This window comes from Triticum urartu, chromosome 3A (genome assembly GCF_056163025.1).
Source record: "Triticum urartu cultivar PI428250 chromosome 3A, HENAU_Tu73, whole genome shotgun sequence".
NCBI classification, from domain to species: Eukaryota; Viridiplantae; Streptophyta; class Magnoliopsida; order Poales; family Poaceae; genus Triticum; species Triticum urartu.
This window is the reverse complement of record NC_141875.1, coordinates 37114032-37186120: the sequence shown is the minus strand read 5'-3', so window position 1 is coordinate 37186120 and position 72089 is coordinate 37114032. Positions and strand designations below refer to the sequence as shown.

General features: G+C 45.5%; 3 protein-coding genes, 2 long non-coding RNA genes, 2 other non-coding genes and 1 pseudogene across 7 annotated transcripts; 5 read left to right on the top strand and 3 right to left on the bottom strand.

Moving 5' to 3' along the window:
• Nucleotides 1-5554: 5554 nt before the first annotated feature.
• Nucleotides 5555-5635, top strand: TRNAL-CAG (transfer RNA leucine (anticodon CAG)). The gene has a single exon. It is a non-coding gene; the product is annotated as a tRNA-Leu (tRNA).
• Nucleotides 5636-5904: 269 nt separating this feature from the next.
• LOC125542577 (uncharacterized) lies at nt 5905-8577 on the bottom strand. The gene is made up of 5 exons (XR_015599564.1): nt 7871-8577; nt 7221-7317; nt 6907-7102; nt 6361-6835; nt 5905-6261 (listed from the first exon to the last, which is right to left on the bottom strand). It is a non-coding gene; the product is annotated as an uncharacterized LOC125542577 (long non-coding RNA).
• An 11051-nt stretch (nt 8578-19628) lies between these two features.
• LOC147978269 (uncharacterized) lies at nt 19629-24509 on the bottom strand. Its single transcript, XR_015618043.1, has 4 exons — nt 24373-24509; nt 24171-24237; nt 21718-24068; nt 19629-21023 (listed from the first exon to the last, which is right to left on the bottom strand). It is a non-coding gene; the product is annotated as an uncharacterized LOC147978269 (long non-coding RNA).
• LOC125542576 (uncharacterized) lies at nt 22468-26665 on the top strand. Its single transcript, XM_048705658.2, has 2 exons — nt 22468-25219; nt 25304-26665. The coding sequence occupies exons 1-2, from the start codon at nt 22468-22470 to the stop codon at nt 25660-25662; spliced, it is 3111 nt and encodes a 1036-aa protein (XP_048561615.2). The 3' UTR covers nt 25663-26665.
• A 16308-nt stretch (nt 26666-42973) lies between these two features.
• On the top strand, nt 42974-44305 carry LOC147978268 (uncharacterized). Its single transcript, XM_087516548.1, has one exon. The coding sequence runs from the start codon at nt 42974-42976 to the stop codon at nt 44303-44305; it is 1332 nt and encodes a 443-aa protein (XP_087372674.1).
• A 2389-nt stretch (nt 44306-46694) lies between these two features.
• Nucleotides 46695-47411, bottom strand: LOC147978267 (uncharacterized). The gene has a single exon (XM_087516547.1). The coding sequence runs from the start codon at nt 47409-47411 to the stop codon at nt 46695-46697; it is 717 nt and encodes a 238-aa protein (XP_087372673.1).
• A 786-nt stretch (nt 47412-48197) lies between these two features.
• TRNAL-CAG (transfer RNA leucine (anticodon CAG)) lies at nt 48198-48278 on the top strand. The gene has a single exon. It is a non-coding gene; the product is annotated as a tRNA-Leu (tRNA).
• A 4472-nt stretch (nt 48279-52750) lies between these two features.
• On the top strand, nt 52751-57811 carry LOC125546565 (uncharacterized; annotated as a pseudogene).
• The last annotated feature ends 14278 nt before the right edge of the window (nt 57812-72089 follow it).

The window sequence follows — 72089 nt, the reverse complement described above, 5'->3', positions numbered from 1 at the left end:
AGATCTTGCTTTTGCTTAGAGGGCAGGCCGCAGGACAAAGCAAGAGCTTGAATGCGAGGGGCGCAGCGAATGTTTGCTTCGAAGGAGCCTGTGACCCAGCGATAATTAGACCCGTTAGTTAGTAGGGACAACTTGAATACTCCGCCTGTGTCTAATCATCCACTCGACCAGCCAATGAAACGAATTGAGATGAAAGTGATCGAAAGTTATCTCCCGTAGAAGGAGCTATGTTTGCGAAGGATCGAAGAGAGCGTTGAGGGTGCTAGCAACAGCGTGTTTGTTTCAACACAAGAAGTGCCGATCCAAGCTTTAAGAACTCAATCGTCCGTCCGACCGAATCACTCGTTTATGCTCTGATTCCAAGTCAGGGTTTAAAACAGCGGTGACCCAGCTAGTTGAAAAGTTTTTACTTGGAACACCAGACATGAGAGCCAGCTACAGAGACAGCTAATGATATCAAAGTTGACGAAACAAGAGAGTTTCATTCAATTCTTTTCAGAGTGTACGCCTATGATCAATAGTTCCTTATGTAAAGGATCTTTCCCTTCTCATATTCTATTCGAGAGTTCTCAGTATTTAGCAAAGCTGTTCCTATCTAACGGATAAAAACTGGATCAAATGACAAAGACATTGTTTGTGGAGAAAGAGGCGGCTTTTCCCGGATGAAATGAAACATTTGATTTGTGTAACAGGAGAAAGATTTCCCACTCCTTAGCCATAAAGATATGTGGCCATGAAAAAGGGAGGGGATTCAGTGGAACAGGATTGGCCGGGCGGTAGAGTCGTGGAAACACTTGTTGATTCCTATTTTGGACCCTAGCTCCATGGAACAGTATGCTACTGCGGAAACATGGAAGAATTGCAATCTTAGATCAAAACACTATGTGTGGAAAGCTTGATAAGGGTCAGTTACTTGTACATTTGATTAGTATGAGCCACTCACATCGTTTTTTAAGGATAGGTGGGAGTAGGACCCTACAATAAAGAGCAGATAGCCCACATGAATCATGGGAATAACAATACGAGGCCTTTGACGAGTAAAGGAGAAATGCAAGATTTGGATCCGCGATTTCAACAAGTAGTTCGTGCTTCGTCGGCAGGGGAGACTATAGGCCATGAAAACCCACCCCTGCTCCACCTGTGGATTGAGAGTCAAAAAGTGTGAATTTCGTATGTTCCGCTGGCACACGATTTCGATTACTTTTCTTGTTTCCCGTTTCGGAGATCCGATAATGGAATGCTAAATCGATATCTGGGGTCGAGCCAGGGTACTTATCTTCCCGTCTATAAATCAATGACCAATAAAAGACCAAAGCGCTGATAAATCAAGGGGCGGACAGGAGCAGCATCGTAGCTAGGAACAGGTGCTGCACCGTAGCTAGTAGGAAGAAGTACAGCATAGCTACATTCCCCATAGGGTTGGCGCCCCTCTTCTCCAATACAAATTGAATCATAGCAAGGGCTAAGCTATCTTAAAACCTACTATCAATCTGTTTATAGAACTCAATACTACTATCCATGAGATCATCATAACAAAAACTAGAATTGCCCGGTGAAATAGGAATAGAAAGAAATCCAGGGTAACTTGTATCATGAGATGGGTCCATTCCAATTGGAATTCCGTACGGCTACAACTCTTTTTAAACGAGTCGAAGTCCAGTCTTGTCACTTTCCCATCATCCCTTTCCGCATCGTCCTTCTCTATTGGGGGCTCCCAACACCTCAGCCACACATCTTTTTCGTTCGCTCCCCATTTTATTCTCTAAGGAACCCTCTCCTTAATGAGCGTAGATTGATGGAGATGGCTTTTGTACCGGTCAATCTTTATATCCTTTCTGGCATAGTTTTGTAAAAGATCGGCAGGTGATCCGTCCTTTCTCCTCTGCCGTGGTTCATGCATTCTTCCTTTTTGGAAAGCGGATAGGGATCGGGTGAATTAGAGAATAGACAGATGTCCGTTGGCATTTCAGCCTTTCTTCTCCTTTCAGGGCCTATCCGAAAGAGAATCCAGTACCTCTTGGTCCTAAATATCAGAATAGGACGCGCAACAACAGAACAACAAGAGCAAGACCGCTCCAAACTAAATCATAGTAGAAGTTATGGCCACTCAGGCTGGACCAAAACAGCAAGCGGAAGGTCTTCGAAAGTCCTACATTAGCACCAAGCCATCCCCCAAGGGAGGGTATAACGGAGTGTGGTAAAATCCAGTTGCTAACGCTCCCGGCTGTGGGTTCTTCACAATTAGCAGGGCTTCTATTCTAGTACAGAGATCACCACTTGTTATGCCAGGGTCTCCTTTTTCGAGTTGGTTACTGTCTTGTTGAGCAACGTTTTCCCGGCAATCTCCGCTTATTAGGGTGGCCTCTAACAGGTCGGGAGAGCACTAAAAATTTAGCTCATACGCCTCGCAAGATTGAACATCTGCGAAAGTCGTCTCGAAGCTCTAACTCTCGAGAGAAAGTCTTGCCTACTAGTGACTTATTTTATGGAATAAGAATGCCTACTGTACTAGCTTCTTTCTTGACTCCATTAACTCAGTTTACAGAAAGGAATCCGTCCAGTCCAGTAAGAAGGAATAGAGAAGAAGAAAGTCACTCATCAACTCCTACTTTGGTTATTGAGACTTGCCCGCGTATCTGACCTATGTGTACCTATTCCCTAGCCTAAGTAGCTTACCCACTGTCCTAATAACTGTCTATCAATCCGGCAGCTTGCCCTACTGCCTATCGACGCTACTGTCCTAAGTCTCCTACTCATATACCCAAGGTCAAAGACTTTGCAGGGCAACAAACTGATTTCGGAATTGCTTAACTGCTGAGAGCTAATATCGGGGAGTAGTAAGCCAGCCCACCACAAGATGAATGAGTGCTCCTCTCCTATGCCGACTTACTAGCCAGGTTGAGCCTTTGAGCCATAAGAGGAGGGAGAATCTGGTGGATTTTCCAGGGAATGATTATATGGATTTCAAGGAGGATATTGTTACCTTCATCAGATTGATTGATAACTGGTCGTCGATTGACAACTACTGCTTTTTCCAGTGAGAAAGGAAGGAGGAAGGGGATCTCAACAAGCCATGGATATATAGCCTACAGCCGAGTCCGCAAAGAAGACGGTTTCAAAGCTCGAAGAGCATATTTGTGAGGCTGATCCCTAAGTGCAGAGTTTCATGTGACGAACAACGAAACTCCATTTCTTCAAACACAACCCTGTGCCACCGACAAACGTTTGACTTTGACTGTGTTTTTTTGGGCTATGAAGATTCTACTTATACCCAATGATGGAACATTTTGAAAATATGTTCAACGGGGTCTTAAGAAAGGCAAATTTCAGGCCTGTAGTTTTTAAGATCATCTCGCTAAACGAAAGATGAAGGATAGCGAACACTAGATGGCTAGTGGCCTTATGCAAACAAAGAAGAGGGATGCCTAACCAATTGATCCTAAAAGATCTTATTTGAGATAGGTCAGATTGGACTTAGTGGCCAACGTTAGGGATGGTAGAGTCAATATGGGATGTGGAATTCCAGGAAACGTTCTTATCCGCGCTCACTGATAATGTGAACCTGGTCCTTAGTTTCCTCCAACTGATTCCTATTTTTTTAGCCTTTTTCAGTAAGTCCTTAATAGCTAAAAATGCTTTGACTCTAAGGGTTACCTTGGTACCTTTATTCGGATATGCTTCTTTTCGGACAGGAGGGGCAGATTGACATTCAGGCAATGGCACATGGATTCTATTGAGAAGGGCTGGCTGCTCTCGACGACGGGGTGGGGGAATGAGATGCTGGGAGATGGGAGTTATTGGTGGATTGAGAGGGGAGCAGATGCGTGGGCTAGTTCAATCTTTTTGCTCCTGCCTTCCTAGCCTTATGGACAGGAGTCCTCTGGCCTAGTCCTGAAACTCTTCCCGCAGCCTTCCTTGCCCTTATTGCCCGGCATACCTCGGAAGGCATACCCTGGAACCAATTCATTCATCTGCCCTCTTCGCGATAAAGCTTTGCCTTACTTTGCTTGATGGCTCTAAGCCCACCTCCTTTACTACACTACACCCTCTCACCGCCCCTATTCAGCCCGAAAGGCTTCTAACTTCCCCGAAACCTTACTTATTCAGGGCAAGATTCAGAACTTAGGGTCACTGCCTTTCATCCGCCTTTCTCTCATATGCTTAGAACCTATCCATAGAAATGGAATTCAAAACTTCGGAATAGTTTCGAGGAGAGCCGAGAGGACACGTTCAAGGAGTAGTGTAAAGTAGCAGACAGAGGGGCGCTCCCGCTTAGGCATTAGGCATTAGGAACGAGAAAGGACATCGTTCTTGGCCGTCCCTTCCTTCCCGGAAAAAGGCTCTCTTGCATCTTTTGCTTCCCCACCCGGCCTCTATTCTAGATTCACCGTCTTCGGATGCATCAGTTTATTATGCTTATGCCTAATCTTAATACTGGCTAGTTACTTCAATTACCTTACCCCACCGCCCCTCCTTTTAAGGAGGTTTCAGAGCACCCAGTCACAGCTCGTCACAAGAAAGGATTGATGGTCGAGTCCCCGTGCATGAAGTCAGTGGATTCGAGTGAACTGGCCGTACTACAAATCGACATACTTGAGGAAGCTTCTTACTAAACCAAAGAAAGGGCAGCTCCAGTTGTGTTGTCGATTCCCTTCTCCCGAGAGCTTTCACACTCTGGGATGGGAGTCCCTTTCAAGACTTGACCAAAAGCTCCCCACAATTTCTTGATTTGAAGCAGTTCGGAGGCCTCCAAGTGGCAGCTTTGTCTCAACCCATCAATCAGCAGAAGCAAGCAAACACATGTACCTTTCAAACGAAGAGGGGAAGGCCGAGGTAGGGAATAGGGAAATTCGAGATGGAACATGTTCCATCTCGTTTCCAATGATGGTCAGCTGGCCCAGCAAACATTGGATCATGAGTAGTTGGTGTGCAGTCCGGAAGCAACGCTAAAGACTCAATTGAGCCCACTGATGGCAAGGATATTGCGTCTGTTTGAGTGAGGATCACTATATCATTGGCACACAGGGAGATGATAGATGACACATGATGCATAGTAAGGCGGTGGAAGATCCCACGTTGTACCTTAAGTTGGATCATGGAGTCGAGGACGTTCATGACAAGCGTAAATAGCATACGTGATAAGGGGTTGCCCTAACGAAGCCCCTTATCGTGACCAATCGGTAAACCCGACACGCCGTTAAAGCATACACGTGCATGTCGAAGACGAGAAGAGAAAGATCAAATCCCGTTAATAAGGGCCAAAGTCGAGTTGACTGAGGGTGTATGAGGAGGAAGGGCCAAGAGACGGAGTCAAAAGCCCTGACCATGTCAAGCTTGGGAAGTATACATCAGACCTTAACATTATAGCACACGCGGGTGGTTTGCTCCACGGGGAGGCTAAGGATTTTCTAAATTATGTATACAGTCATTCTCTCTGCAATTTTACCGAGCCAAATAATTCAAATAAAATGAAAACAATTGTGAGTTTGTGAGATTCGAGAGTTTGGGAACTAGTATCAGATTATATAAAGTAATTTCGTTTATTGGCACAAACGTCAAGATGGCCGAGTTGGTCTAAGGCGCCAGTTTCAGGTACTGGTCCGAAAGGGCGTGGGTTCAAATCCCACTCTTGACATTTTTTCATTGTTTTTTATTCGTTATTATCTTGTTTAAAATAACCCATACCAAAAACGGAAAAAATAAATACAAATCTGCAAAAACATTTCTTCTCTTCCATTTGGATATCAACCATGCTTGCAACACGGAAGCAAGCCATTCATTGATATCACACGAGCATAGGCTGGATACCACTATAATCATACAAGTCGGCATTAATGCTTTTGCAGAAGTTTAAAACAGCACTACCCCAAAGACGAATCTAAATTTACACTCTGAAAGTCTGAATAGAAACCAAGCCATGTATAACATACATTCCAAGCACACGTGAAATGTATCTAATCTTTTCTCTTACTAGTAAGCGTGCACGCGCAACACACGTCTTAACTAATATTACAGTCATATGTGGAAATCTACTTGTATATGTAGTATTCAACGTCCACCAGTGAATTAGTCTTGTGAAAGCAGCAACTAGACATTAAGGTTTACAAATCGATGTAACGAAAGAACAAACATTAACTTGGTCGTTTCGTCATTTCAGCTTGTAGTGCAGCAACCTCTTCAATTGTAGCTTCCGATGGAGCAGGGGGAACTGCTTGCCTATTGACCAGACACACACTGCTCCCTCCAATTCTTGAAGTTCCTCTGGTTAATCATGCAAGTGTTTTGTGTGCAATAGTATAGATGATAAGTGATTCAGATAAAACAAGGAAATGCAAGATTTTAATTAATCTTAAATATTACCTTGTTGAAATTAGCAGAATCTCCATGAAAAGCTGACAAAGCATCCTGGATTTGTTTCATATTTTCAGCCAGTTTGTTAATTCCACCCATATATAGTCTTTTGAACGCACCAATATTCTAACAATATGCATGTATAAGTTAAACCTCAAATTTGCAAGGCTGAAAAGCTACACATGATGCATCTGCAATACCATGAGAAGAGTAATGGTATACCTGCAAATGAAACTGGACATTACACTGATAAAGCATAAAATAAAGTAAGTTGTGCGCAAGAGAAAAGCTCCACCTACAATGAGTTGACTCATACATCCATAAGAATACATGGTGTTGGTTTGGATCAACTTTCAAGCTTCATGCTAGACGAGCATTACGACGGGGAGGGCCGAGGACACAACTTGAAAGCACAGCTTGGCACACCGCACATGTTGTGTAGCTCTACTGGTGAAGCACTTGAGTAAGCAAGATCAAGACAACCCTAATATAATGAGCCAGCTTGATCAATAAATTCCCTTTACTTCCACGGCTATCAAGGCATTACACCTTTACCTGTATAAATGGAGGCTTCACGAGCAGCGACGGGCATGTTAGACGCGTTAGAAACCGATGTTGTTCTCTTCATGACAAACTCTTCACGTCCGTTGGGCAACGTCATTGTCAATTGGGGCAAGTCCATGAGAACCCCAGCCATCTCATTTGTTCTTTCACCACATCTCACATAAACAACAGCTTCAGAACTGGAGTACTACAGAGATAGTTAAACTCAACAGTCAGTATAGAGATGCCACCAAGAAATATATGGAAGGAGCAATTCTCTGGAGCTATTACATCAAGGCAGTAAAGAATGGAGAATTAGTGATCACCTTGGAAAGTGCCTGATTAATAACAGTTTTTCCACAACCAAAAGCACCAGGAATAGCACATGTTCCTCCAAGAACCAAGGGATGCATCAAGCACGCGCTGGAACCATCACAAAATAGATAAGACTGAGATTTAATGGACTTGGAGGGCAATAAGAAACTAACATCTGAGAATGTTTGGTTACGTAAGAAGAGAAACCATGATGATAAAACAAAAGAACACATTTTATTATGGAAATTGAAGCTAAAGATAAGTTGTACACAAAGCTGTCCTGTAAGAAGAGGTGTATCCGCAAAAAGCTTTGATGCAACAGATCTTGGTGTAGACACATGTCATGTCTGTTGTTCAATAAGTTCAACACAATAAGCTACTGCCTCTGTAATTTAAAATAAAACGTTTTTTGACACTATCATGGATACTTTAAAAGATCTTATAAGAAGTTACAGAGGGAGTACCAACTTTCCTAAAAAGAGTTGTATGAAATAACTTTCTTACCTGAAGCATAGTAAATTGCTTTTTCATGCCCTGAAATTCTAACTCTAGCACTGTATCATGCATACATGACAAGAGTAGTGTTTCAAATAAAGTTAAGCATGGGTAGAACACATGCAGATAAATTAGAAATTGGAATAAAGTGATAGCTTCCACTAACCTATAGGCTGTATTGAACAGCTGAAGCGACGTAATTTACTTTCCCCATAGAACCGGGTGGACCCAGCTCAACTGAAAGGGGCTGCAAGTGCACAGCTAGTATTATACTGTTAGAAGAGCAAACAGTGGATCTCAAGGGAAGAATAAAAAGTGTAAAAATGAGAACTGAAAAATTCACGTTAATAGTTTTGATAGGTCACACCGTGTAATTATTCGTTATATTCACACCAGTTATGTTTTGTTCACTATCAAATAAGCTAAATCCGACCAAAGGTATTGATCTGCTAGGAAAAAAGACCCTGATCTGCAATGCTACAGAACTAATAAGATTAAGCTTAGAACTGTGGCTGTATGATGCAAATAACTTGATAGAACCGTGGAAAACGACGTCCTAGTTCTAAAATTTGTAGCACTGCTTTTCCATCTAGCAACTAAAATTAACCATGACAATGTTTACAGTCCTAAACAACATTATCCATGCTGAACCAGAATCACAAAAACTGCTTCCAAAATTGACAGTATTAATCGAGTTCACTTCCTCTCCTGAAATTGAGAGGACCTGAACAAAGCAAGCCGCATGCACAGCCTGGTGGCAGCCGCAGGCAGGAACATCACATAGGCCGGCCAGCCGCGCGCTCCTCTGTAACATCACTACATCCTTTAACTGGAAATGCAATGCTTCAGGAACCTGGTGATCAACAGAGGAAGAAAATTTTAGATAGAAACATGTGTTTCATTGCTGGACTAAAACTAAAAAATGTTAAAAATCGATGCCGTTGCAGGCCTCGCAATGCATCACAGGATCCACTGTAGCTGTAGCAAGAATTCATTATCAAAGGAAACAATGAAGATGTAGCAGGTATTGATCTTTACAGGAAACATTGTCGTTGCTGCTGGTTTTTATTGTGTGTGCACAAATTAGCATCCCAAAGATCAGATAGTTAGGTTGTCTTGGCTATGCATGACACACACAAAATAGTACTCCCTCCATCCCAAAATTCTTGTCTTACATTTGTCTAGATACGGATGTATCTAATACTAAAACGTGACTTGATACATCCGTATCTAGACAAATCTAAGACAAGAATTTTGGGACGGAGGGAGTACTCTGTATGAATAGAAAGTCATCTTCTGAGAGGCACATACATTGTCCATACAAGAATAGGAAGAAATTGAATTCTTTAATTAAGCCTGCCAAATTTCAAAATTGAAACCTCTGTATGCCTATGCCTGGAAATGGGTCATCCTATACAGAAAGGTCTAGTGCATATACCATTAGTAAGTAATGTACACATACATGTACAGAAGACCCAAGAGCCATGATTGATACTTCAATTTAATAGCAAGAGGTTCCATATAGCCGAGAACAGAGTTGGAAAATTCCATCAATAACATTCATTGATTAGAAAGGATTAAACTCAAACTTTCAAGATTCCAACTCCAGTAGTTCCAACAAGGCTGCATACCCTGAGCAGACCTTGGAACAGATAACCTGCACGCGCAAATTCATCTATTCTATCAACATCCTATATTCACCATCCGCCTCTCCCATTTCTTCTCTCCACTGCCTCCTCTCAACCCATCCCGGTAAGCCCCACCTTCCCACCTTCGCCTCGTCGATGCATACGGCCTTTGCATCACAGTGCGCAAACCTTCATGATCTAAATAGATCTACCTTTCATGTCAATATATAATGCTTGCTCACAGCCCATGACTCAATCTCTTGAAACAACAAAACACGTGGTTTTTTTAAATTTTTAATTGAAACTACAATGTGGTATTCTTTAACTCAAACTACAATGTGCAGATTATATATTTGAGTAGTTGTGACAAAACAAAACATCGCTGCCGATACTATTGTGGATAACCCAATATAGCAAAACGTTGGCCTCCTTTTCCTGTAGTTAGGCAACTTCAGGAGCATAGCAACACAATGGGATGGGAAGGTAAGCAACAAAACTTCAAATGTATGAGTTGCTTGGACTACAAATTTCTGAAATCCTCACTAATTCAATATGTCCTCATAAACTGTAACCCTTTTAGCGCTGAGTGTGGCATGGGTGTTGGATCATGATAATTCACATATGGCAATTGTTCCAGAATAATTGTTCCTGCTGTGTGGAAGGATCATGTATGTATGCACTAAAATAATCATAACCAGAAGGATCATGTATGTATCAGATTATCTTGTGTGGAAAGAACAGAACCACAAGCATGTTCTTCAAACAATGCACACTTGAATGTAAAGAAAACTTACTGGCTCGGATGAGATCGCCGGCAGCAGAGGAGGAGCAGAGGAAGGCGGGCGGCGGAGAAGAGGATCGGCGAGCGGAGGGCGAGGATGGGCGGGAGGTGGGAGAGGATGGGCGGGGCGGCAGCTCACGCCCGCGGCGTGGCTCCGCTGTCCCAAGGCGGGCTCCCGCAGCGGCTCTGGCTGTCCCACGGCTGTCCCACGGCGGCTCCCGCGGCGGGGGCGAGTGGCGGAGGCGGAGTGGCGGCGGCCAAGCTACGGCGGGGCGGCTCCGGCGGCAGGGGAGGCTCCCGGCGAGCCGCGGCTGGGGAGGAGGAGGAGGTCGTGCGGCTGGGGAGGCTCCCGGCGACCCGCGGCCGCTTTCCGTGGCTCCGGCGGCGCGAGGAGGCGGTGAAGGGCGCGGCTGCGGGAGGCGAATGGCACGGCTGCGGGAGGAGGAGGAGGGTCATGCGGGAGAAGGAGGAGGTCGTGCAAGCGGGCGGTTTCCTTTCTCTTTTACTGCGGGGCATCCATAGACTCTGGCTTATTGCGTGGTTGATAGCGTTAAACACAGAATGATTAAGAGCCATTATATTTTGATGATGAATGGATGTAATTGTTTGGATCTGTCTTTTTCTTTCTTTTATAGTGGTAGTAGATAGTAATAATGTTAGTTAATAATTTAATTACATGTAGGCTTAGTGGGATTGATGGCTGGTAAGGGAGACGGAGTGGGGGCGGGGATCTTGCCTCCTCCACCGGAGCCGCCGCTCTTGACGGTGCCAACGGCCACGGCGGTGGATCAGGCGCCGTCACCTCGCGTTTCTCGCGGATCTGATTCCGATTCAGAGGTGGATCAGAATCGGACCGTGGGGCATCTAGATCAGGTGAGATGGCGAATTCGCTTCGAGGACGGCCAGAATGCCGAGGAATGGAGGGATGGAATTCTGTATGAACACTCGCTGTCGAGATGGACGAGGTGCGAGATCAGGACCACGATGTTCTGGCCGGACGGTACTTGGACGAGGACGAGCGGATTCACGCAGGTACACATTTAATCATTGATGATTTCGAGATCCTTGTTTTGGATTGCATGCAGGTTCCATTAGACGAGGCGGATCAAGTAGAGGTCGTGGATCTATCTTCAGAACCTGGAAGCCCAATACCGAAGCCGAAGATCGGAGGAAGGTTTTGGGTCTTGGCCGACGATGAAGATGAAGAAGATGACGCTGAAGTCCGAAGATCACCTGGTGCCACGGGGTCGACGTCGCCCGGGCATTTTTCGAAGTGTACGACTCCAGTTGCTGATTCCTTCACGCGGATCATACCTGGCGAGGGTCGCAAGGACAGGAAGATCGCTGATCCACGACAGGCGGCTCTATACAAACCCACGGCGGTGGGGATCAAGCCTTGGAAGGGCCCCCTTCCTAAGGTAAGTCGGCCGCAACTCACATTATCGGATTTTTTCCGTCGGATGGTTGGACGATGATCACTAGAAAGAAGAAGAAGAAGGTGTCTCCGGCAGGGTTTCAGCCGCCGTCGACGGCCGTCGGACCAGGCGAGATCCGTGCGGCGCGTCGTGCCCGTTTGAACCTGCTGCTAGGCCCTAGTGGGCCGGAGGCAGCCTTGTCCGTCCGGGGCCCGAGGCGCACTGGGTATGAGGCCCAGTGTGTGGCCCAGGGTTTGGACGTGAGTTCTTGGGCCAAGGGCCCTTTGCATGAGAGCCCGGTGGATTGTGTGATGGTGCATGCATGAACGGAGATCGATGGGTATGGTGCCCAGGCCACTGTTTCTGCGCGCGCCGACACAGGTACCGATTTGGTTGATCGTTGTACGTCTGTTTCATCGCTGATTGCTAGGGTTCGTCAGCGCGGGAGGTCTGGCTTTCCTTCTTGCGGATCGGGACGAGCAAAACGAATCCTGCCTCCTCTTGCAATGGCTGGCAGTGGCTCGGGGGGCCTCCAGGGAAGAATACTCCTCCGGTTGTGTCCGCTGTTGGCTGCGGCGGGGTGGTGCCGCCGCCGGCTGGTACTGCAAGGGGCGTCGCGGATCGCTCGCTGGCTGTCGGGACTGCGCCTGGGGGCCGCGGAGGTGGCAACCCCGGGACCCGGCCGACGGTGCCAGTTGCGGGTCGGGGCGGTCCGCCTCGTGGTACCCTGCCTACGGTGACAAGGCCGCCGGTGCCTTCAGGGGTGTCGCCGGCGGTAGGGCGTGGTGGACTTCGGCCTCCCGCGCCGGCCAATGCTTCTGGGGGGCGCGGTGCTGCTCCCCCGAGGCCTGCGGCTCCAGCGGCGGTGGGGGGTGGTGCTGCTCCCCCGAGGCCTCAGGCTCCAGCGGCGGTGGGGCGTGGTGCTGCTCCGCCGATGCCTCGTGCCGCACCACCGCCGCACTACGTTACGAGGCCGACGCAAAAAAGGTCGGGCCCATCGCAGACAAGGCAGAACGCGGTTGCTGGCGAGTCAGTTGAACCGCCCCCGGACAGTGGGGAGACGATGGATATGATGCTTATGGGGATGGCCAGCACCGTGGATCGTCGTCTACGGGAGGTGGACGTGGTTATGCATGGCAGAGTGATGGTTCTGCGGAGAGACCTTTTCTCGGACCTACGGGTGGTTTTGTCGAGGGAGCTTCTGGCCCGGACTACAGGGAGAGAGGTGGCTACCGTGGTCATCGTGGTGGTCGTGGTGGTGGTCGTGGTCGGTACCGCAGACAGCCTCCGCCACCGGTCGTTGTTGACCATCAGGCTACTGATGTGGCGGCCGATCCCGTTCGGTCGACCGAACTGCCTAGCCAAGCGATGGAGGTAGTGATGGCTCTGGCCAACGTGGAGGTTCCTGCTACTGGTATTTCGGCAGAGGCAGGTGACAGGTCGGAGTCTGAGAGAGCGTCCAAGTGGGCGTGTAAGAAAGAAAAAATGCTATGCTACCGATGTGGTGAGAAGGGTCACTTCATTACTGAATGTGTGGCGGAGCTGTGCGATTCGTGTGGTAAGCCAGCACATGCCACGGGGGACTGCCCGCTTCTACGTGATCAGGTGCCAGCTCTTACAATCTATGGAGTATATTGTGCTGAGCTCATGTTCTTTGAGTCCCCGGCTGCGAGAGAGATTCCGGTAGAGACGCAGAGCTTGACTACTGGGATTGTCAAAGCTACCCAGGGGGTAGTTTCTGAGGCTCAGATTGTGCAGAGACTCCAGGAACTGGCCCCAGGAGATTTTCAGTGGGAGCTTGTCCATGTTGAGGATAATGTGTTCAGGGTTGACTTCCCAACTGTGGACGATTTGCAGAGGTTGCTGAGCTTTGGGTTGTGCAAGGTCCCTGGTACTAAATGCATTCTGGAATTTCATGAGTGGAAGAAGGTGGAGCCTAAGGGAAAGCCGCTCACTCAGGTGTGGCTGCGGTTTTCCAGCGCTCCCTTTGAGTCTTTGACAGATGTTCAAGTTGTGGCTAGTCTGGGTATAATCGTTGGAAAGACTGAGAAAGTGGATATGGCATTCACCCGCGCCCATGGGGTGGCCCGACTCTTAGTGAGTGTTCTGGACATTGAGTTCGTCCCAGACGTGGTCAACTGGACTTATAGGGGAGAGGTGTTTCCTCTTGAGATTGAGTTTGAGGATACTAAGTTGTTTGCCAACGCGGTTAATGGGACTGATGTGGATATGCACGAGGGTGACGACAGCGTAGGTGCCAGTGGGGATCCGACTGATGGAGCTGGACAAGAGAGGTCCAATGGATCGGGACCTGTTGCTCAGTTGCCTGGGGATGGGCCGGGGGTTGAGCCGGCCCCAGCTCCGTCGGTGCCTATGACTACTTTGCGGTTTGGGTCCTTTGAGCCAGCGTCTGCCCCTCCCAGACTTTGGAGCGACCGGGTGGAATCTGATCATGTTTTTGAGTGCACGCTTCCGGTGTTGGAGCTTGATACTGTTGATAGTCCTATGGCAGGAGGCTCGATAGTGACGCACTCGGCGATGGCCTTGGTAGGGGGTGGGGAGTTGGAGTCTCAGGTGGTTTCGTTCTCCCCCACATCCCCAGTGGTCTCGGGCCGGGCGACGTCTTCTGTTTCGGAGGTTGTGCATGGGGGGGGAGTCCGAGGCAGGTGGTCGCGATCTCTCCTCCTCCTATCCTGGCGTCGGTGGCGCCGGTGACGCCGACGATAACCGGCCGTGGGGAGGCCGTCTGGGTCAGGTGGACTCGGCTCCTTCTCCTACGATGGCGGCAACAACGGCCGCTCCTACAGTGGTGCTAGGTGGGGGTCTGGGGCAGGTGGCCTCGACCCCTCATCCTTCTTCGGCAGTCAGGACAGCGACACCCTCAGGCCAGGAGGTTGCGGAGGGGGGACTGTTCGGGCAGGCAGCGCCCGCACATCCCTCCCCAGGCTGCCCGTCCGTGGGGTTTGTGAGCCCTCCGCCGCTTCCTCCGGTATCCTTGGCTGACCCTTCAGCGCGAGGTTTTACTCGGGAGGTGGTCGTTGCTTTTGGTGGGATCCCTGACCCGGTCTCGGCGGGGCGACGGATGAGTACTCGTCTCCAGGACCACCCGGAGGTTGATGACATGCAGCAGAGGTGCGCCATGAGGGCGGCCAAGCTTCGTGACGTTGAGGTCACCACTGGTATGTCAGTCAACATGTCTAATTCTATTTTGCATTTTTCTAATGATGAGATTATTAATAATGCCAACCAGTTAGGAGTTTCGCTAGGGAGTACTAGTAATGAAATTTCTAACTCGGTTAATGATCTCCTAGATTTGGAAGCGGAACGCGCTATAGATATTATTCAAAACCTAGCAGCAGTAAAACCTATGAACGATGCAGAGATTGATGCGTTAGGGGTAAGAGTGCTCGATAATTTGTGTGCAGATCTTGCACCATCCACTCCTGATTCTGAGGAAGAGGATGTAGTTCTAGAGGATGCAGTAGCAAGACCAACTGATCCCGGTTATGAGGACCGGATGGAGGACCATGATAAACCCAAGCGTAAGTGGAAGCGGAAGGTTTATGCGGCTTCCGCGGTTCGTAGGAGTGCTAGGATTCGAACGGCCAAAAAATTTCATGATGACCTATGAAAGGAATCTTTTGGAATAGCAGAGGTCTTAAGGACTTGGCTAAAAGAAGGTTCCTTGCTGAGGCGTCTCTTGAGCATCGATTAGATTTCATTACTCTTTCTGAAACTGGTAGGGATAATTTTGCGCCCCAATTTCTCAATACTTTATCGAGTGGTGTCGATTTTGATTGGCATTGCCTTCCTCCGCGAGGAAGATCGGGTGGGATCTTGCTTGGAGTGAGATGCGATTCACTGGAAGTTCGTAGTGTAGTGATGGGTGACTTTGCAGTTAAATTTCGGGTCAGGTCCAAAGCCGATGGTTTTAACTGGGCTCTGGTGGCGGTGTATGGTGCCGCACAACCCGAGTTTAAACCGGAGTTTTTGGCGGACCTTGTTCGAATTTGCGGATCCGAGCAGCTCCCAATTTTGGTTGGGGGTGACTTCAATATCATTAGGAGGAGAGATGAAAAGAATAATGATAATTTTGATGGAAGATGGTCATTTATGTTCAATACCATTATTGAAAGCTTGGATCTGAGAGAGATAGAGCTTTCCGGTAGAAAGTTTACCTGGGCTAACGCGTTGCCAAACCCGACGTATGAGAAGCTGGATCGAGTTCTCGCGAGTGTCGAGTGGGAACAAAAGTTCCCTCTCGTAACGGTCCAGGCTCTCTCGCGCGGAATCTCGGATCACACACCTTTATTCGTGGACTCAGGTGAGCCAAACCACGTGAGAAACAAAAACACCTTTTCTTTCGAACTTGCATGGTTTGAACGAGAAGGCTTCCTGGATCTGGTAGCCAGGGAATGGGCTAAAGATGCAGGAGGCACGACCTCTTGCCAGCGTTGGCAGAACAACATTAGGCATTTGAGAAGTTTCCTACGGGGATGGGCTAAGCACCTTAGTGGGGTTTATAAAGTTGAAAAGGAAAGGCTCCTTTCTTTGATTCAGGCCCTAGATATAAAAGCCGAGTCCATGATTTTGCAATCTGCGAAGCTCCAGATTAAGCTCGAGGCGGAGATGAGGTTGAAAGAACTTCTCCGTGAGGAAGAATTGAAGTGGGCGTTGCGGGCTAAGGTTCGCAGAGTGGTCCAGGGGGGACGCAAACACTCAATTCTTTCACTTGATTGCTAATGGCAAACACAGAAAGAAGAGAATCTTTCAGCTTGAGCAAGAGGAAGGAACGATTGTAGGGCAGGACAACCTGAAATTTTATATCACCGAATATTATAAGCAACTATTTGGACCTCCGGAGGACAGTTGTGTATCCCTCGATGAGTCCAGGATTGAGGATGTGCCTCAACTAACTGCTCGTGATAATGATATTCTGGTTGCCCCATTCTCGGAGAAGGAGATGTTTGATGCTATATCGTAGATGAAAAATAATAAGGCTCCCGGGCCTGATGGATTCCCGGCGGAGTTTTACAAGAGATGTTGGCACATTATTAAGGGGGATTTACTTCCAATGTTTCATGATCTTTTCTCTGGACAGCTTCAGTTATTTCACTTAAATTTTGGAACAATAACACTGCTTCCTAAGAAAATGGATGCTGTGAGAATCGAGCAGTTTAGGCCGATCTTCCTTCTCAATGTTAGTTTCAAAATTTTCACCAAGGTTGGGACTAATCGGCTCACACAGATTGCGCATTCTATGGTATAGCATTCCCAAACTGCTTTCATGCCGGACAGGAACATTCTAGAAGGGGTGGTGGTCCTGCATGAAACGCTCCATGAAATTCAATCGAAAAAGTTGGATGGAGTCATCTTTAAGGTGGATTTCGAGAAAGCGTACGATAAAGTTAAATGGCCATTCCTACAATAGGCGTTGCGTATGAAAGGCTTTGATGAAATCTGGCGACGCCAGGTTGAATCATATACGCAAAAAGGGAGTGTTGGAATCAAAGTGAATGATGAGATCGGTCATTATTTCCAGACACAAAAGGGCCTGCGACAAGGGGATCCGATGTCCCCTATCTTGTTTAACATTGTAGTGGATATGTTGGCAATTCTAATAGGAAGGGCCAAGGAGGCTGGTCAAGTGGGTGGCCTGGTACCTCATCTAGTTGATGGAGGTGTGTCCATCCTCCAATATGCTGATGATACAATCATCTTTATGGAGCATGACTTGAAAAGGCGAGAAATATGAAGCTGGTGTTATGCTTATTTGAACAATTGACCGGGTTAAAAATTAACTTTCACAAAAGCGAGTTGTTTTGCTTTGGTAGAGCCAACGATGAACAAGAGGCTTATAGGCAATTGTTCGGGTGTGATTTGGGGGCTTTGCCTTTCACCTACTTAGGAATACCAATCCACCATCATAAGCTGACAAACACAGAGTGGAAGTGCATCGAGGATCGATTTGAAAAGAAACTGAGTTGCTGGAAGGGCAAGCTCATGTCGTACGGAGGCCGTTTAATTCTGATAAATTCGGTTCTCACGAGTATGCCTATGTTTCTTTTGTCGTTCTTCGAAGTCCCAGTTGGAGTTAGGAAAAGACTGGACTTCTATCGATCGCGTTTCTTCTGGCAAGGTGATGAGATTAAAAGAAAATACCGGTTAGCCAAATGGGATATCATCTGTAGACCGAAAGACCAAGGGGGTCCTGGTATTGAGAATCTTGAAGTTAAGAACAGATGTCTTCTCAGCAAGTGGTTGTGGAAGTTATCAAGTGGAACTGACGCCACTTGGGCGCAAATCCTCCGTAGCAAGTATCTTCAAACCAAAACTCTGTCTCAGGTGACAGTAAGACCGACTGATTCACCCTTTTGGAAAGGGCTTATGAAAGTAAAGTTGTCCTTGTTTAATAGGACAAAGTTTATTGTTGGTGACGGTGCCAGTACGCGATTCTGGGAGGATACTTGGCTCGGAGAGACACCCTTAGCAATCCAATACCCGTCTTTGTATCGTATAGTTCAAAGACGTGAGACTTTTGTTGCCACGGTATTACAATCGATCCCCCTTAATATTCAGTTCAGAAGGGCATTAGTGGGTAATCGTTGGGAAGAATGGTTGCATCTAGTAAGGAGACTGATGGACATTCAGCTTTCCCAACAACCAGATGAATTATGCTGGAAGCTTACTAGGTCTGGAGTTTTTACTGTTAAATCAATGTATGTTGATGTTATCAATTCAAGCTCGATTTCTAGTTCCAAACATGTTTGGGCTGTCAAAGTCCCTTTGAAAATCAAAGTGTTTATGTGGTTTCTGCATAAACAAGTTATTTTAACCAAGGATAACTTGACAAAGCGTAATTGGACAGGATCTACTAGGTGTAGTTTCTGTGATCGGGATGAGACGATCAAACACCTTTTTCTTGATTGCCCGGTAGCTAAAGTTTTATGGAGGACGATCCATATTGCTTTTAATATTACTCCACCGAATTCAGTCAACACGTTATTTGGAACGTGGCTTAACGGGGTAGAGCCCGAGTTAGCGAGACATATTCGTGTAGGAGTCTGTGCCTTGGTGTGGGCGCTCTGAAATTGCAGAAATGATTTGGTTTTTAACAAGACAACACATATTCATTTTTTGCAGGTTATTTTCAGAGCCACGGCGTTGATCCGTTCGTGGTCGCTACTCACTCAGACGGAGGCCAGGGAGCGTTTGGTTACTGGATCTATCCGCTGGGAGATGGTAGCTCGGGATATCTTCAACCGGTTTGGATGGCGATCATGTAATAGGATAGGCAATTAGTTTACCTATCTCTTTTTCAGCCAGCCGGTTGTGGCGTCTTTTATATGGCTAGTCTGTGTTTCTAGCCCATGTTGGCTCTGTGTAAGCTTTGTTCACTTTTCAGTAGGAGACTTTGAGACCTTGTTGGAACTTATTTGGTTTAATAAGATGGCCGTATGCATCGATCTGATGCAGAGGCCGGGGTATCCCCTTTTCGAAAAACATGTAGGCTTAGTATTTTAAGCCTGCAATATAATCCTCACGCCCATGAATCGTGTTTCGCGTTCTGAATTTTGAAACCTGGAATTTATCTACTGTTGCATATTTTAGCATGTTTATTTGACATGAGAATTTAACTGCCAATGAAAAAAGGTTGATTAGTATATTTTGTAGGAATATGTTATATCGTAAGAAGGTTAGTAATAGTTTGGTTTTCTATAGAAATAGTAAGGGCTGCGAACCACGGTGGGGCGAGGAAGCAAAAGGGCAAAGCAAAGTTATAGGTACTAAATACTGTGGGCACAACTATAACATCTACAGTAAATGGTCAACCAAATATTAAAAAAAATATATAGTGGCCATGCTCGCCCATTTTTTGATGAATGATAGGCATTATTGTAAATATATTGGCATAGAACATGAAAATTAAATACTAAAAAATTAGAAGGCCAAAATGTGAGATAAATGTGTATACATAAGTTAGAAAATAAAACTATTTGATACATGATCGGGGATAAACTAAGAGCTTGCAAGTGATGTCAACATGACCAAAGACAACTACATATACTTTGCTCATTCTCTCCAAGGACCATAACATGGCTAGAAATCAAATCATTGATAGGCAAGGAAGTGCACAAGGCGGCACGGTATGACAAGACACCGGGGCATCTAAATGGTTTAGTATCTCTAGTGGAATGAATGGTCATCATACATAACACGTGACGAGAAATTAACACACTGATAATCTTTTTTTATCCACTAAAGATGATGTTTAACTATTAGCGCGTAGCATGAGATTATTTTCTTCAAAAGATGCACAGTTAAGTAGTACCCTAACTAATTCCAACACTTTTCTGCAATTGAGTAAAACTAAATTATTAAGTTATTAACTTGCAACCAGGTATCTTATAAATGACTTGGTACCATGTCCTTGTGATCTATTATTGGCCTTATCTCCGGATAAGTGTTTAACCTTTTTTGGATAAACACAAGCCTTACCAAGCAAGAAACATGAAATGTTAAAGATCTCTTCTTAAACCAATTGTAATAAGTTAATGATATCAATGAGGAATGCTTATCAAGATAAGAAACAAGTTAATAGGGGCATAACCGCAGAGTGAGGGCTTTTGGCGGGCGACCTCCATGGAGGTGGTTATTTTTGAAAAATTCAATAATTATATTTTGGAGCTTCAAAAAATTCTGAAAAAAATTCTACACATTCATATGGATGTATCCTACATGTGTATAAAATCTGACAACGAAATACATTATGGTGAGAGCTACACAAAAAAGAGAAAAACCTGCATTTCTAATAGTGAACAGTGTTCGCACTGTTCATCAGTCTGAAAAACGTGATTTGTCTTTTTTGTGTAGCTCTCATCATAATGTATTTCATCTTAAAAATTTACACATATGTAGAATACATCCATGTTAACATGTATGATTTTTTTCAGAATTTTTTGAAACTTTAAAATATATTTTTTGATTTTTTTTCAAAATACCCACCTCCATGGAGGTCGACCGCCGTTGGACCAGAGAGTAGCTCATGAATATACAGAGCTTGGACTTATCTACATGAACACAAGTGTTTTGCAACCTGGACATGCAATAGAAGGGCGTGTATTATTTAACTACGAACAAAAAGGACATCATATGTGCACATTGCCACGTCCATCTATTTTTTTCTATAAAACTGTAGCAATTTCTATAAATACATTTAGGCATGAAACATGCAAGTAAATTTGCATGAACTAACACATAAATATCTCAATAATTATAAACATGTAAATATTAGTTGGTGCCCAGAAAGATAGTGTGAAGCTGGTTCGAGCCTTATGGATTTTTAGTTAGGATGGTCGCTGGATAAAAGTTTTGTAGAAGTTCTTCAACAAGATTTTTGTTGTGAATTCTACTTTCCATCTTCTTAGCCTAAAATCCACGTGCATTATACCTCCCAGGACAACCATATTGTAACATGCTCCAACTTCCCTTTAGCTGCATCGACACATATTTATAAAAAATGTCACAACACTATAGTAGTCCCCTATCAAAATATGCTTCTATATATCAAAGTATCTACGACATGTTGTCTTAACAGCACGCATAAACACCTCTTGGAGAAGCAGCAGGCAGTATGCCTGAAGCAACAAAATCTTTGGTTTTTTATCTGTTTTTGCTTGTTTCACATATAGCACATTTCGGAATCATAACTACTGCAGTAAAAGAAAATTAAAAGGGTTAAATGTACTAGCTTTTTATATAGCTATAAGGTATGATGCGAACCAATCAAAGTTTTCATCTCCAGTCTGAACAAATTAGAATGCAATGGAGTTGCTCATACTTATAGCACGATTGATTTCCGTTCTGAAACCGTACACATGCTGTGCAGGCAAGGCTGGTTTTCAGATATGACCGGTAGACAGAGAATTCAGACTGCGGCCACAAAGGCAGAGTAACAGCTGATGCATATACTAGACAATACTCCCTCGGTGTCAAAAAAAAAAAAACCCGTCTTATATTAAGTTACAGACATAGTATATGAGATTAGGAAAGCAGAACGGCTTAAACCTTCAGTAAAAGAGAAAATCATGAATTAGAAATGCATCAGCACCGGTCTCCAACGGTTTTCCAGAAACGCCTAGTAAGTCTGATAAGATCGGGAAGACTAAAATATAAACACCGACAGTACCTTGGTAGCAGCAGACTTTGAATCGAGCCTCACAGAGTCAACAAAAGAAGCTAACTGGGGAGATATTATATCAGCAAGGCAAGCAGAACACCAGGTGTGACCGAGTATTAAAACGGAACATACCAGCAAGGCAAGCAGCACACCTGTCCACACCATATCCCCCTGTTCTCAACACTCCAGATACATGCAGAGAAAGTCAACGGACGGAAGCCAGAGATAGATAGAAATAATAAATAAACCGAAGCAAATCATCTGAATTCTGAACCCTATCTTCCAGATACATGCACCTATCTACTGCCACGTTTTGATTTAGGAGAAGCTCTGAAGGAACGAGACAGACACATCATCTTTCTATCCATCGGACTCTCGAACTGCTCAGGAATACCATAGTTACGACGGGTTTCGACCGTGCGTCTGTATGAAACTTCGGCCCCGAGCATCTTCAGCTCAATCCCTGTGCGGCACCGTTACGCTGTTGTCAGCTCATCATGGTCATCGCTGATCCATTCGAGGTGCAGATGGTTGTCAACTCCGGAGAGGCAATCATGCAGCTTTGTCAAAGATAGGACCAAAGGTCTACATCATTTCTTGAAAGTCAGCCGAGCGGTGAAGGCTCTGTTGAAATTTCAGCACTGCGCTTTCAGATGAATAAATAAATGCAAGGCGGCAAGGCATGTGTGAGTGTGAGTTGTGACCACATCAGGTTATATTTGAAGAGGAAGAACCTGCTATTTGGAGAACCATAGCATAATGGGCATGGCAACGGGGATCAAGAGCTTGTCATGGTCACTAGTAGTAGCAGGCGCTCTGCTGATCGCCGTGGTGAGCGCTGGCGACGAGGCCGCGCTGCTTGCTTTCAGGGAGCAGATAAGCGACGGCGGCGTGCTGGCCTCCTGGAACAGCAGCGTCGGCTTCTGCAGCTGGGAGGGCGTGACGTGCAGCCACTGGACGCCGAAGCGTGCGGTGGCGCTGCGCTTGGACAGCAGGGCGCTCGTCGGAGTGCTCTCCCCAGCCCTTGGGAACCTCACGTTCCTGCAGACGCTCAACCTGAGCTTCAACTGGTTCCATGGGGAGATTCCGGCGAGCCTCGGACGCCTCCGGCGCCTGCAGAGGCTCGACTTGAGCGACAACTCCTTCTCCGGCACGTTCCCTGTGAACCTGAGCTCCTGCATCAGCATGACGGAGATGAGACTGCGCAACAACAAGCTTGGGGGGCGCATCCCGACCGAGCTCGGCGACAGGCTCGCGTCCCTGGAAGAAGTCTCGCTGAGAAACAACAGCTTCACAGGGCCTATCCCGGCATCGCTGGCCAATCTGTCCTATCTGCAAAACCTTGATCTCGGCCTTAACCAACTCGTGGGCTCAATCCCGCCAGGGCTCGGCACCCTCCACAACTTGCGGCAGTTCACTGTCGTCAGAAACAACCTCTCGGGTATGCTTCCAGATTCTGTCTACAACTTATCATCTCTGGAAGTACTTAATGTAGGGGTAAATATGCTGTATGGAAGCATTCCGGATGATATCGGAAGCAAGTTCCCCATGATCAAAACTCTTGCCTTGGGTGGAAATCACTTCACAGGAACCATCCCCTCCTCAGTATCAAACATTTCTTCCCTCGTAGCACTTGGCCTCGTGCAGAATGGGTTTAGTGGGCATGTGCCTCCCACATTGGGGAAGATGGGAGCTCTCCAATATCTGAACTTGGCTGACAATAAGCTTGAAGCGAACGACAACAAGGGGTGGGAATTCATCACTTCTTTGGCAAACTGCAGCCAACTGCAGAAATTGATTCTCAGCAACAATTCTTTTGGAGGACAACTACCAGGTTCAATTGTAAACCTCTCGACAACTCTCCAACAGTTATACTTAGACGACACTAAGATCTCTGGGAGTATACCCGCAGATATTGGCAATCTGGTTGGTCTCAACGTGGTGCTAATAGCAAATACTTCCATATCAGGAGTGATTCCGGATAGCATTGGTAAGCTAGAGAACTTGATTGAGCTGGGCTTGTACAATAATACGCTGTCTGGCCTCATACCGGCATCTCTGGGAAATCTTTCACAATTGAATAGGTTTTATGCATACAACAACAACTTGGAGGGACCAATTCCGGCAAGCATGGGGGAGTTGAAAAACCTCTTCGTACTTGACTTGTCAAAGAATCACCGACTTAACGGTTCAATTCCCAGAGAGATTTTTAAATTATCCAGCCTATCTTGGTACTTGGATTTGTCATACAATTCATTTTCTGGGCCCATTCCTAATGATGTTGGTAGCTTGGCAAACCTTAACATACTAATTCTAGCAGGAAACCAGTTATCTGGCAAGATACCCGACAGTATCCAGAACTGCATAGTGTTGCAATGGCTATCATTAGACAATAATTCCTTTGAGGGAAGCATACCTCAGTCACTGAAGAATATAAAGGGGCTCAGTATACTGAACCTGACCATGAATAAGTTATCTGGTGATATTCCTGATGCCCTTGCTAGCATTGGAAACCTGCAGGAACTGTACCTAGCACACAATAACTTGTCAGGGTCAATACCAGTAGGTCTACAGAATTTGACATTATTATTTAAATTGGATGTATCCTTCAATAATTTGCAAGGCGAGGTGCCAAATGAAGGTGTTTTCCGAAACATCACTTACTTAGCAGTTGATGGGAATGTCAATTTGTGTGGAGGTACACCTCAACTTCATTTGGCTCCATGCTCCACAAGCCCCTTAAGCAAGAACAAAAAGAAGATGCAAAAGTCTCTTGTAATTTCTCTAGCAACAGCCGGAGCAATCTTGTTGTCACTTTCACTTATTCTTCTTGTTTGGATACTTTGCAAGAGGCTCAAACAAAGCCACAAGACATTATCACAAAATTTAATTGTTGATGACCATTACCAGAGAATTCCCTATCAAGTATTATTGAGAGGAACTAATGAATTTTCAGAAGTCAACTTGCTCGGGAGAGGAAGTTATGGAGCGATTTATAAGTGTGTCTTGGACAATGAGGAAAGAACATTGGCTGTCAAGGTGTTTAATCTTGGTCAATCTAGGTATTCCAAGAGTTTTGAGACTGAATGTGAGGCCATGAGAAGGATACGACACCGTTGTCTCCTTAAGATCGTTACCTCTTGTTCGAGCATCAACCACCAAGGTCAAGAGTTCAAGGCATTAGTTTTTGAGTTCATGCCCAATGGTAACTTGGCTGATTGGCTTCATCCAAAATCTAAAGAGCCAGCTACAAGCAACACACTCAGCCTTGCCCAGAGGCTTGATATTGGTGCCAATATTGTGGACGCAGTGGAATATCTGCACAACTACTGTCAACCATCGGTAATCCATTGCGACCTTAAGCCAAGCAACATTCTTCTTTCTGACAACATGAGCGCCCGAGTTGGAGACTTTGGCATATCAAGGATCCTTCAGGAAAATACAAGTGGGGGAATGCAAAATTCATATAGCTCAATTGGAATTAGAGGCTCAATAGGCTATGTTGCTCCAGGTGACTGAAATTCTTTGAATATTACTATCTTTTATTTTTCACTCAAATATGGCATGCTGACCACAAAACTTTGCATAATTGTAGAGTATGGAGAAGGCTCTGTGGTATCCACTCATGGTGATATATATAGCCTTGGCATATTGCTGCTTGAGATGTTTACCGGAAGAAGCCCAACAGATGATACGTTTGGGGATTCATTGGATCTGCATACATTTGTCGAGGATGCTCTTCCGGATAGAACCTTGGAGATAGCTGACCCAATAATCTGGCTGCATGGAGAACCAAATGATGATATGACTAGTAGAATCCAGGAGTGCTTGGTTTCTGTCTTCAGGCTTGGCATATCCTGCTCAAAGACACAGCCTCGAGAGCGGATGTTGATAAGAGATGCAGCGGTAGAGATGCACGCAATCAGAGATGCGTACCTCGTGTTTGCTGGTTAGCATATTGGGGAACATGGAGCAAAAGGGGAGCCTCGCCTCAAGACATTCAATCTGGAATTATATGACCCTGCAATAATAGGAGTTTCATATGTAATTTTAGTTAGCATTTGTTGTCGGAGCTATTTTATTTGCAACTGTATCAGATAAACGTAGAATGGTGTTACATAATATTACTATAGCAATAGCAATTTTCAGCATATTACATGGGTTCTCAAAATTTGCAAAGATTTGAGAAATCACATCCTCAATCCAGAAGGCTGGCAACATGAATTTTTTGCTCCAAGCAAATCAGCAGTCAGACTGTTAACAAAGTATTATCCATGTGTACCAAAAAAAGACATAGAGGGCATTACCCAGTAACAGAAATTGACCTTAATATTTCACATATCCAGTAAGAAATGCATATATTTGAAAGCACGAGGAATTTGTCACAAAACAGAAATCAGACTAGAAATGCATTAATATCATTCAGTTTCAAAAAGCAGCAAAACATGTAATCCTTCTAACGTGCGTGAAACCAAGTTACCCAGCTACATACTAGCACATCCCGCATCAATTCTCATCAAGTACTCGCAATAATATTCCAACATAATCATTCTCGAAAAAAAATATAACCAGAGTCTAAGCAGCAACTGACACCAGACAGTGCTAGTACTACTAGAGAATGTGCACTTGGGGCCGTCCTTGATTGATCTGAAGATGGCAGAGTCGAGCAGCAGGACTGCAGGAGGCATAGTTCAAGATTGACTTTCCTTATTTCATTCCTTGCGGTTAAAGTTAAAGGCAGCACACACAAAAAGCATTGATATTAAGCATGCAATTGGCCTGTTTTTAGAATAACCAGCCAACCTCTATGCAAAAGGGAAACTGACATGGAAAAAACAACTCCAAGAGCCGGCAGAAAGAAAAAAAAGCAATTGCCCACAGGAGTACAATCACTGAGAGTTGCAATAATTGTTATAGCATTATCGAACCAAAATCTAGTTACCAAAACATGACAGGAAGTACAACATTAGAGTGAGATTGTGCACCTGAAAGAAGCGACTGTATATTCTGGCAGCCCCAGATTGTGTAATTGCCAGGTTTGAGGCCCCTATCCACCATTTCATCATACAACTGGAATGCCTCTTTATATTACCTACCAGGAAATACCCTTCTATCATGACACTAAAAGTTGTTTCATTTGGTACTAGATTGCTGTCAATCATCTTATTAAACAACCGAGAAGCTTCATTTGGCAGAAACCATTGATGAGGGTTGTTAACGTATAAGTAGTCCATGCAACAACCTTCTCAGCCATCTCTGGTGGAGTTCCATGGCACTGGATAGGCCCCCTTCTCTATATAGACCGGCTATGAGTGGAGAATATGAAGCTACATTCAGTGTCACTCCTATCTTAGCCATCTCACCCAGAAAGGCCGTCTGCCATGTCCAAATCCTCCTGTTTTGCAGCAATCATTAATTAAGGAAATGTATGGATAAACTGTCATTCTGACTCCCTTCTCCCGCATCCTATCAAACATATGAAGTGCATCCTCCATCACCCCCTTTTGCAAAGTTCAATGTATCAGCATAGCATAAGTCACCTCATTTGGCACCAGACCCCTGTCTAACAACTCACTGAAAAGCCTGTCTGCCTCACCGAACATACCATTCTCGCACAGGTTATCAGGCAATGCATTGTATGCAAATATGTTCGTCGCCATACCCTCTTTCGTAGCCTACCAAGCAGAAATGAGCAATTGACCTCTGATGGCACGAAAGCAAGCCTGGCCATGTCGCCATTCTCAACGCCATTTACAGCTCCTCTGTCCAACAAAACCCATACAGCAGCTCCCAGTCACCACCACGTTATTCTTTACCTCGGCGGCTACCACTGCCTCCTGGATGCGTTGATTCTTGCCCAATCCATACAGCAGTACATACGACACCACGCTGACCTTGACCCTCAATCCTCGCCACGAGCCTCTCCGTGCAGTGATATTCCCTGCCTCGCTGTAAACCCGAATCCCAGCCGTGTAAACATGCTCATCCAGGCGAACACCAGACTGCGGCATTTCATCGAACAGGACACGGGCAAGGGTGAGCTGACGAAACTTGACAAGGGGGAACGATATGTGGGAAGCCGCATATTGGTTCGGAGTGATGCGGCGTGCGGGGAAGATGGCGAGACTGACGGCGTGGGCATGGGAAGGAAAGCGCGGGGAGGAAGAGCCAGAGCGGGGAGACGGTGTGGGGAGGCAGGAGCAGGAGGAGCGAGGAGACGTGGGCGGGGGCGAGGCCGGTGTAGGGCGCGGGCGGGGCGTCGTGGAGGAGGTCGGCGAGGAGCTCGACCATGGCGGAATGGGTGCGGAGCGAGGGGCCGTCGGGCCGGCGGTGAGAATCGCCGGAGCACGTGCCGGACGCGGCGGGTGCGAGCTATACTACGATGAGCTGTGGCCGGTACGGCGCCGTGTACAGTGCAGAGTGTGTGCCCGTTGGATGACGAATCAACGCCCCACAAAATGAACTGTGAGGGCGTGCTCCCCTCCCCAAACGCCGCGGGTGTGTCCGGGCGGGCTCGCTGACGATGCATGGACAGCTCCCATTTCCCTCACTTCATAATCACGAACCCTTACAAATTATGTTGATTATACGATACTAGTAAGCATGCACGTACAACACACGTTTAACCATGCAAAAAAAATAATGGGATTTTAAGTGTTGGGTTCATAGTTCAACCATGAGCAAGGGTTATGTGGGTGTCCGGTTTGGCAAAGTAGTCTTTTAAAAACAAGGTTTGGCAAAGTAGGGAAATGATATTTCCGTGTCTTGTATAACCATTGTGAAAAACAAGAAACCAATCAAAAAAAGACTTAATAGGTATTTCATTACTCAAAATCCTCATAACATAGGCACATCGAAATCAATAGATTACATCAACCATAGAGTTATGAATTCACATTTCCTATGGTACATTTTCATAGAATTTATATATATGCATGAATCAAAGGTCAACAAAAACAGAGGTGCGGCATCTAAAAAACACAAATGCTCATCATCTTCGCAGCTGGGAATGTGAATGGTAAAAAAACAAAGCACCATTCAGTTATTAGATTTTTTTTAACAGTGGAGAATGGTACCTATTCATTCAGAAGAATATGACACTACAATTTATTGTCTTGATTGATCACCTCAACTTCTTGTTTCAACCTCCCTGCTGTACTGATGATGTTCCTTGTACTTGTCATGCGACTGCTCAATGCTTCTAAAATCCCAACACAATGAAGAGAATGAAACCCAAAGCTATGGACAAAATGACCTAAAGAACAAATTTGTACGGTACTGCTTAAAACAACAAAATTTATGAGGTTAGTTTTTAGAAAACATTTTGAGATAGAGCATAATTGTCTCAACCTTACTCATATGTTTTAATCAGTATAGAGTATGTACCTGAAACAGATTGCCTTTGACCACATCGTTTTTCTTCATCGATGTGCTTCTCTTTAGATGAAAGCCTGTGGACAAAACAACACCCAGATTTGAGAAGCATGGTGGCTACTTTCTGCAGAAAACACAAAGGGGCAATCTTATTATCACTGATTCTATATGGACTATTGTGGGTTTGCATCCATCTAAAATAACCAATAAAAAAGCTTTTGCAGCTTAGTACAATAAGAAAAAACTTGAGGGCAAGGCCACGAGCTGGAAGATGACATTCGCCGGAGGCAATAGACAGCTCCAAGCTGACCGCTTGCACTCCTCAGATGAACTACACATTAGAAGCATTTTTAGATAACAAAAGAATACATCCCTTGTGGTTCTCTAGGAACTTGGAATGACAACTTACTGTTGGAAATATGAGTAATTTACCAAATGATTTTATTAACAGAAATATTAGATAAAGCATGACTAATATAGAAGAGATAAAACAAGTCATGCGTTCTGACAGAGAGAAGGTAAATAGCTTCTGCATATATGAACCGTAGCCTATCATATCTAAAGCAGACAGTATAGCAAGTAGCATACATGAAGTAGAACCTAACATGTGTAGGACAAGGACTAGAACAAGGAACTGCGGCAGAACCTTTAACAGGAAAGAGAAGAACACGTACGGGACAGCAGCAGCAGAAGCGCTGGACTTGGGGTCGGTGTCCTCGCCTGCCATGTCGTCGAGGAGGTCGTGGACGTCGGGGAAGTAGTCGTCGGCGACCGGATCGTCCGTGATGAAGCAGCCAGTAGTCGCGCTGAGCGCTCTCCAAAAACCTTATCACCCTTCTCCCGTACAGGACTCAAAAGGTGTGGTTTCGGAGGCCTACTGTCCCGACCTGCGGTGCACGCCACAAGCCGGGATGGGGAAGATCGTAGCAGCAGCGCAGTGCTCAGAAACTTTATGGCAAGAGGAAGGGGATCTTCTGGTGTGTCTCTCTGGAGAGGAGCGACCTCTCTTATATAGGCACAGGAAAAGGACGCGAAGAGGCTGCGGCGGGAGGTGAAGCAACGAAGGGAGACGAAGCGAACAGGCAGCGGCCGAAGAGGCGCGCCGTTCGAATTCAGCGTCCACTACAGAAAAACGTTTCAACTCCCACGTGACCTTTCGTATACCCGTCGTGCGTGGCAAAAATTTAGACATCGGCTCGGCTCATTCCCGCAACCCGCGGCACGGCGCGGCGAGGCGGGCAGCGGAGGAGGAGCGCGCGTGGATGTCCCTCTTGTTCTCATGCTCATACATGTGGGGAAAGAACCTCCCTTATAAAGAGGTCCAACTCCCTCTAAACTAGCAATGTGGGACTAAACTTTTGTTCCACCTCTTGCCTTGCACAAATGGGCTGCGTGGGCCTCTAGGATTTATTAGGAATTTCTGAAACTGCTATTGGGCTAGGCCCAAAATAGACAAAATTCCAGCAATCCCCCACCAGATCCTAGAGGCACACAAAAAAATTTCTTTGGTTCCAAATCACTGTTTTATATACCGGTACTGCAGTGGAGACTGTTAAGTTGAACTTCCACCTAGAACTCTATGCTACACTAGTAAGCAACTTGAACAGTGGACTCGGCCTTGAACTGCAAGTTTTTTGCGAATCTAGCTTCACATAAAGCCTTGACCAATACGTGGCTACCGTGGGTCTTCCCCGCGGGTGGAGCTTATGCGTCATACTCCGTGACCTTTCATGAGTTTATTAGAGAGAACCCTACTCTCATAGATTGCGATGTTTGACAATCAGACTCATATAGGTGTGTTCTTCAAAAGATGTTCTGCAGGATAACATCTCTGCTTAAATAAGCCACTTAGAACACATTAAGATATACATCAACCTGCCATGCAGATAAGGAGAGTATTGCATCTTCATGGAGTGGTATTGTGAATAGTAAGGATACTCTCCTCTCAGTTGACCAACAGCTTGTCTTCCACATCTAATCCATGGGATCTTCAATCACAAAGAATAGGTTATCACTGTGAACAACTCATATTGTGGGTCTCATACCCATCTCCCTCGATGCATTATCTATCACATTATGTGATAGACCCTTAGTAAAAGGATCTGCCAGATTTTTAGACGTTTGGATATAATCCAATGCAATAACTCCGGAGTTTTTCATTTTTCTGACAGACTTTAACCTTCTCTGAACGTGTCTTGATGACTTCATGTTATCCTTTGAGCTGCTCACTTTCATGATCACAGTTTAATTGTCGCAGTTCATAAGGATACCCGGTATAGGTTTCTCAACAACCGGTAAGTCATTCAAGAGCCGACGAAGCCAATCTGTTTCGACCGTAGCTGTATCTAGTGCTGTGAGTTCTGCTTCCATTGTTGACCTCGTTAAGATGGTCTGCTTGCAAGACTTCCAAGAAACAGTGCCACCTCCATGAGTGAATACATAACCGCTCGTGGCCTTTATCTCATCAGCATCTGAGATCCAGTTTGAGTCACTATACCCTTCAAGCACCTTTGGATGCCCGGTGTAGTGAATTCCATAATTTGCAGTGCCTTTCAAATAACGCAAAACTCTCTCTAGAGCTTTCCAATGCACATCTCCTGGTTTTGAAACAAACCGACTCAGTTTGCTAACAGCAAAAGAGATGGCAGGTCTTGTAGCACTGGCTAAGTACATAAGCGAGCCAATGATCTGAGAATACTTCAATTGGTCTCTAGCAATTCTTCGATTCTTTCGAAGCAACACACTAGCATCATATGGTGTTGGAGAGGGCTTGCAGTAACTATAGCCAAAGCGACTCAAGATCTTTTCCACATAGTGAGATTGAAGCAATGTAATCCCACCATCATCGTCTCTCAACAACTTGATGTTCAGAATGACATCAGCCACTCCTAAATCCTTCATCTCAAAACAACGAGATAGGAAATCCTTGACCTCCTTAATAACATTCAGATTGGTTCCGAAAATCAGTATGTCATCAACATACAAGCACAGGATAACTCCCTCGCCCCCACCATGGCGATAGTACACACATTTGTCAGCTTCGTTCACAACAAAGCCTGCAACTGTTAAAGTTCTTTCAAACTTCTCATGCCACTGTTTGGGTGCTTGCTTAAGTCCGTACAAAGACTTCAGCAACTTGCACACTTTCCCTTCCTGACCATCTAGTACAAACCCATCTGGTTGTTCCATATAAATTTCCTCGTCCAACTCTCCATTTAGGAAAGCAGTCTTAACATCCATTGATGAACGAGAAGACCATGCGAGGCAGCTAGTGAAAGTAGAACTCGAATAGTGGTCAGTCGAGCCACAGGTGAGTAAGTATCAAAGAAGTCTTCACCTTCCTTTTGGGTATAACCCTTAGCCACGAGCCGAGCCTTGTACTTTTCAATAGTACCATCAGGCCTAAGCTTTTTCTTGAATACCCATTTGCATCCTATAGGTTTGCACCCATAAGGACGATCAGTTATCTGCCAAGTTTCATTTGCCAAGATGGAATCCATCTCGCTACGAACCGCTTCCTTCCAGTAGTCAGCATCTTTAGATGCATAGGTCTCTGAAATAGAACTGGGAGTGTCATCTATGAGGTACACAAGAAAATCATCACCAAAGGTCTTTGCAGTCCTCTAGCTCTTGCTCCTAATAGGAACTTCATTGTTCTCCTCCACAGGACTTTCAAAGTGTTCCATCGAAATTGTGGGCTCGGTAATTGTAACTGGTTCTTGATTCGATGAACTAGGCATCTCCTGATTAGATGAGGTAGCCATATCCTTCATGGGAAAGATATCTTCAAAAAAAGTCGCATCATTCGACTCCATGATCGTACCAACGTGCATGTCAGGTACCTCAGATTTTACAACCAAGAATCTATAGCCAATGCTATGAAAAGCATATCCCAGGAAAACACAATCCACAGTCTTTGGTCCAAGCTTCCGCTTCTTTGAAATTGGAGCATTGACTTTCGCTCAACAACCCCATGTTCGTAGATAAGAGAATTTTAACCTTTTCTTCTCCCATTCCTCGAATGGAGTTATCTCTTTGTTCTTTGTGGGGACTCGGTTCAGGACATGACATGTTGTCAATATCGCCTCCCCCACCATGCCTTGGAGAGACCCGATGTATCTAACATGGCGTTAACCAAATCAGTTAGAGTACAGTTCTTTCTTTCGGCCACCCCATTTGACTGAGGTGAGTAGGGAGGAGTCCTTCATGGATTATACCATGTTCCGCACAAAAAGCATCAAACTCATTGGAAAAATACTCTCCACCACGGTCGGACCTAAGCCTCTTGATTTTTCGATCAAGTTGGTTTTCCACTTCAGCTTTGTAGATCTTGAAAAAGTTCAAAGCCTCATCCTTAGATTTCAGAAGATACACACGGCAGTATCTAGTGGAGTCATCAATTAACGTCATGAAATATTTCTTTCCACCTTTTGTCAACACACCATTCATTTCACATAGATCTGAATGTATGAGCTCTAGTGGTGCAAGATTTCTTATTTCCGCAGTCGTGTGAGACTTATGAGGTTGCTTAGCTTGCACACATACTTGACACTTAGATCCCTTGACGGTGGTGAAACTAGGGATTAAGTTCAACTTCGCTAGTCGCGACATGCAACCAAAGTTAACATGACAAAGACGTGAATGCCACACATTGGATTCACTATTGTTGCAAATATGATTAACAACTTTATTGCAAACGTCTGATAAGGATAAACGAAACAAGCCTCCTGACTCATAGCCTTTACCAACAAAGGTTCCATACTTGGATATTACAAATTTATTCGACTCAAAGACAAGCTTGTAGCCATCTCTACACAGAAGAGATCCGCTAACAAGATTTTTATTGACGGAGGGGACATAATGCACGTTCTTCAGCCGCACGATCTTCCCCGAAATAAACTTCAGATCGACCGTGCCAACACCACGAACAGAAGCACTTGAACCGTTGCCCATCAGCACGGTTGAAGTCCCTGCAGTCTGATAAGACGAAAACATGGAAATATCACCGCATACATGCACATTAGCACCCGTGTCAATCAACCAGTCAGGAGAATGACATACTGAAAGAATAGTGGGAAATATACCATACCCAGCATCCTTCATGTCAGTGTCTCCAATGACAACATTAGCGGTCTTGCCGCCTTTCCCAGGATGACGCTTGTCATAGCGATTAGGGCAACTAGGAGCCCAATGATCAAGATCCCCACACACATGACAAGCACCTTTCTTCTTGCCATTCTTCTTCTTGAAGTTTGTGTGTTGCACAGCCTTGTTCTTCCCATTAAACTTTGCTTTTTCATCAAACTTGCCCTTGTTCTTGAACTTGTGGGGCTGGAAGTTCTGCTTCTGTACCACATTGGCACTAGATCCTCCCTCAATACCTCGAGCACGTGTCCTTTGCTCTCGCCTTTTCTTCCACATCAAGAGTGCCAATGAGATCCGGGACGGAAAACTCCTGCCTCTTATGCTTCAGCAAGGTAGCAAAGTTCCTCCATGAAGGAGGAAGCTTAGTGATGATACCTCCGGCAACAAACTTGTCCGGTAGCATACAATTGAAGTGCTCAAGTTCTCTAGCAAATGACTGTATCTCATGAGCTTGCTCAACCACGGAGCGCTCTTCAGTCATCCTGTAATCATAGAATTGCTCCATGATGTACAGCTCAGTGCCAGCATCCGAGACCCCAAACTTGGCCTCGAGTGCATCCCACATATCTTTTCCATTATCAATTAACGCATAAGCATCAACTATGTTCTCACCAAGAACACTCAAGAGAGCAGCCTTAAACAGAGTATCCATTTTCTGAAAAGCTTATGCCTGTTGAGCATCAAACTCTCCTTCAGGTTTGCCGAGAGTGGCGTCGTAGCAACTCATGGTTTGAAACCATAAGACTGCTCTCACGCGAGTGGATACCCTCAAACATAGGAGGTCTCATGGAAGCAGCAAAACCACTTGGGGTAAATTGCCTATAGTAAGGTTTTTGGATTGTTGGAAATATGAGCAATTTACCAAATGATTTTATTAACAGAAATACTAGATAAAGTATGACTAATATAGAAGAGATAAAACAAGTCATGCGTTCTGACAGAGAGAAGGTAAATAGCTTCTGCATATATGAACCGTAGCCTATCATATCTAAAGCAGACAGTATAGCAAGTAGAATATATGAAGTAGAACCTAACATGTGTAGGACAAGGACTAGAACAAGGAACTGCGGCAGAACCTTTAACAGGAAAGACAAGAACACGTACGGGACAGCAGCAGCAAAAGCGCTGGACTTGGGGTCGGTGTCCTCGCCTGCCATGTCGTCGAGGAGGTCGTGGACGTAGTCGTCGGCGACCGGATCGTCCGTGATGAAGCAGCCAGTAGTCGCGCTGAGCGCTCCCCAAAAACCCCACGTTGTGCGTGGCTAAAATTTAGACATCGGCTCGGCTCATTCCCGCAACCCGCAACCCGCGGCGCGGCGCGGCGCGGCGCGTCGTGACGAGGCGGGCAGCGGAGGAGGAGCGCGCGTGGATGTCCCTCTTATTCTCATGCTCATACATGTGGGGAAAGAACCTCCCTTATAAAGAGGTCCAACTCCCTCTAAACTAGCAATGTGGGACTAAACTTTTGTTCCACCTCTTGCCTTGCACAAATGGGCTGTGTGGGCCTCTAGAATTTATTAGGAATTTCTGAAACTGCTATTGGGCTAGGCCCAAAATAAACAAAATTCCAGCACTTACTAATACCAGTTCAGTAGCTACAATCAATTTATTCTCTTGAAACATCATCCCCTATGGTTGGCTCATGCTACCCAGCCCTATTTTTAGAAAATGGTGCTAAGTTCTGTAATAAGGTACCATATTTGGAACAGGTTTAGGTAAACAACTCTAGAGATTCATTTTTCTGCAGGGAAACAACTAACCTCTTTAAGAAGTAACCATGTCTTCCTTTCCTCCTTGAAGTCCTAGAACTGCAGCCCCCAGTTTGCCCATTGCAAGAGGAGCAGCAGCAGCAGCGCCATCGTCTCCAGGACTTCTTTTAGAAACTCGTCTCTAGCATAATCTACAGTTTCACTCCTACCCACACATAGGCTGACATGCTCAACACACGTTAGTCTTGCTAATCTACAGTTTCAGCCAAACAAGCCTTGAACCATTTTTCCGGACATTCGAAGAAAGCTCTCAAATTTCCACAAATGAATCAAAATCATCAAAGGAGCAGGTAAATAAGTAAACCCATGCAATTTACAAAAATCATAATTAATCTTGGTTTGGCACATCCTTTGCAGATTCCGTAGGCCTAAAAATATCGCCCTCAGTCAATAATCTGAATAGTTGACTGCAAGACCTGCACTGGACACATGACAGGTCTGATGAGCACTGCAAATTTCAAGAGGTTTCTATAATAATTATGGAAGTGTTGAGAAGTGCCTAGTACACATAATGAATAGATTCCCAAAGAACCATGGCTCCAACAGTGCATGCCAACGCATATAATTCATTGATTGGCTTCCAATGGATAAACATATTTTCTGCCTGTAATGCATAATATGTGGATTCTGTAATGAGAATTTTGTCAAGTACTTGCAGGAAATGGAGAAAAGGGCTGCTGACCTTATATGGATGTAGTATAACACACTGATGAATGATCAATAGTTTTAATTTTACAGTTTGTGTGCACCTTATATGGAGGTAGTGGTACCTGACCTTCTGCAGCTCGTAGAAGATACACACATGGATTAATCTCAACACGCCCATGTCCAAGTCTTCTTTCATCCGCAACACCCAGACAACATCGCTTCCTGGAGAATATAACCTATAAAACGTATAACCATCTCCAAAGACAAAGAATCTCATCTCCAAGCTGCAGCCGATCCAGAGATTAGTCAAACTGCAGATATTAACAGTTTTTCATACATGCATAGTCATAAATTCAGTTTTGATTGCCTAATCTTGGAGCAGTTAACTGTTGGATGCAAGTTATCTCAAAGATAAGTTCAGAAAAGGCAATTAGAAGATGTTTTTCTTTTTAATCAGGAAAGAAAAGGCTGGGATCACAAATTGGTAAATGGAAGAACCTCCATTGGACACTCTACAAATCATTGTCAGACTTAGCAGATCAAAATTAGAGATGGTGAATATGACTTGAACTGGTCGATGCTTGCATGTATGTTGTTAGCTATCAAATCTTCATCAGAGAATAAACTCCTCTACCTTGTAGTCACAACTTGATGGTTTTTTTCAGATTTTTGTTGTGGCGACCTGCCAACAAATCATTCGGTACAAACATATGATATTTTTACTGGAAATTCATTCTCAGTACAAATCACCAAGCAACACAAAAACAATAGCAGCTGCTGCCATGTTTCAAGGAGCGGTTGATTGCATAGTGAATCTCATGGTACAGAAAAAGTGAGTTGTTGATTGCCTAGTGAATCTCATGGTACAATAAAAGTTATTTCTTAAAATGGACAACTTCCTCCTTCACTACCACAAATTACATTCGAAGACCGAGCACAATATGGCGACATGTTTCAAAAACATAATAAGGAAACCAAAAACTATGGTGACATGTTTCAGAAACATAACAAGGAAAACCTGTGGGTATTCATGCCTAGAAGCATTGATACTTGTCTGCAAGCTGGCTCTATTTTGTGCCGCGGAGCCACAATAAGCTTGTTCATGGAGGGAAACTGAATGAGCTATTGGATTCTATTCTATATACGTACGTTCACCTGCAAATTTGCTAGGGGGTCTAAAAATAGTAACCTTGAACTAAGTAGACCAAGCTAAGCACATAGACTTAATTTACTGAAGCAACACACGGGGTAATAGGAAACGAGATGTCTAACTATTGTGACATTCATACCATTGTATTCACAGTTGTTGTTTGATGTGCAAAGGAATGTGCCTGCATGTTCTACCTTCGATTTTTCTTACCTTATTTCTGAAACTTGTGGGTCGTCTTTATCAGAAGTTCAGAACCTTGTCTGCGTGGTTATAAACATCTTATTTCTGAAACCTGCGGCTCTTCTTTATGAGGACCTTTTTTGCATAGTTATAAAAGGTTAAAAACATATGAAAAGATTAGTAACTTCAACAGGAGCTCTAGAATTTGTAGATAGACAAAATAGAAAAGAAAGAATGAGACGGGAATGCTATTACGAACACATGCTATATATGTGAAAATTAATAAGCTCTATTTTAGAAACACCACTCCTGACTGGAGCTTAAAACAAGATAGTAGAAGCATGAGCCTCCAGTGCTTCTGAATTTTCTTTAAACTCTACGTCTAAGCTTCCTAGTTTACTGTGATTGTCACTTTGCCAGATATACACACACTGACTTGTCAAATAATAGAACAGTATATCCAACATCACCATGACAATTAAGGTGCGGCTCCACATTTTTTTGTTGACAAAAATAAAAAAGCAATGAAACTTAAAAGGCAGCATGGACACAATCAAGCATACCAGCCCACTTCCGACTACACCAGACACAATCAGCTGCGCCGATCTCCATCTAGCATAGAGCTAGACTAATAAACACTAAATAGACATGACGACACAATGGCATGGCCAACTAAAATAGAAATCTGGGGAACCATATGACGAACTCCGCCGATGTGACACAAAGTCATTGATGATAGTAAAGCAAAAGACCAAATCTAACACAGCCGCACACCTAAACACAAATTGACACCTCAAACCGCCTGGTGAAGCTAAAACTACCATGCTTTATATTCAATCATAAAAAATGCTTTTGTACTAAGCGGTGAAAATTTTCTAATTTCCAGAACTGATGGGTTCGGAGCATATTACCCGGATGAGGAAATTGCAAGAACAAAAATATGGAAATAACACATGAAAGGTTGACAAATGAAAAATATGGATCCTTGCCTTAATGCATCACAAGTTCAAATCCTTGGCACTCAACTCGGCAAGTAAATTCGGAATCCCCACATCGAGCCATTGGACCTGCATTTACAATTTCTTCTTCAGAATATAGTAAACTCTGATGTGTTCTTTCATAGCTGAAATAGAACAGCAAAAGCTAATTCTTCCAGCAAGGGAGATAGTAGATAAATTATAATATACTATCATGAAGACTACATGCAAAATATAAGGTAAATAATGTTCAGTTTCAGAGTTAAAATGTGATCAGCCGAAAGAATATCCTAATTTCACATGTGAGAATTAACCAGTTAAATTTGTACATCAAATAATATCATGGCTGGGAGCGTGGGAACAATGATAACCTGAATAGCACCCCGACGGCCATGACCCAGCTGGCAAAAATTCATCTAGACATGACTAAAATACAAAAATGACAATCACAAATTAGTAAACACATCAAGCAAACCTACATTGAGAATTAAATAACAGTACATCCTATAAGAAAGACCTACGAAAAGGACGAACACCACAATGGTCCACACCAAACCCATCCAATCAGCAATAAAAGCACCTAATCTAAACCCCCAATGGTCCGCATGAACGGCAACACGTGAAGATACACATAGAAGCATCCACCACTACGGCCTCTACCCTTTAATCCCCACATCCTACTGACCGGCCCAATCGAGCAAACTGTCAGCGTCAACGGCGACACGTGAAGATACACATAGAAGCATCCACCACTACGACCCCTACTTTAATCCCCACATCCAACCGACCGGCACAATCTAGCAAATAACACCAGAACACAAAGAAAGGAGGAATGAAGGCCCGAGAAAAAAGAACGCACCAGAGTAGCTGTCCACCCCAGCGAGTCAGTGATGCAGTTACGGATCAACAATTAACAGAAAGTACGAACTTTCACGGTTCGCCCGGGCGGCGCGTGGACGGGCGGGGGCGGCCCGGGCGGCACGTGGACGGGGCAGGGGCGGACCAGGCGGCGCGCTGGCGGCCCGGGCGGCTCGGCTGGGCGCGGCGGCCCGTGGACGGGGAGGAGAGGGGCCGGACCGGGCGGCGCGTGGACGGGGCGGCCGAGCGCCTGGAGAGTGGGCGCGGCAGTCCGGCGGTCCGGCGGCATGCAGACGGAGGCAGCGGTGGCTGCCGGGGAGGATGTGGGGGAAGAGGTCGGGCGGTGGGCAAAACTGCCCGAGGGCATGGTCGCGGGAGGGCTCGTTTATTTTTTTTAACGGGACGTGTTGTTTACGAGGATTGTAACCCAATGGCATTCGTGGATAATTAAAGTATAAAACGTGTTTGATGTTTTGGAGGAATGTAGGCTTTCAGATTGCAGGTTTGGATGAATAGGATGACTTGGTTCTCCGTCCTCTCTTTTTTTTATAGGGGTAATAGATATAGCATAAAACTTAGCACTTCCGACGTCGGACGTCCACATAGTTCATACAAAAGGGCCGAAACAGTTTAAATTTTAGCTAATTGTAAACGTTAAAAAACCTAGATATAAATGGACAGGGGCAGCCGGAGTTCACCACTCCCCCGCAGGTCACTTCCCCTTGCGGTCTCGGTGGTTGTTAGCGGCGCCCGCATCCGTGGTGGGCGGCTTGTCATACTGTCGTTGTCATTGTCAGAGCCGGAGGACGAGGACGAGATAAGCAAGCCCGCGAAGCGTCGGGCGGCGCGGTTCTCCTCTACTGCGAGTCAGGCGGCTCTCTCCGCCGCCACCTCCTTCGATTGTGCCACCTTCCCCGACTCCTCGAGCGCGCGACGAGGAGCCGCCGTGTTCTTGAGGCGGCGGCGGCGGCGGGCATCTATCTCCGCCGAGGTGTAGGACTGACGGATTACAAGGTGGAGCGTTGCATCGTCGTCCTCGGCGGGCGACGGCGGCTTGATGACCCGCAATCGTGTCGCACTGCGTCCTATGCTGCTGCCTTCATTACATGGTGGTAGGGGCGTCCCACTGTCTTTCGCTGCTGCTACTGTGCCGGTGTGCTAGGGAGTGCGGGCACCAGCCCCCAGCAGCTCCTAGCAGGGCCCATTGCTGGCGGTGTCGGGCGCCGTAGATCGCGTTGCCGCCTCGCCGTCGATGGTAGAGAGTGGGCAGGGCGGCGTCGGGCCGCCGCAGAGGAAGAATTGCCGACCCACAAGCTTGTGGGCGCCGTCGAGGAGGAGCTCCTGCCCTGGTCCATCAGCAAGCGCAAGAGTGCAATGCGGAGTGTGAGCTCCTCCTTGTCCGGCTCGGACGAGCTGTATGGGTCACCAACGACGAGCCCCACCCAGTCGAACTCGTTAGAGCCAGAGCCGACCATGGCGGAGGGGACGGAGGGGACCACAGAATGGATTATGAGGGGACAGAGGAGATTGAAGAGGGCGAGAGAAGTGAGTGGAGTGTAGTAGCTTTGGATACGCTTTTTGTGGGGATGATGGTGGGGTGGCGTGGGCCATTTTAAACTCGGCTGAACCGATGTGCCCGTGGTGTACGGGCGCATCCGGGTCTTTCCATATCCGTCCCACATATGAACTTGATATGAAAGTTGCCGGACAACCTAGGCATTTGGGCTAGGTTTGAGGAACCAGTTCGATGGCTAATTTTTGTCCGGATAGTGACCGGACATGCGGGCGTTTGGGGCGGAAATGGGAAATTCGGTTGTAGATGCTTTAAGGTAGTCTTACCTTAAGCCTAGACATGACAAAAAATATACAATGAATTACTTCCTCTGTCTTATAATATAAAAATGTTTTTTACACTACACTAGTGTAAAAAACGCTCTTATGTTATGAGACAGAAAAAATATTTTTTAAGCACATTTGGCGCCCAGATATTGGGCGTGGAATCGCGGGTTCACTTTCGAATTCTGTAACCCACTCATTCGGCTGTGGCGGAATCGGCCGCTGGAGTTGTGCTAAGATATCCTCATATGTGTGACGAGAGATATTGTGTTAAGGGCATCTCCAATGCTACTACTCCTAAAACCGACATTGTACATGCACGGGCAGTGATATAAGAGCCGTTCATTTAATCATACCTGCGTCAATTCCAAAACAAATTTGAATAAACCAGACAAATTTCATCAAACACGACAAAATTCATAAAAGTTCAAACATAATTTACATAAACAGACGATATTTTGTCAGTATCTATAATAAAGGTGTGTGTGAATGGCACCGGATCCCGGCTTAAATTACCGAGGCCGGGCGAAGGGACATGAAGCCAGCTTCATTACAGCACGGTGGCCGGAGTAGACTTCTCGGCCGCCGTGTGGGCATTGAAACGGCACCACCTACTCGTTTGGTTGCGTCGCTTTGACCGACATCAATGCCGTTCAGTCACGTCCGCTCTTCAGCAGCCCTGACGGACATGAATTCGCGGCAACCGCATCGGGTACTGGAGAGGATTCTTTGGACAGAAGGGTTTTTGGGTGGGGCTGAATTGTCGGACGCGAGTGTGTCTGCCGTCCGGAAGACGGCAAAAGCCCCATGATTTGCGGGAAAAAAAACGAGCAATCAGACCAGTTCGGGATCAATGGGGTACCCCTTGGATGGCAAATTACGTTGGAAGTCTAAACCGTTTGATCTGAACGCTTGCGAACAGTTCGAGGGTTTGCGTTCAAGTTGCCCAAAGAGTTTTATTCTTCTGTGAACTAAGCCTAGCTTAGACCACGACAACGTGCTCCCTGCTCGTGCCGTTGATCGCCAACGTCGTCCGGCAAACCGTCCGCCGTCAAGTACGTCCCAGCCCAGTCACATGTCGTTGCCGGCGGCCGTGTCGGTGTCGTACTCGATCCGTACGGTGAGCTAGCTTGTTGGAGTACGTGTCGGTTCCTACTTCCGAGTCGCCCAAGAACTCGGCGTCTCATCGAATCCGACTAGACTCGGCGTCTCTCTCCCTCTCGCCGAGTTTATATATAGCGTCGCGATCGAGTTCGCTGCGGCAGGCGTCCAAAGATAACACGGTAGAGAGAGGGGATCATCGAGGGAACAGGCAGGATCGGCCGGCCATGAGGATCACGCTGGGCATGAGCCTGGAGGCGTGGGTCACCACGGACGACGCGGCGGCGCCTCCCATGGCCATGGGCGCCTGGCGCGCCGGCGAGGTCGTCTGGGGCAACGGCCACTCCTACGTCATGCGCTGGTTCGACGGCGGCCCGGACTCGGGCCGCATCCTGAGGAAGTTCGTCCGCCCGCTCCCGGACCCCGCCGTCAAGCTCCCCGCGGACCTCGTCCCCGGCGACAACGTCGAGGTGCTGGACGGCAGCCTGTGGAAGTGGGCCGAGGTCGTGGCCGCCGCCGCCGACCGGTTCGAGGTCAAGATCGTCGGCTCGTCCCAGGTCCTCACGGCGGACCGCGGCGCGCTCCGGCCCCGGCAGGTGTACGGGGAGAAGGGCTGGGTCGTGCTCCACAAGGGCAACAAGATCCCCGTCGAGAGCGTCGTGCCGTCGCGCCCCATCCCCGGCAAGAACATCAATGGCAAAGCCAACAATGGCAACCTCGGAGGCGGCAAGTACGCCGATCCCCATGCCGTCAAGCTCGGGGGCAAGACGACGATGAAGAGGAGCAGCCCCACGGTGACGGCGGACGGCGACGACGTAGTCCCGGATGCCAAGAGGTTTCATTTTCATAGTAGCAGCAAGTTGTTCCCCAAGGAAGCACCGGATGGCAAGAGGTTGCATAGTAGCAGCAAGTTGTTCCCCAAGGATGCAAGATACCCAAGCCATTGTTATCTGATGAAGAAACGGCGGCAGGAGACGAGCAATGATAAATCCTACTATCATGAAGAGTCATGTGATGCGGTTGGAGGAACAGTAAGAGATAGCAGCAGCGACACCGACGGCGGTTCTAGTAGTAGTAGCACGTTTGATCGATCGTCGTCATCGGCGGATGGCAGCGACGGAGACAACAGCAGCAGCAGCAGCAGCAGCGGAAGCAACAGCAACGGCGGAGTTCCTGAAGTTCCCGCCGCCGGCGAGCGTTGCCAAGAAAATCGAGAAGCGTCGATCCCGCCGCCGCCGCTGAGCCGCGAGGAAGAGGAGCAAGATTCTTCCGACGACGGTCGCGCCAGCGTGACAATGCACCGCCGCCCGGCGGACGTGGACGAGGAAGAGGCGGTGGCGATGAAACGAAATCGGCAAGCGGCAGAGGCACATCAGGAGGACCACGGCCGCGTCCATGGCCTGGAGCTGGAGGCGTACGTGAGCGTGATGAAGGCGTTCCGCGCCACGGGGCCGCTGAGCTGGGCCAAGGAGGAGCTGCTGTCCGACCTCCGCCTGCACCTCCACGTCTCCGGCGACGAGCACCTGCAGCTCATAAGGAGCTTGAACGGCAATAACTAGACTAGCTAGAATCCGGCCTAGCCCAGTGATAAGATTCTCCTCTTGTAGTAGTACATGGATGGATGAGGGTGATTATTTGGCTTCTTCGTGTTTGTACAAAACATGAGTACTCTCTGATGAAATAGCACGCTCCCAACATGCATGCACTTGCGTAATATCTCATGAGGATCATATGCTATATTATTACTAGGTTACAATTACATACTGTATGAATTTGCACAACCTTAGTATAGAATTCTAAGATATTCGAGTATTTACCCCAAAACTACCACTTCACATGCACCGGTCTCAGAAAATCTACCACATTTACCTTTGTGTCTATAACCTAGCACTTCTGTCATAGGAATTTGCTAAAGACCAACATTTTAGTCAATAGCCGTTTTATAGACGATTTAAACATGTTTATGGCAGGTAGGACTCACCTGTTAGGGCTGACGTGGCACAACTCCATTTGGTTGACCGTTAAGTTGATCGCAAGGTCCACATGTCATCATCAACACTGCTCTCTCTCAGGTCCTTTTCGTTCTTAGGCATTTTCATCAAACACTACACACACTGGAGTTAGAGATGAAGATGATGACCGGCGGCGACAGCTTGGCGCGCGCCACGAGGTGGTCGTCGCACAGGGAGGCGACGACTGAAGGACAACGCGGTGGTGCGTTGCATCATGCGTGTTGGCCACACTGCTCATGGTGGTGTTGTCGAGACCACACTCGGTGCCCATGTCGCGGTCGTGGGGACATCGTCCATGCCGCCGGCTCGTGGTCACGAGGACACAGCAGGCTCAATTGCGAGACATGGGCGATGCCGGTGACGTAGACACGACAGGTCTCGCCTTCTCCGGCCCCACCGCCTCGACCGAAGTCTCACACTTTAGGCACACCACCCCCTGGCAAGCTCCTTGGGCAGTTCTCGCCTAGGTCTGTCGGCGCCCGGGTCCTCTCCCCCAGTTTCCACCTCGTCATTCGAACTCTCATCGTGGTGCCGCCGCTGCACATGGTCACGCACGGCGCGGTGGGTGGGCGTGTCGCACGTTCCTGACGCATGTCGGGTGTGCTATTATGTTGGTAGTCCTATTCGGACACTACACCATACCCTATGTACACATATAGAACAACTCAAAGTCCAACTGTAACCTTTCTTGTACAAAATATTTGACACAATTCGAATAGTAGCACGACAGGGAGGAGTGCGGGAAGCGTCACGGCATTCCAGGATGAGTTGGCCTGATGAAATCGATGGCCGCGCCCTATGTTCATGAGGCAATGCAGTAAGTGAGGCCAGACACCCAGACGGCGAGAGCATATAAGCGCTAGGCATCCTTTAATACCCCCTCTGATCCATAATAAGTGTTGTGGTTTTAGTTCATACAAGGTGAGGTGCCAAATGAAGGTGTTTTCAAAAACATCACTAACTTAGAAGTTGCTCGGAATGTCAATTGGTGTGGAGGTATCCCTCAATTTCATTTGGATCCATTCTCCACAAGCCGCTTAAGCAAGAAGTAAAACAAATGCAACCTGAAATGCAGCCAACAGCTGGATTCATCAAAGAAGCAAGCACGTTTCATTACTACAGACAAATAATTCTGAAAATATATAACGCGAACCAAAGTTTGTAACTGACACAAATTATTAGAGTGCAATAGAGTTGCTTATATCAGTCTAGGAATGCATTAATTAGTATCATTCAGCTTCCAAAAGCAGTACGTACTATGTAATCCTTCTAACGCAGGTAATACTCGCATTATAGTAGCACATCAATTTTCGTCAAGTACTCAGCATTATAATAGCATCTCCAGCCGTTGGCCCTCCAGGAGGGACTAAAAATCGCCCCTGAAGGCGCACCGGCGTTAAACCGCGCACTGCGGGCGTGACGCCCCCCCCCCCCCCCCCCCCCCCCCCCCCCCCCCGCGCAGTCGCGGCGCCCATATTTTTTTGAAAAAGTCAAATACGGCGCAAACACGGCTCAAATTTAACGCAAACATCGGCGAGTTCGTTCAAATTTAAACATATTTTACAAAAAAGAAAAAAAAACTAGCACGGACTGCCCCCGCCGTCTCCATCGCCGCTCCTCGCCGTCTACCTCGCCGCTCGCCGCCCGCCTTTGCAGTTCTACATGCCGAGGAGGCGGTAGAACCGCGTGTAGTCGCCGTCGTCGTCGTCGTCTCCGCCGCCGCCGTCCCTGCTGCATCCCTCCCCCAGTTGGCGCGGCGGGTTGGACGGTCCGGGGGCGTCGTCGTCGTCGTCGCTGTCGAGGACCACGACGCCGTGCTCGTCCTCGCGCCCACGCTTGCCGGCGGCGATCTCCTCCAGGACCCGGGTCTTCTCCGTCCGGAGGTAGTCGTCGCGCGCCCACCGCAGGGTGTCCTCGTCGGAGAAGCCGCGCCGGGCTATCTCCTCGTACTCCGCGGGGAGGCCGGGCTCCAGTTTGGGCTCGACGAGGACGAAGCGGCCGGTGGAGGGGGGGGGACGGAGTCGCCGATGCGGACGCCGGAGCTGCCGGTGCGCGCGCTGACAGGCGTGTCCTGGGGCTCCGGCTTGACGGGGCGGAGGCAGGGAGAGCCCGACGAGCGGCCGAACGAGGAGGAGGACGCCCCGGGCCGCTCTATGCGCCTCGGCGTCCAGGAGCTTCCACAGCGGCGTGAGAAGGACGGAGGAGCGGGGTACTCGAGGCGCGGCGTGTTGCCGCCCTCGATGTACTCGAGGACGGCCTCCAACGTGCGACCGGGCATGCCCCACCACCGGCGCCGGCCCTCGGAGTTGAGCCTGCCGGAGGGCACGACGCCATTGGTGGCCTCGAGCTGCTCGGCGTGACGGCGGCGGAAGTAGGGCTCCCAGAGCGGGCTGTCGGGGACGTACCGTGGCCCCTCCCTCGCCGCCCGCGGCAGGGACGCGCGGATACGTGCGATCTCCGCACGCCACGCCGCCCCGGTGGGTGGTGGTGGCACCGGCACGCCGTCGGCGCTGATCCTCCAAGCCCCGGGCACCCGCATATCCGGCGGGACCGGGTACTCGGCCTCGAAAAGGAGGCGAGCCTCGTCCTCGTGAAGATGGCGGCGCCCGAAGCCATTCGCCGCCGCGCCGTCGCCTGGAAAGCGCTCGGCCATTCTTCTGAACTGGAGACGGCGAGAGGAGGAAGGGGGGAGAAATGGGCGCGTCGGCGGTGGAGTATCTGTGTGTGCCTCCGGCGCGCTGGTGGTCGGCTTATATAGGCGGAGGCGCCGCGTGGTAGGCTTGGCCGGCGCGTTACGCGTGGCTTGATGGCATGGCGGCCGAGGGGACGCGCGTCGCCCGGCCTTCACTGCACGCCCGTGAGGCATCAATGGAGGCTGACCGGCGCGGCAGCGCGCGCAGCGTGCAGCTTTGGCATTGATTCGCCGCGGGAAACGAGGCGATGAGGACGACGAAGCGGCGAGAAGGGAGTCGAGTCGCTGACGCGGCTGACCCGCGGCTCTTCGCGACAAAAATGATTCGCCCAGCGCCCCCGAGCGACCCCAGCACGCCAGGTTCGGGTTGGGTCCGTCGGCGCCAATTTCGGCCGGAGCCGGCGAAAACTGGGCCCTTGGAGGCGCGACTGGGCCGATTTTTTGACGCCGGCGGCCGAAAAATCGCCTGGGGGCCTTCTTGGGGGCGGGGCTGGAGATGCTCTAATACTCCAATGTAAACTACTCCCTCCGTTTTTAAATATTTGTCTTTCTAGATATTTCAACAAATGACTACATACGGAGCAAAATAAATGAATCTATACTCTAAAATATGTCTATATACATCCATATGTGGTAGTTCATTTGAAATCCTTAAAAAGACAAATATTTAGGAAAGGAGGGAGTAGATGTTTACTTGTAGGAGATGCTGCCGTACAAGTACTTTGGTTTTTCAAAGTGTGCATAGACGTCAAGATGGCCGAGTTGGTCTAAGGCGCCAGTTTCAGGTACTGGTCCGAAAGGGCGTGGGTTCAAATCCCACTCTTGACATGTTTTTGTTTTTGTATTTTTCTTCATTTTTCTTGTTTAAATAGAAATCCCACTCTTGACATGTTTTTGTTTTTGTATTTTTCTTCATTTTTCTTGTTTAAATAGAAATCCCACTCTTGACATGTTTTTGTTTTTGTATTTTTCTTCATTTTTCTTGTTTAAATAGAAATCCCACTCTTGACATGTTTTTGTTTTTGTATTTTTCTTCATTTTTCTTGTTTAAATAGTCCATCCGTCTATCTGAAATACGTCCCACAGGGTGTAGGACGTAAGCTGCTGAACACACCGTCAACTGGGTTCAAATCCCACTCTTGACATGTTTTTGTTTTTGTATTTTTCTTCATTTTTCTTGTTTAAATAGAAATCCCACTCTTGACATGTTTTTGTTTTTGTATTTTTCTTCATTTTTCTTGTTTAAATAGTCCATCCGTCTATCTGAAATACGTCCCACAGGGTGTAGGACGTAAGCTGCTGAACACACCGTCAACTGGACTAGCTTAGCTTATTATAAGATATAATGCGAACTAACCAAAGTTTGTATACATATGTATGTAGCACTGATGAACAAATCAGAGTGCAATGGGTAGCTCGATCAATTTGCATTCTAACAGAGAAATCAGGCAACGTTAGTTCATGCTTCATATAAGATGGGCAGACAGAGAATCCACACTGCGCCACAAAGCATGTGGGTGAAGGCTCATATCAACATGCAAAAACGCATGGAAATTTTCATTCTGTTATGCTATTTATATTAAATATATATTTTACAGCTATTCAATAATCAAACATAATAAATCATATTTATTTTAATCTTAATTGTAATATAATTATTTCAAACATTCATGTTACATATATCAAATATGTTGCAAAAAAAAACGCAACAACATGTGATGTATCATCTAGTTTCAATGTGTGGTTGCCGCCATTACAATTTCTATTTTCCTTATTCCTTTCTTCTGAGCACACGATCCGATTTTATCTATTTCATACTAAAACAGAGTACATCGGATCAGATCATGAACACTAAAATAAAGACGGGCAATTCCTCAACAGTAGGACTTTGAGCTCACCAAGCGAGAGTGGTCGGCACACCCTCTACTAGTTGACCAAGAAATGGACATTGTGGGCGTCCTTCTAGCCAACTCAAAGGAAGCCACGAATGACACGATTCGCATGCCTTGGGATGGACTTGTTGAAGGCAATCGTCCTAAGGAAGTGCACTAGCATTGTGCACAACATGTGTCTGACCAGCGCTAGTGCGTCCCTCTTCAACAGCATGCAAGCCCTCCAAGTGACAGCTTCTTCTCAAGCCCGTCGACCAGTAGAAGCACACGGACATAGGTACCTCCGGGACAGAGAAGGGTAGGCCGAGGTAGGGCATAGGGAAATTCAAGATGGGACACGCCATCTCGTTTTCAATGATGGTCAACTGGTCCAGCGAACATTGGATCTGGAGCAGTTGGTGTGCAGTCCAGAAGCAACGCCAAAGACTCAAAGTAGCTCCCTAATGGCAAGGATATCGCGTCTGTTTGAGTGAGGATCACTATATCATCGGCACACAGGGAGACCATGTTGCACCGCACGTTGGATCATGGAGTTGAGGATGTTCATGACAAGCGTAAATAGCATAAGTGATAACGGGTCGCCTTAACAAGCCCCTTGTTGTGACTTGTGACCAATCAGGAGACCAGGAACGCTATTGAAGTACACACATGGACGTCGAAGACAGGAAGTCAAAATTCCACTCCCGCTCGCAAGGGCCAAAGCCGAGTTGCCTAAGGAGGAAGGGCCAAGAGACGGACTCGAAAGGGCGTGGGTTCAAATCCCACTCTTGACAACTTTTTGCTTTTTTTTTCCTTTTCCTATTTTTAAAATCTGTTTTCGCTTCTTTGCACATAGAGCCCATCCCTCTAGCCGAAATACATCCTTTGTTTTTTTTATCATTTTTTATGTTGCTAAATGTGCACACCGCACATGCCACCGCCACGGCACGAGCCTTGTCGGGTGTGCTTCTATTCCTGAGTTTGGGAACTACCCTGACATTAGTAACTTCTGTTTTTTTAGCCCCTCTACCTGAAATACAGCCAGGCAAGCATGTTTAGTAAGTTCAGCCAATTAATTTGCTTTCTGAAATTATAGACGCGAACCATTAGAGCGCAACCGAGTTGATTATATACTTATTACACAATTAATTTGCATTCTGAAACATTCCCTCAATTTATTTATTTTTGCATTCTGAAACGAGCAGCATTAGTTCATGCTTCACATAGGATGGGTAGACAAAGTCCATCTGTATAGAGAAACATTAGACATGGGATGCAGTGACATCAGATGGATATACTGGGCAATATGCCCTAGGTTCTGACCTTGCCTCCGCGTTGAGATATCACCCACGTATCCCAAAATCAAAGAGGCACATTCGTTGAGAACATCGCAAAAAAGCTTACATTCATCTTTGGGGGTGAAGAGCGACCCCTTCCTTCTCAGTTCCATAAGCCATTTTATTCAAGTCCTGGAGATACTCCCAAGTCGTGTGCATACAATCTCTGCTAGGTTCTCCGTAAAAGTCGGTGACGCGACAACACGCAACTACCGCTTCATCAAAACAGATATCCAGGTAATGATCATGCGCTTTCGAAGACATCACGTTCAAATCTTTTCGCCAAAGGAGCAGTCTACCACTTTCTACCGTTACTGTCCGACGTGATCATGTCATCAACAGTGGTATTGTACAGGGTTCTTTCGCTTTGAGTCCTGATACGACGTCTCATTATCCACAAGGTTAGCAAGGGCACTGCTCCTCGATCCCAAATTTTCATCAAAGATATTCGGATCTTCGCCCCAGTTTTGAAGGAGCGCCGTACGACACTATGTACCCCATCTCTCTTGCTTTCTCAAAAGCAAGTCTTTTTCTACCTGCCTTGATCCTATCAATATCCATCTCCGTAGTAGGTTTAACAAGGAATGGTGTTGTGTCATGCAGATCCGCATCTGTTCCATCAAAGGATTCATTCCAGTAGTCGTTTTGTCTCCCTTCAACCTTCTCTGCCTCACTCTTTGCCACACCCTCCTCGCGCCCACCTTGCGGGTTCCCTCCCCTTTGGAAAGGCAGCACTATCATAGGCGCAAGCAACAAATCGATTCTTTTTTGAAACTATGATGATTTTTATAGCAAATTCGAAAACTATACACCCTAATGCAGAAAAATCAAAAGTATCACCCTGTCGGCTTCATGTTGGCCGAAGAGAGACTTTTCGGCCAACCGTTGGCCAAAAAGGACTTTTCGGCCAACAGTTGACCAAAGAGTCCCTCTTCGGCCAACACCTGCTCTACTGTTTTAGAAAATTTATATCAATTTAGATTTTTAGTATTTTAATTTGATTCTTTTTGCATTAGATTAGAAATTTTATGAAGTTTTTGTAGATATCAAGTTTGACTAGATTTGAAAGTTTGAATTTGAATTTTTATGAATTTGCTCAAATCACTAAATTGCCTATAATTTGAGCTAGGAGTATTCTTTTTAGATGGTTCTTTTTGCTACTGGTTCTTTGTGACTTTGTTTATCAATAGTAATTAATTGGTGAATTTTAGGATTACTTAAAATTAGGTTTTCACGAAAACAGTTCTGTTTTAGTGTTTTATAGGTTTTGTGCTATTTCTTTTAATATTAGTTGCTTTAAATTGTTTTCTTTATTTTTTGACATATTCTTTTTGTTTCTGTTTAGTTATCAGTAGCTATTTTATTTGTAGTATTTTTTTGTATTTTATTTCTTTTATCCTACTAGAAAACTTGTTTTGAGCTTCATAGGAGTTTATATTTAAAAGTTCCTTATAAATCATGTACCTCATTGGGAAATTCATAATGAAAGTTTAGGTTGTCTTCCTCCTCCTCTTGCAATGGGAATTCATCAATGGAGGGCCGCATATCTTTCTAGGTATTTTAATAGCCTTTCATCTCTATAAATAGACACCTTTAAAATTAGGGCTCACATAGATTAAAATAAAAGGTAGAGAAAATTTAGTCTTTTTTTTTGCGGGAAAGAGAAAATTTAGTCTATTTGGATAAATTTGGTGGCTTATTTGCCTCTTATTTTAATAATACAAATAACAGACTTTTATTCCCTCAGAAAATATAGTAGACTTTTGGATATAGCCCTGGCCCCCCAAATTATGTATAACTATATACACACGCGCGCACATACACACACAGATAGATGAAATCTCGCAATTGATATATAGTGGATTGTATGCATCAACAGGGATATTGATCAGTTCAGCTCAAATCATATATCTATGATAATATCTCACCACTAATTGCAGGATCTCCGAATAAATTAATTACCATATATTTTGTTATTATGCACTTATGTTCAACATACTCATATATATTGAAGCGAGAGAAGTGGACCATGTCGATTGGTCATTGGGTGTTCGTAAAGCCAGGCTGAACAGACAAGCAGTAAAAAATTGATATGACAGGGAGACGTTTGGTGTATGTTATGGCCATTATCTTGTTCATCGGTTGGGGTTGCAGAGTGTAAGTATAAAGGTCTTCATCCTCTATTATTTTATTGTTTTCATAGCCTTTGTGTTTTCAACAAGACAAATAAAAACATATACCCTTTTCTATCAAATAGAAAACTAATGCTTATCTATAATACCTAAATAGTTCGTCCCCACTATCCTATTTCTCTTAAGATGCAGCCTATCCACATCAGCCGCAATTACTCCTATTTGTCCTGATCAAGCAGCTCACCACGTCAGCATTTTTTCCAGGACAAATTGGGTGGTTCGTGGTAGCCGAAGAGGCCTTTTTGGTCCCTCCGGCATTCTCCTGGGCAGCAACCCCCTCGCCTGCCACCTCCGGAGACAAGGATCAAACTTCTCTGGTTGTCTTCAGGCGCGCAACCCTCCGCCCTCCACGGATTCAGGCATACCGGCCAGATCCGCCACCGAGAAGTGCAGCGTTCACATTGCGACTACGCCGCTACCCTCCAGCCTCGAGGTGCCCAACCCCTGCCACCTCGACGATTCCGCCTCCTCAAGGATGACCTCCACCACTTCCCTACTACACAGGAGGGCCGCCGCCGCCGCCTCTCGGTGACTTCCCCTGCCTGTGCTAAATCCCCCCTTTAAACAGTGGAGCGGCATCGCTCACATCATCTTCCACTGGTAGAAAAAGGGCCTTTAGTCCCGGTTCGTAAGGGCCTTTAGTCCCAGTTCGTAAGGGCCTTTAGTCCCGGTTCCTGAACCGGGACTAAAGTGTCGGTACTAATGCCCTGACCCTTTAGTCCCGGTTCAATCCAGAACCGGGACTAAAGGGCGCGGCCACGTGGAGCTCCACCTTTAGTCCCGGTTGGTAACACCAACCGGGACTAAAGGAAATTTTATGATTTTTTTTTTTAAAAAAAAATTTGAATTTTTTTTTTGAATTTTTTTTATTTTCAAATTTCTGAATTATTTTAACCTCTAGTCTGTAATCACCACCCCTCATCACTTCTCAATTTATCCTCTAATCACCCCTCATCATTCCAAATCATCTAACTTCCCGAACGATCACCCATCCTCCCACTCCCCCAGCTTGAGCACGCTTAACTTCCGGGTTCTATTCTCCCTCGCTCCAAGTCTGCACTTGTTGTTTTCCTGACAATAGTAAGATGTCAATCCTATTAACCTTCAGGAATTTTGCTTGAGCATGAAGTGACACATTTCACTGTTTGAGTTTGAAACTATTGTTTTAAAAAACTATAATTATTTAGTAACACTAATATTTCTTGAATAATTAGTTTGACCATTGTTTAACCACAGTTGACCACAGTTTGACCAGATTTGACCAAAATTGAAATAATTAAAATAATTATTTAGTAACACTAATATTCTAGAATAATTAGTTTGACCATTGTTTGACCATAGTTTGCCCACTGTTTGAATATTTTTCAATTTTTTCCACTCTAAATCTTAAAAGCCCCGTAACTTTTTTTCTATTAGGTTTTTGAGGATTTTGAAAATGTTTAACGGGGTTCCCCCCGTTAAATATGGATGTAACTTTTCGAGTAGATGATTTTTCATATAAAAAACTTTTTCATCCGAGTTAGTATGCAAAAGTTATGCCCATTTTTTCAAATTTCAGAGAGATTTTGCAAATAAAGTCAAAATTCACATTTGCAAATTTTCCCAACAACTAGACCACATATCACATGGGAAACTTATTTTCTTTTATTTTTTTTGACATTTCCATCATTTTCTTTTTTTAAAAAAACTGAAAAGGCGATCCCGGGGGGGGGGGGGGGGGGTAGAGTTTGAAAATGGGACCTTTAGTACCGGTTCGTGGCACGAACCGGGACTAAAGGTCTCAATCCCATTAGTCCCTGTTCGTGCGTCAAACCGGGACTAAAGGTGTAATCTTAGTCCCGGTTCATGTCTTAAACCGGGACTAAAGGGCCCGAGTGAACCGGGACTAATGCCTTAGCCGCATGAACCGGGACCAATGCTCACATTAGTCCCGGTTCGTGACTGAACCGGGACTAATGTGAATATTGCCCCGTGACCATAGCCCTGTTTTCTACTAGTGTTCAACGATCAGGTTGTTGTTTGCGCCTCATGCTGGCCACGTAATATGCAGCAATCTGGCGTTCTCTCTTGCATTATCAATGTTCTCTTGCATTATTGATCTCAAAGCACATTATTGCCTGTATTATAGATTACTGATCCATGCCATTTTGATTATTTTACTATCATTGCAGATCCGTTCTTTTTGTCCTGAATTGTCTAGGAACTTTCCACATGGTGACTTTCATTTAAAGTATCAAAGATAGAAATTAGTGGATTTGGTCTTCACACCACTCATGTTTCGGCACTGTACCGACAATCTTTGAGTCTATATCGCCATCCCAACAAGATATGAGTTACATATTAGAAGTGCATTCATGTTTTCTATTTTACACCATCTCGAGTTTATCATGACCTCAAATGGTTGCTTTCTGTTGGACAGTTACTTCATCTGATCGACATTTTAGCTATCTGTGCATCTGATACAGTCACCTGTAAAATCTTTTGTATTTTCTTAGTATATTTTATTGTTGGTTCTAGACATTATTTGTCAGGTAACAATTTCTTACATTTATTAAGTCAAACTTAGCTCACTGTCACCGACTTGACTTCATTTCGCTACACCATAAAATTACATAAACATGTTGACTCCTCCATAGATGTTAATCAATGTAATATTGGCCTCTACCTGTTGATCGTGCCAGGGATATGAAAAGGATAAGGTACCCCCTTATTAACACAATTATGTTTTTTTTGCTAAGAAAACTTCGTAGTTACAACACTGTTTTTATATTTGTAGTTGCGAACATGATGTTAGTATCTTTTGTTTCTTATGTTTTCCTATTCAGCATAGTGGTGCTTAAGATCATCCTTTAGAAAAATTAATCTAGAACGCCTATTTCAGTGTTGTTTCTCGGTGGTTCATGTAAGACATTCATAATCTGTTGCAACATTTGATCAGGTTTGTTACATCTTTGTCTCCATGTATTTAGCCGCTTGACCTACCCAAGTGATCATGCACACATTATTTGACAATTCATCACTTTTTAGTCTATATAACAGGCTAAGGAGATTTATGCTGCGACCCTATATGTAGTTCTTCAATGGTGAACTTTCTACATTGCAGAATCCTCTTTTTAAGGTATGACATTCCAAATGATTTTCTGATTTCACATGTACAATTATTTGTTCATTCCCCATTGTTGTGACCTCCATGGTTATCGGCAACAAAATCTAGGCAGGCACCTCTTTTTCACTTGTGGCCTGGCACCAAAATCTAGGCAGACCTACATTTACAGGCCGTTTCCAATGTATAGGTGCCATGAGCTCTGTGAACATATTTCTTTATGTTTATTACTCTCACTCTTGATAATTTTGTGCTCTCTCACTTGTGGTCTGGCAAGGGATGATCTTTTACGTACTGTCTCTTGGCAGTATTTTTTTCTAACTGTATAATTCATCTATGCTTAGAATAAATGTAAATAAACAAAAGTGGGCTGAGTTCTTGCCCGACTTTGCTACATGATGCATCTCTCTTCCTCCCATGGCATGACGTCAAGTGATCAGTCTTTTTTAGGGAACAGTAGTCCATTTATTGCTATGTCATATAACTACGTGCATCCTTATTCTTAGAGCATCTTCAATAGATTGTATGTTAGTCTTGTTAGTAAAATATCCATGTCATCAACCAACAAGCTATCATACAACTACTCCAATGGGTTGTATCTAAGGTATCCAATAGATGATAAGAAAATAAATGTGATTACTCTCTATTTCACCTTGGAGCTTGTGCAAAGGTTGTTGGTTATTCTACATACAACTTTGCTCTCTCTCCACATTTATTACATGCCACATCATCACTTTGTCCTAGGTGGAAAATTTACCAACACCTATCTTACAGCTGTTGGAGATGCCCTTAATGATTAGCTTTGTCCCCTAACATCCACTGTTACTAAAGCGACAAGGCTCCTGCTGCCATGGTTTGTGTCTTTGATGGGCATACTAAAAATTGAAGTCTCTCCTGGTCGAACAAGTGGAGTGAATACGTTCTCTTTTTGCATATTGACAAACTACAAGCAGCTGATGGGCACCTCTCAAGTTCCTACCCATTTCAATTTACTTTGGATATCTTTTGCTGGCTCAAGTTCTCAGTTGCAAGATATTTTTCGGCAGCTCCTTCAAGTCAAAGTTAACACACAATATCTGGTCCACTGTAAAAAAAAACCTCCTAGATTACATTTGTGCCTTACGTCATGTTCGTGTAAAGGAATATAGCTAGCTGTAGTTTTCTTTGATTTTTTTATTTGTCCTGCAATGCTGACACTTTATCCCGCCTTCATGAAGAAAATGCATGTAAATTATTGGAGGGATAGAGTTTGTTGAACAATAGATAAATAGACTATTTGCGATGGAAGTTGCTGTTTTGAGACCTGTTGCATTTGGAAAGTATGTAACGGAGAAGTCTTTGATAATGTACTTCCAAATGTTCCCGTTTAGTACACAGAACTAAATAGAAGAGAGTTAAAAGTAAGTTTCCCTTCCCCCAAACTCATAACATTATTCCAACCGAAAGAGTACCATGATCATCAAAACTATCATTTTATGTAATCACAAATGTTATTTTTTCACCATACAATCCCGCAGCAACGCGCGGGGAATCATCTAGTATGATCAAATATGCATGCAATAGGTCGTCTCGAGGCTGGGAGAAAGAGCTATCTAGATTATCATACAAAGACAAGTGTTAGTGCCATCACTGAAAGCAAGATAGCTTTAAAGTTTTGCGTCTTGAGGACATGTATTTCAACAACAAGTTATAAAGCTTGCTACTGCTGCTTCAACAAGGGTCAACATGACGAACCCCCCCCCCCCCCCCCCCACACACACACACACCGTGTTTCTCCACAAGGGAAGAGTGCTTCAATAATTGTCCTTATTGCTACCCCAAATGTCCTCTTCCAACCGTCAAGGAATTTCATCCATGACCGAGTGTTATCTTCTTAGTCGAAATAAGCAACAAGTTTGTGTGCACCTAACTATAGATCCGTATTGGGAAAAAGATCTATTGTATTTTTCTTTTGTTTAATAATACAATAGATCTTTTGCACACTAGTGCAGAATCGGGTTTTAGTCCCGGTTCGTAAGGACCTTTAGTCCCAGTTCACCAACCGGCACTAAAGGGTGGGGACTAAAGCCCTCCCCCCCTAGCGCATATAGTCCCCAAAAACAAGGTATACCTATTAATATCCGACATAATGCATGTACGGTAATTAATATGGCAATTATCTGTTGGGGAACGTTGCAGAAAACAAAAAATTTCCTACGGTTTCACCAAGATCCATCTATGAGTTCATCTAGCAACGAGTGATCGGATGCATCTACATACCTTTGTAGATCGCGAGTAGAAGCGTTCAAAGAACGGGGATGAGGTAGTCGTACACGACGTGATCCAAATCACCGGAGATCCTAGCGCCGAACGGACGGCACCTCAGCGTTCAACACACGTACGGTCAACGTAAAGTCTCCTTCTTCTTGATCCAGCAAGGGGGAATGAGAGGTTGAGGAAGATGGCTCCAGCAGCAGCACGACGGCGTGGTGGTGATGGAGCTGCAGTACTCCGTCAGGGCTTCGCCAAGCACTATGGAGGAGGAGGAGGTGTTGGAGAGGGAGAAGGAGGCAACCAAAGGCGTGTATCAAAAAGCCCTCCTTCCCTCACTATATATAGGGGGCCTAGGGGGGGCGCCGGCCCTAGGAGATCCAATCTCCTAGGGGGGCGGCGGCCAAGGGAGGTTTCCCTCCCCCCCAAGGCACCTAGGGGTGCCTTCCACTTGTGGGACTCTTCCCCTTTTGAAACCCTAGGCGCATGGGCCTTTTGGGGCTGGTGCCCTTGGCCCATGTAGGCCAAGGCGCACCCCCTACAGCCCATGTGCCCCCCCGGGGCAGGTGGCCCCACCTGGTGGACCCCCGGGACCCTTCCGGTGGTCCCGGTACAATACCGATAACCCCAAAACTTGTCCCGATGGCCGAAGTAGCACTTCCTATATATGATTCTTTACCTCCGGACCATTCCGGAACTCCTCGTGACGTCCGGGATCTCATCCGGGACTCCAAACAACATTCGGGTTACTGCATATACATATCCCTACAACCCTAGCGTCACCGAACCTTAAGTGTGTAGACCCTACGGGTTCGGGAGACATGTAGACATGACCGAGACGACTCTCCTGTCAATAACCAACAGCGGGATCTGGATACCCATGTTGGCTCCCACATGCTCCTTGATGATCTCATCGGATGAACCACGATGTCGAGGATTCAAGCAACCCCGTATACAATTCCCTTTGTCAATCGGTATGTTACTTGCCCCAGATTCGATCGTCGGTATCCCAATACCTCGTTCAATCTCGTTACCGGCAAGTCACTTTACTCGTACCATAATGCATGATCCCGTGACCAGACACTTGGTCACTTTGAGCTCATTATGATGATGCATTACCGAGTGGGCCCAGTGATACCTCTCCGTCATACGGAGTGACAAATCCCAGTCTTGATCCGTGTCAACCCAACAGACACTTTTGGAGATACCCGTGGTCTACCTTTATAGTCACCCAGTTACGTTGTGACGTTTGGTATACCCAAAGCACTCCTACGGTATCCTGGAGTTACACGATCTCATGGTCTAAGGAAAAGATACTTGACATTGGAAAAACTCTAGCAAACGAACTATACGATCTTTATGCTATGTTAAGGATTGGGTCTTGTCCATCACATCATTCTCCTAATGATGTGATCTCGTTATCAATGACATCCAATGTCCATAGTCAGGAAACCATGACTATCTGTTGATCAACGAGCTAGTCAACTAGAGGCTTACTAGGGACATGTTGGTGTCTGTTATTCACACATGTATTACGATTTCCGGCTAACACAATTATAGCATGAATAAAGACAATTATCATGAACAAGGAAATATAATAATAATGCTTTTATTATTGCCTCTAGGGCATATTTCCAGCAGTCTCCCACTTGCACTAGAGTCAATAATCTAGTTACATTGTGATGAATCGAACACCCATGGAATTCTGGTGTTGATCATGTTTTGCCCTAGGGAGAGGTTTAGTCAACGGATCTGCTACATTCAGATCCGTATGTACTTTACAAATATCTATGTCTCCATCTTGAACATTTTCACGAATGGAGTTGAAGCGATGCTTGATGTGCCTGGTCTTCTTGTGAAACCTGGGCTCCTTGGCAAGTGCAATAGCTCCAGTGTTGTCACAGAAGAGTTTGATTGGCCCCGACGCATTGGGTATGACTCCTAGGTCGGTGATGAACTCCTTCACCCAAATTGCTTCATGTGCTGCCTCCGAGGCTGCCATGTACTCCGCTTCACATGTAGATCCCGCCACGACGCTCTGCTTGCAACTGCACCAGCTCACTGCCCCACCATTCAAAATATACACGTATCCGGTTTTTGACTTAGAGTCATCCAGATCTGTGTCGAAGCTAGCGTCGACGTAACCCTTTACGACGAGCTCTTCGTCACCTCCATAAACGAGAAACATTTCCTTAGTCCTTTTCAGGTACTTCAGGATATTCTTGACCGCTGTCTAGTGTTCCTTGCCGGGATTACTTTGGTACCTACCTACCAAACTTATGGCAAGGTTTACATCAGGTCTGGTACACAACATGGCATACATAATAGAACCTATGGCTGAGGCATAGGGGATGACACTCATCTCTTCTATATCTTCTGCCGTGGTCGGACATTGAGCAGAGCTCAATTTCACACCTTGTAACACAGGTAAGAACCCCTTCTTAGACTGATCCATATTGAACTTCTTCAATATCTTATCAAGGTATGTGCTTTGTGAAAGACCTATGAGGCGTCTTGATCTATCTCTATAGATCTTGATGCCTAATATATAAGCAGCTTCTCCAAGGTCCTTCATTGAAAAACTCTTATTCAAGTAGGCCTTGATGCTGTCCAAGAGTTCTATATCATTTCCCATCAAAAGTATGTCATCTACATATAGTATGAGAAATGCTACAGAGCTCCCACTCACTTTCTTGTAAACGCATGCTTCTCCATAAGTCTACGTAAACCCAAACACTTTGATCATCTCATCAAAGCGAATGTTCCAACTCCGAGATGCTTGCACCAGCCCATAAATCGAGCGTTGGAGCTTGCACACCTTGTCAGCATTCTTAGGATTGACAAAACCTTCCGGCTGCATCATATACAATTCTTTCTTAAGGAAACCATTAAGGAATGCCGTTTTGACGTCCATTTGCCATATCTTATAATCGTAGAATGCGGCAATTGCTAACATGATTCGGACGGACTTTAGCTTCGCTACCGGTGAGAAAGTCTCATCGTAGTCAACCCCTTGAACTTGTCGATAACCCTTAGCGACAAGCCGAGCTTTATAGATGGTCACATTACCATCCGCGTCTGTCTTTTTCTTAAAGATCCATTTATTTTCTATGGCTCGCCGTTCAACGGGCAAGTCAGTCAAAGTCCATACTTCGTTTTCATACATGGATCCTATCTCGGATTTCATGGCTTCTAGCCATTTGTCGGAATCCGGGCCCGCCATCGCTTCTTCATAGTTTGAAGGTTCACTATTGTCTAACAACATGATTTCCAAGACAGGGTTGCCGTACCACTCTGGTGCGGAACATGTCCTTGTGGACCTTCGAATTTCAGTAGGAGCTTGATCAGAAGTATCTTGATCATTGTCATTAACTTCCTCTCTAGTCGGTGCAGGCACCTCAGGAACATTTTCTTGAGTTGCGCCATTTTCCGGTTCAAGAGGTAACACTTCATCAAGTTCCACTTTCCTCCCACTTACTTCTTTCGAGAGAAACTCTTTTTCTAGAAAGGATCCATTCTTGGCAACAAAGATCTTGCCTTCGGATCTGAGGTAGAAGGTATACCCAATAGTTTATTTAGGGTATCCTATGAAGACGCATTTTTCCGACTTGGGTTCGAGCTTTTCAGGTTGAAGTTTCTTGACATAAGCATCGCATCCCCAAACTTTTAGAAACGACAACTTAGGTTTCTTCCCAAACCATAATTCATACGGTGTCGTCTCAACGGATTTCGACGGAGCCCTATTTAAAGTGAATGTGGCAGTCTCTAAAGCATAGCCCCAAAAAGATAGCGGTAAATCAGTAAGAGACATCATAGATCGCACCATATCTAATAGAGTGCGATTACGACGTTCAGACACACCATTACGCTGAGGTGTTCCAGGCGGCGTGAGTTGTGAAACTATTCCACATTTCCTTAAGTGTGTGCCAAATTCATGACTCAAGTATTCTCCTCCACGATCTGATCGCAAAAACTTGATTTTCCTGTCACGTTGATTCTCAACCTCACTCTGAAATACTTTGAACTTTTCAAAGGTTTCAGACTTGTGTTTCATTAGGTAGACATACCCATATCTACTCAAATCATCAGTGAGGGTGAGAACGTAACGATAGCCACCGCGAGCCTCAACACTCATTGGACCGCACACATCAGTATGTATGATTTCCAATAAGTTGGTTGCTCGCTCCATTGTTCCTGAGAACGGAGTCTTGGTCATTTTACCCATGAGGCATGGTTCGCACGTGTCAAATGATTCATAATCAAGAGACTCTAAAAGTCCATCTGCATGGAGCTTCTTCATGCGTTTGACACCTATGTGACCAAGGCGGCAGTGCCACAAGTACGTGGGACTATCATTATCAACCTTACATCTTTTGGCACTCACACTATGAACATGTGTAGCATTACGCTCGAGATTCATTAAAAATAAACCATTCACCATCGGAGCATGACCATAAAACATATCTCTCATATAAATAGAACAACCATTATTCTCAGATTTAAATGAGTAGCCATCTCGAATTAAACGAGATCCCGATACAATATTCATGCTCAAAGCTGGCACTAAATAACAATTATTAAGGTTTAAAACTAATCCTGAAGGTAAATGTAGAGGTAGCGTGCCGACGACGATCACATTGACCTTGGAACCATTCCCGACGCGCAACGTCACCTCGTTCTTTGCCAATCTCCGCTTATTCCGCAGCCCCTGCTTTGAGTTACAAATGTGAGCAACTGCACCGGTATCAAATACCCAGGAGCTACTACGGACACTGGTAAGGTACACATCAATTACATGTATATCACATATACCTTTTGTTTTGCCGGCCTTCTTGTCTGCTAAGTATTTGGGGCAGTTCCGCTTCCAGTGACCACTTCCCTTGCAATAAAAGCACTCAGTCTCGGGCTTGGGTCCATTCTTTGGCTTCTTCCCGGCAGCTTGCTTGCCGGGCGCGGCAACTCCCTTGCCGTCCTTCTTGAAGGCTTTCTTACCCTTGCCCTTCTTGAACTTAGTGGTTTTATTCACCATCAACACTTGATGTTCCTTCTTGACTTCTACCTCTGCTGATTTCAGCATTGCAAATACCTTAGGAATGGTCTTTTCCATCCCCTGCATATTGAAGTTCATCACAAAGCTCTTGTAGCTTGGTGGAAGCGACTGGAGGATTCTGTCAATGACCACGTCATCCGGGAGATTAACTCCCAGCTGAGTCAAGCGGTTATGTAACCCAGACATAGTGAGTATGTGCTCGCTGACAGAACTATTTTCCTCCATCTTACAGCTAAAGAATTTGTCGGAGACTTCATATCTCTCGATCCGGGCATGAGCTTGAAAAACCATTTTCAGCTCTTCGAACATCTCATATGCTCCATGTCTCTCAAAACGCTTTTGGAGCCCCGGCTCTAAGCTGTAAAGCATGCCGCACTGAACGAGGGAGTAGTCATCAGCACGTGTCTGCCAAGCGTTCATAACGTTTTGGTTCTGTGGAACGGGTGGGTCACCTAGTGGTGCTTGTAGGACATCATCTTTCTTGGCAGCTATGAGGATGATCCTCAGGTTCCGGACCCAGTTCATGTAGTTGCTGCCATCGTCTTTCAGCTTGGTTTTCTCTAGGAACGCGTTGAAGTTGAGGACTACGTTGGCCATTTGATCTACAAGACATATTGTAAAGATTTTAGACTAAGTTCATGATAATAAAGTTCATCTAATCAAATTATTCAATGAACTCCCACTTAGATAGACATCCCTCCAGTCATCTAAGTATAACATGATCCGAGTTGACTAGGACGTGTCCGATCATCACGTGAGACGGTCTAGTCAACATCGGTGAACATCTTCATGTTGATCGTATCTTCTATACGACTCATGCTTGACCTTTCGGTCTTCTGTGTTCCGAGGCCATGTCTGTACATGTTAGGCTCGTCAAGTCAACCTAAGTGTTTGCATGTGTAAATCTGTCTTACACCCGTTGTATGTGAACGCCTGAATCAAACACCCGATCATCACGTGGTGCTTTGAAACAACGAACTGTCGCAACGGTGCACAGTTAGGAAAACACTTTCTTGAAATTATTACGAGGGATCATCTTATTTACTACCGTCGTTCTAAGTAAACAAGATGTACAAAACATGATTAACATCACATGCAATCAAATAATAAAAGTGACATGATATGGCCAATATCACATAGATCCTTTGATCTCCATCTTGGGGCTCCATGATCATCTTGTCACCGGCATGACACCATGATCTCCATCATCGTGTCTCCATGAAGTTGCTCGCCAACTATTAATTCTATACTATGGCTAACGCGTTTAGCAATAAAGTAAAGTAATTTACATGGCGTTTCTCAATGACACGCAGGTCATACAAAAATAAAGACAACTCCTATGGCTCCTGCCGGTTGTCATACTCATCGACATGCAAGTCGTGATTTCTATTACAATAGCATGAACATCTCATACATCACATATATATCATTCATCATTCATCACAACTTTGGCCATATCACATCACAAAACACTTGCTGCAAAAACAAGTTAGACGTCCTCTAATTGTTGTTGCAAGTTTTACATGGCTGAAATAGGGTTCTAGCAAGAACGTTTTCTTACCTACGTGAAAGCCACAACGTGATTTGTCAACTTCTATTTACCCTTCATAAGGACCCTTTTCATCGAATCCGCTCCAAGTAAAGTGGGAGAGACAGACACCCGCCAGCCACCTTATGCAACTAGTGCATGTTAGTCGATGGAACCGGTCTCACGTAAGCGTACGTGTAAGGTTGGTCCGGGCCGCTTCATCCCACAATACTGCTGAAGCAAGATAAGACTAGTAGCGGCAAGAAAGTTGACAAATCTATGCCCACAACAAATTGTGTTCTACTCGCGCAAAAAGAACTACGCATAGACCTAGCTCATGATGCCACTGTTGGGAAATGTTGCAGAAAACAAAAAATTTCCTACGGTTTCACCAAGATCCATCTATGAGTTCATCTAGCAACGAGTGATCGGATGCATCTACATACCTTTGTAGATCGCGAGCAGAAGCGTTCAAAGAACGGGGATGAGGTAGTCGTACACGACGTGATCCAAATCACCGGAGATCCTAGCGCCGAACGGACGGCACCTCCGCGTTCAACACACGTACGGTCAACGTAAAGTCTCCTTCTTCTTGATCCAGCAAGGGGGAAGGAGAGGTTGAGGAAGATGGCTCCAGCAGCAGCACGACGGCGTGGTGGTGACGGAGCTGCAGTACTCCGTCAGGGCTTCGCCAAGCACTATGGAGGAGGAGGAGGTGTTGGAGAGGGAGAAGGAGGCAACCAAAGGCGTGTATCAAAAAGCCCTCCTTCCCTCACTATATATAGGGGGCCTAGGGGGGGCGCCGGCCCTAGGAGATCCAATCTCCTAGGGGGGCGGCGGCCAAGGGAGGTTTCCCTCCCCCCCAAGGCACCTAGGGGTGCCTTCCACTTGTGGGACTCTTCCCCTTTTGAAACCCTAGGCGCATGGGCCTTTTGGGGCTGGTGCCCTTGGCCCATGTAGGCCAAGGCACACCCCCTACAGCCCATGTGCCCCCCCGGGGCAGGTGGCCCCACCCGGTGGACCCCCGGGACCCTTCCGGTGGTCCCGGTACAATACCGATAACCCCAAAACTTGTCCCGATGGCCGAAGTAGCACTTCCTATATATGATTCTTTACCTCCGGACCATTCCGGAACTCCTCGTGACGTCCGGGATCTCATCCGGGACTCCAAAAAACATTCGGGTTACTGCATATACATATCCCTACAACCCTAGCGTCACCGAACCTTAAGTGTGTAGACCCTACGGGTTCGGGAGACATGTAGACATGACCGAGACGACTCTCCTGTCAATAACCAACAGCGGGATCTGGATACCCATGTTGGCTCCCACATGCTCCTTGATGATCTCATCGGATGAACCACGATGTCGAGGATTCAAGCAACCCCGTATACAATTCCCTTTGTCAATCGGTATGTTACTTGCCCCAGATTCGATCGTCGGTATCCCAATACCTCGTTCAATCTCGTTACCGGCAAGTCACTTTACTCGTACCGTAATGCATGATCCCGTGACCAGACACTTGGTCGCTTTGAGCTCATTATGATGATGCATTACCGAGTGGGCCCAGTGATACCTCTCCGTCATACGGAGTGACAAATCCCAGTCTTGATCCGTGTCAACCCAACAGACACTTTTGGAGATACCCGTAGTCTACCTTTATAGTCACCCAGTTACGTTGTGACGTTTGGTATACCCAAAGCACTCCTACGGTATCCTGGAGTTACACGATCTCATGGTCTAAGGAAAAGATACTTGACATTGGAAAAACTCTAGCAAACGAACTATACGATCTTTATGCTATGTTAAGGATTGGGTCTTGTCCATCACATCATTCTCCTAATGATGTGATCTCGTTATCAATGACATCCAATGTCCATAGTCAGGAAACCATGACTATCTGTTGATCAACGAGCTAGTCAACTAGAGGCTTACTAGGGACATGTTGGTGTCTGTTATTCACACATGTATTACGATTTCCGGCTAACACAATTATAGCATGAATAAAGACAATTATCATGAACAAGGAAATATAATAATAATGCTTTTATTATTGCCTCTAGGGCATATTTCCAACATTATCATCATATATACTCTTGATTTTGACTGATACTACATAAAACATACAAAAGTCACATCGGGGTAAATACCGCTATATAATCTTGCAATTGATAGTATAGCAGATTGTATGCATCAATCGGGATATCAGTCTGTTCACCAATCATCTATGGAATTATCTCACCACTAGTTGCAGGATCTTGAAATAAACTAGTTACCATATATTACTTGATTACATTCAATACATCGAAGCGAGGGAAGTGGCCCCATGTGGAGTGGTCGTTGCATGCCTCACTTGCGATGCTATGTTGGTAAAGCCAGGCTAAATAATCAAGTTGTAAAAAGTTGATATGACGGGGAACCGCTTGGTGCATGTCATGGCCATTATCTTCTTCATTCGTTCGGTTACGACAAGTGTAGAGTGTAAGCATATAACATCGGCATCCTCTATTATTGCCTTGTTGTCATTACCTGTATGTTTTAAATCATTTACTTTTTCTATTAAATATCAAATTTATGAGTATATATATATAACCAAATATATGCAATACGTCGTCTCGAGGCTGGAAGAAAGAGCTATCTACATTTTGTCATACAAAGACAATGCTAGTGCTCACTGAAGCAAAGATTGTTGTGAAGTTTTGCGTCTTGAGGGCATGTACGATTTCTACCGTTGCCTCAACAAGCCACCCCCTCCCCCGGTTTCTCCACATGGGATGAGTGCATAAAGAATTGTCCTTATTACAACCCTAAATGCCCTCTTCCAACTGCCAAGGAATTTCATCCATGAAGTGTTATCTTGTATGTTTAAAGAAGAAAGTAGCATGTGTGCACCTAAATATAGATCTGTACTGGAAAAAAATGATGCATTTTATTTTCTTTACCAAAATGATTTTAGATTGTTATGTTTTCTTGTACAGTTTTACGCATGAACGGTCTAAGTTATCTTATTAGATTGTCATGTTATTTTTTACCAACTGTGAGGTAATTATGTTGAAAATGTGATGTAATTGTGTTGAATATTTGTGTTTGAGTTGTGGTATAGTTAGACTTGTAATTAACAAAGAATTAGGTGTTTCAATCATGTGTAAGTGTGTAACCAAAATAGACGAGTCGAAGCTGGTGAGCTAGACACGTGTAAAAAGGGGATGGTCCGTGCACCCAAGTGGTAAGGGTGACTAGACTAGCCGGTCTTTGATGTTGTCTGTCGAAGATCATGGCTGCGAAAACATCTCGGCAAACTCCTATGCAGATTGAGTTATGTCCATGTTCATGTCAATTTGTGTGGAGGTACGCCTCAACTTCATGTGGCGCCATGTTCCACAAGCCCCTTATACAAAGAACAAAAAATGCAGCCAACACCCGGATTCATCAGAGAGGCAAGCACATTTCATTAGTTCAAACTATTAATTTGTATTCTGAAAATACATGACATAAGCCAATGAACCAAAGTTTGACATAAATTATTAGAGTGCAATGGAATTTCTTATATATATACTTATAACCTGATTAATTTGCATTCTGGAACTGTAAGCATGCAGGCAACATTAGTTCATGCTCTCGCAAAAACATATGGATATAAAATATGAAATTTGGAATGGATCAGTATTCAATGCCAATTCCCAACAGGAACTCATCATGCTAAATTGCCAGAATTACACCTTCGGTACTTGAGCTTCCTTTTGCTTTTGTGAACGAGCCTCCTTCATATTTTTTTAACTAGCAGCAGTCGTTAACAAGAAAGCATAGAAGCCACGCCCACTGTCAATGGTAAGAAGAGAAACAAAGACTGAAAACATCACAGTTTGGTAGGACTTTGAGCTGCCTCGGACAGACGAACACATCAACCTCACACAAAGAGTCCACAAAACAAGCTCAACATCCCTCACAGATACCATATCACCAAGGCAGCAAGCAAGCCCACTAAGTGTGACTATATGAACACTGATTTTGACAAGGCGTTCGTATGAAATGGTTTGGCCCCGGGTATCTTCAGCGTACCATGTAGGATCAACGACCCCCGTACAGTGACGCCATGGTGAGCGTTGGGGACGAGCAGCCGAGAGGTCAGGGAGACCGGTGGAGGGTTCGACTTGCTTACTTGCTTGTTGCGCTGCGGCCACTTGTAGGTGTTGCCATGCTGGTGTCGTGGTCGTCACGGCATCGCCATCGGCCGCCTCCATCGGTGTGCATCTAGGTTGAGAATAGGGAGAAGAGAGGCCAAGAAGCGAACTGGAGGGAGGGAACTGGAAGAGGGTATTCCATGGGATCTATCTTTTGGGCCAAATCATTGGTATCCCATGGAATACCCTGGCTCCGCCCATGCCAAGTACTAGGCTTGGTTCACCCATAGTTGTTGGTACATTTTGTCCTCCATAGCTATATCTAGAAGCATGACATCATCAGTTTTATTTTAAACAATATGCTATATAATCACTACCCACATTTGTTTTCCTATTGTGTGTGGTTGCAACACCTTAATAGAACTTATCTATAGAAGTGTTGGTGAGAGCCCGCATCGTGGATGTTTCGGATTTCTGGTCGATTGACAGAAAGCATGCACAATATCAAAAGCCTTGACGCAGCGCTGCATGATTTGCACATGACTATATATACCTCATGTCACACTCCTAGAGCGTAGAACAGTATCCAGTGTTACTATAGTTTGAGCCATATGCTTTGGAATTTATTAAAGAAGGATTGTGGTTGGCAATTGGTTTCCTACCTCGTTTAGTTAGCTAGCAAGCTAACTTAATGTCATGTCAATCTTTTCATCTCATATAAGTATTCAGTATCCTACTTAGTTCATATAAACAAACCAACAAAAAAATTGGTTTAAGCTAATTGTCGTGGTCATGTGACTTTACGACTGTATGGCTGAGGGATCCCGATTTTCTTTTAATCTATTTGTATGGCTTTATCGATAGCGAATGGTCGATGGTAACAAATTGATAACTGTTCTTTGCGACATGCTAACATGCAGATAAATTGTGAGAGACATTGTCTTGCATGCGATGCCGGTGCTTTACGTAAAAGGTTGTGCTTCTGCTACAAATAAAGGATATGTAGTTTCAATCATATTGTTTAAGGCCTCCTTTGGTTTGGAGGAATTTCATAGGAATTCTAGAGGATAGGATTCTTATAGGATTTTTTCCTTTAGAGCCCTTTGGTTCATAGGAATAGATTCCTATTCCTACATAGGATTGGTTCCTATCCTCCACATTTCATAGGAAAATAAAAATGAGCCTAGATTCAATGAAAAAATTCCTTTGGTGTCAACCAAATGACATCTCGTTTCCTATTCCTACTCATAGGATTTGAGATACATGTCATCTCATTTTCTACAAAATTCCTATTCCTACGATAATCCTATCCTATGAATCAAAAGAGGCCTAAGATTGTTTTTTATGTGAGTATGGCGACTTAAGGATACAATATTCCACACCGGGCCACGAACCCTGAAAAGCTCGGTCGAGGCCCGCTGCGGCCTTTCTCTGGCCCCCGGAGCCCGGTTCCCTCCGCCGACACTCACCCCTGTAACCCCCTCCGCCCTCTCTCCCGAGCAACCGCCGCCGCCGCCTCCGGTCCCGGCCGCTGCCAGCCGTCTCCCCCGGCGCCGCTCCGCCCCCGAGCGCCTGCTCTTCGTTATGCCTCGCGCGTGGCCTTGCGGCCGCGAGGGTTCCCGGCGCGGCGTCGCCATGGACATCGGACCGGCCTCCCGCGCGTCTCCGTGTCCTGCCTGTGGCCACACGCCTCCGCCTCTCCTCCTTGTCTTGAACATTTGAGCAACGCCGTTGGTGGTGCCAGCAAAGAGGCGGTTCTGGAGGCGACATGGCCGTCGACGGCTGCAACGGCGCGAGCGCACCAGCAGATGCAGCTCCTCCTACATCCTGCATCCATGCCACCCTTGCAGCTCCGGAGTTGTGCAAGGATTTATGGCAGAACAAACATGTAAAAGCCTAGAGTGGACTGCAAATGAGTTATTCCTTTCGAAACTTTGAGTGTGTGCCCAAGGCAGCTCAGTCCCTTCAGACTATTTATTCCGGTTAGTAGGCTTTTCTTCTGCAGAGAAGAAGGAAAATGGCAATGGCAGCCTCGAGCTTTATATAGATGCTAGTGCATACAATCTGATGCAAAGTAATCGATTCTCTTGCGTACGTTTGAACACAAAAGGAAATAACTACACATCATGGTAGTCACTGAATCCGAATCTCCCGGTAACAATCTGATGCAAATCCAACCAAATGTGCAGTTTATCCAGCACGAAACGATTCCTTTATCCTGCTTAAGTTTTAGTATTATTTTCCAGATGATTCATATATGATTTTTGTTTAAGATACAAGGTTGTTTCTCCGAGCCTGGATATGTTCTCCTCATGCACTAGCAGAGCATCCGATGTTTGTTGCATGTTGATCGTGTTCATTTTCTTTCTCTGTTGGTTTAATATAAAGTGATGCCTCTTGAAGTAGCTCCTCAGAATCTAACATATGACTGAGATAAGCATCATGACTTAAGGTTTCAATTTCCAAAATCCTTTGTTCAAGCGAAAGAACATTTGCACAACAGCCACATTTTCCTCCAGTTTCAGGACGGCATCAGTTCTAGCCCCGATAGTAATGCACGCAAGCTGGATGTACTCATTATTTTGTTGGCTCTGCTCTGGTGAGTTCTTCCCTATTTTCCTCTTTGATTAGTTGCTTCCATGTGCCCAACCTGAACTTCCTTCAATGTTTATCATGGCTTTAGTGGTAGTGTGACTGTTTTAAAGTTTATAATTTCTGTGTTCTCTAGCAAGTTTATCTCAACCTGATCTTCCTTTTTGCAGTTAAACCAAAACTCAGATTTCTTTGTGTAAACACATTGAAGACCACTGCAGAGTCTGACATTGAAGAATTCTGCAAAATACATTGTAGAAAAAGTTAATTTTCCAGATGATTCATATATGATTTTGTTTAAGATACTCTCCGAGCCTGGATATCTTCTCCTCATGCACTAGCAGCATCCGATGTTTGTTGCATGTTGATCGTGTTCATTTTCTTTCTCTGTTGATTCAATATAAAGCGATGCCTCTTGAAGTAGCTCAGAATCTAACATATGACTAAGATAAGCCTCATCATGCCTTCAGGTTTCATTCTCTAAAATCCTCTTTTCAAGCAAAAGAACATTTGCAAAACAACCACACTTTCTTCAGTTTCGGGACGGCATCAGTTCTACCCCCGATAGTAAATGCACGTAAACTGGATGTACTCCT

Bases quoted from the DNA above. Each gene is read 5' to 3' on its own strand.
- LOC125542576 (XM_048705658.2), top strand. From the start codon at position 22,468: ATGGGCATGGCAACGGGGATCAAGAGCTTGTCATGGTCACTAGTAGTA. The intron at 25,220-25,303 runs GTGACTGAAATT...GCATAATTGTAG, and splicing joins AATAGGCTATGTTGCTCCAG to AGTATGGAGAAGGCTCTGTG.
- LOC147978268 (XM_087516548.1), top strand. From the start codon at position 42,974: ATGAGGATCACGCTGGGCATGAGCCTGGAGGCGTGGGTCACCACGGAC.
- LOC147978267 (XM_087516547.1), bottom strand. From the start codon at position 47,411: ATGGCCGAGCGCTTTCCAGGCGACGGCGCGGCGGCGAATGGCTTCGGG.